Genomic DNA, 72089 nt, shown 5'->3' with positions numbered 1-72089 from the left:
CTGAATTGAAAGCCAAGGGGAAAAAACCCACAATCTGCCATAGACATACTCTGATCAGAAAAAGAGCTTGATCTGCCTTATTCAGTTAGTTTTGAATATAGTTCCATATTTTATTGAAAAAAAAATTAAGAAAAAAGGCAAAGGGAAAGAAAAAAGGGAAAGGGAAAGAAAAAAAGGAAAGGGAAAGAAAAAAGGAAAGGGAAAGAAAAAAGGTAAAGAAAAATGGGAAAGGGAAGAGGAAGAGGAAGAGAAAGGGGAAGGGGAAGGAGAAGGGGAAGAAGAAAGGAAGGTCAACTGCAACACCTGAAAAAAAATTCAAGCCATTGCAAATTAAGCAATATCAGCCTGGGTAAAGTAAAGCAGACCCTTCTTTCTTTTCAGGCTTTATGTAAACACCCTAAGAAATACAGTGTAATGCCAGTACGTACAGCAATACAGAAACAGACATGAAGTCTATTTCCCTGATAAAATACCTTATTGTCTAATTTATAAGGAAATGTATTTCCAGCTGAGGAAATAGATCCATAAGTACCCAAGGTAATAGTATCCTTTGGTAATTTGCTGTAGCAAAGATCAGTTTCAGAAAAGCAAGCATTCTATTAAATGGATAGCTCTGTTTTTCTTTTCAAAATCTGATTAGAAAAAGAAGCAGAAATAAAACTGAGGTTACCCATCCTTTGAAATAGTGCTTTTACATAAATCCTGAAAAATGCCTCTGGTTTTGGGTGAAAAACAAATGCTGATAAATCTGACTTTCTCCACAGTGAAATTTCCCAAAGAGACAGAGGCAGACACATCACTGAGATTATTCACAAACAAACAATGAGATTATTCCCAAAGGTAGACAATAAGTGATTAATGTATGCCTGACAACCCACAGTGTGGAGAACACATGACTGCAAAGGAACTGTTTTGGAATACTTTTGATTTTACTATAAGCTCCACTACATACAGTACTACAGATCTCCCTGTTTTCATGCTGAGTGCTTCTGTATTAGTCAGATGCAAGGATCCTATCCAGACTCCTCTTGAAACCAGCAGTACAAACTGGGAAAAGAAAAGCTACCTCACTGTTACTGTGAAAAAACACATCTTTGTCTTCAGGCAGCTACTACCTGTTTGTCTTACAACTGCCCAAGAAGGATGACGATGTATGCAAAGTCTGACAGACTAAAGCTGATGGATTTAGCACCTACCCCAAGGGATTCTTCTTTTATTCCCATTTGCAGTTTCATCTAGTTAGGCCACCATCTATTCAAAATAACTAACTTGCATTACTTTGCCATGTATAAGACTCAAATAGAACCTCCTGATTGTAGTAATACATATCATCTAAATTATCTGTCTCAGAGTCTGAAAAAGGTTTTATTGTATTAATCGTATACTACCACTGTGAAGTAGATTCATTGCTGAATGTATATTCTGCAGCATTTAATAACTGAATGAAAAAAAATACTACAAATCAATCCAGTATTTTTTTCACTGTCAAAAGCTTCACTTTTTAACAGTTAATAGAATATTTTGGATATACAGTGTAGATAGACAGTAAGTAAGATGGAGTAGAGAGAGGGCAATGCTAGCCCCAAGAGCTCTGTAGCCTGCGCAAAATACAGAGTAGTTTTTTCTGTACCTTGGCAGGAGATGTAAAATAATTCATATCTAATAGAACTATCTTGGTCCATCTGGCACAGGCACCTATGTACTCAGCAAAGCTTCAGAGAGACATTTTTTAAAGAATAACAGAAATGATTACTTCACAGCACTTCTGTCATCATTCTTAACCAAGCGCTTGCTTCCAGGTCACGTAGATAGGCAGCTTGTTCAATGGGGAAAAAACTCATACAGAGAAATTACCAACCTGCCTTCAGCATTGTGCCTTCCTGTCTTTCATACAGTCAAAATTTCTCTTATCCCAATTCTGTGGTACAAAGAAAAGTGACAGACTACTAGACCCTTATGTCTGGCAACCCTACTATCTGTGTATTTGCCATTTCCTGATTAAAAAGCAGCTGATATCACAAAAGGTTTCAGCATAAAACCCACTTGCGATCTCTGTGGTCTCTCAGTACAAAGACAGCTTGTCAAAACATGAAAGAAAAGTCTGAATTCTTCAGTTCCATGGAAACTGAAGAATTAACAAATGTACTTTTTTTTTTTTTTTAACTTCAGCTGACATTTGAGCCAGTCTTTTAGCAGAAAACTGTTAAAAACCTTCCTGTGACTTAAGAAGTGGTGGGAATGGATACAAAGTACAGAAGTTATTTGGGAAGCATGGAGCAGCAGTCAGAAGAAGCAGGACAAACAACTCAGAAAAGGAGGTGGGCTCTCAGGGAATTTTAAGGCCAGAAAGATCAGCAAGCTGACATATTGTGGGGTTTACATAACAGCAACATTTGTTATGATTCAGGAGTGTATAGAAAAGACAGAGATGCAGGGGAATATGCTAGGGACCATAAACAACCTTTTCTGTAAGGCGTTTTTCAGCAAAAGTTACTGTCTTTTTTCCTGGGACAGTCCAATACTTTCACGCAGCTTCTGTTCAACAGACCTCTGAAATTACGGGAACAGGGCAGCTTTTTCCCATTGACACTCCTCAGCGGATAGCAGTTGCTAACAGCAGCTTCTGGAGTTGCTTCTTTAAAGTAAACTAAACCAAAGGCTTTCTGCTTTATTTGTAATCTCCAGTCATGTGCTGAAGATGAAAAAAGCCTGCAGCAGTACACACCTCCGAGACACAGGAACACCCTTGCAGCTTGTGAGCATCTCTTGAACTTAATCAAGTCTGCACTGCTACAGAACATTTCTGCTACAGAAAGTTTGCACTTTCCCTAGAACTTTAGAGAATATCTATCTATCATAATATCTATCTATCATAATATCTACTATCCCTGTTTCTGCTGATCTACAATTTAAGACTCCGCAGAGAGCCAAAGACTGAACTGAAGGTTCCCTAGCCTTTGCAGTCTGACAAATATACTGAAGAAAAAGAAATTGTGCATTATAAGCCCCACCCAACTCTTTAGTCCCTGAACCAAAAATAAGACAAGGATGCAAGACTATGAAAAGGAATTACCATATAACCTGTTCTGATTGTTATATTATTTATTGAACATTCACTTTTGGTAACTACTGAAAATGGGATACTGGGTTGCCTTTGACCTCACGAAGAACACTCAGTCTTCCATCCCCACCTTAGCTGCTGGTGGTGCTGGTTCATTTGTTTTTTAGGCCAGCCCACAGAGGCAAACACCTCTTCAAAACTAGTACATTTGTACTGATCAAGATACTGCTAAGGAAATCTTTAAACTGTTCTGGCAGGCAACAGTTTGACAGTTGCCCTGGCTAATTAAAAAGCTTACGGATGGTCAGGTAGGACTCAGAAAATTTTGTAATTCCAGAGCTTTGCAATTTATAGAGAGTTCTTTTTCTGTGTAACAAACTATTTAATCACAGACTTAAATAGTAATAAATGTTTTATGAGCAGGCATTTAGTGAGAGTAAATTTACAGGATTAGACTTAGATTTATTTCATTCCATAGGAGCAAGTTAAGACTGCTGCCTTTACACATACAAATACTAGTGGAACTAGGCAAGATTATGTTATCCTCTTGGCTGTCTTATAAGAATTGCAGTTACTTTTGAGTTAATGACATTTTATTGTCTCATACTCGTTAAACAGCAATGACATCTATATTTTTCACAACAAAAGCTTAATCATAAGTACATCTATCAAGATTTCAAAATACACTGCAGACTCTTCTAGTTCATGTGTGTCTTTTCTCAGTTCCTCCTTCCCATTCTACCTCTCCTCAAATGACATTTAAAGATCCACTTTCCTTCCACCAGACCTATGTCTGAAAAGCAATCAACTGGTCTTCCGAGTGTCTGACACATGCTTTTTGGCACTAGTTAATTTTAAAGATGCTGTGGTTTACAATTTATTTGACATTTACTCTAGAAGATTTGTGCTCCTGAATACATTTATGTAATTTATGTTTCTGAAACCCAGATAAAGTCAGAGACTGATCATTTCAAGATATTTGCCTTGAGTGTTTGTTAACTGCTTTGAGTATCCCTCTGCTTCTTGTACCACTCCTGCGACTACTAGGGCACTTCAGCCATCCCTGAATGCTTAATAATCTTTAATAAGTCTTCAGTGAGCTGAAATAAATAGACAGATAGACAAAAAAGAGATATCATCTGTATGTATAAAATCCATCAAGAATTTACACAGATCTATTTATTTAGTACATCTCTAATATACTCCAAGATGCCTACAGCATAATATAATCAAGTTAAACATGAGATTTTAAAAGACAAAAAAAATCCTACTACCCAAACACACTGTCAGTCACAGAAAAATCTTTCAGATGCAAACATTCCAGTGAATGAGAAAAACATCCTTCCAGATTTTGCAAACAAAAAGAGTGTGAGAGTGAGCCAGGGAAGGGAAAAGAGGAAAAGAGACTGAGTGGGTGTGTGAGTGAGTGAGTGAGTGAGTGAGTGAGTGAGTGAGTGAGTGAGTGAGTGAGTGAAAAATCAGAACTGGTGAAAAAGATTTCAAGTTAAAAGCCTGCAGGCTAGAAGCAGATAAAAAGGCACTGCACATCTCTTTTTCTAGTAGAAAATAGGCAGACTCAAGCTACTCATAACAGTATGATGATATTAACCCATTTGCTTTCTGAAAACCAGAAAAGCTTGGCAACCTCAGAATCCAGCAGTAGCACAATAACATCTTAGCTGCTGCTTGCAGATGATGGAAATCAATAAAGTATGCAAAATATGCATTGAAAGGCAGATAGTTATTTAAATCTATAAATAGCAAAACAAATAAAACAATTACTCTTCTGTGATCCTTTATTTTTATATGAAACTCCCTAAAAAGTACAATTTTAAATAATATAGATTCATAGAAAGACTTGGATTGGACTAAATATCATCTAGTTTTTTGCCTTAAGAGAGAGTGGAGAAAAAAGACTCCAGGCCAATTTAGTGCATAAGACAAGATAAAGACAGTAGGTCCTTTAGTGAAGCCTCAAGCCAGGGGAATACACATAATGCACCCCCTCAGAGAGTGGTTTGATGATTTTATAATAAGGTCCATCCAATCCCAGATCTTCCCACTCCCTATTCTGCCCCCTTCTGCCCCCCAGCAGGCCCCTTCAGGATTTGGGTTTGGCGGTGTGTGGAACCCCTTCTTCCTCATCCTCATCTTCTTTGTAGCACGTACAGTCCTTGCAGCTTCTCCAAAGTTCTGGGCTTGAAGGTTGCTGTGTCTGTGTGATATCTTCTGGTCCAGGCTTTCCTACAATTCTACCTTGAAAAAAAGGCTAAACACGCTAATGGAATTTAGAGGGATTGATATGAAATGGGGTAATGGAATTGGGTATGTGTAAACATCAGGCTACAGGATAAAGGGTATGAAACAGCTACATTAAAATCTACATTCACTACACAACCACTTCTAAAATCTACAAAAGTTAAAAAAATCCAAAAAGCTCAGAGGCATCAAATTCAACCCTCCTGCCTTAAACAGGAGCACCTCCCACCAGATCAGGTTGCTCAAAGCCCATCCAGCCTGGCATTGAACGCTTCCAATCATGGAGTATCCACTTCTCTGAATAACCTGTCCGAGTGTCTCACTACACTCATCATAAAAAATTTCTTCCTTTTATCTGATCTAAATCTATCCTCTTTTTGTTGCAGTGCTGCTCTCAATCCATTAATCCCTCAATCTGTATTGATACTGGGAAATGCCCTGACCCAGGGGCTGGACCTTGCATTTGGCCTTGTTGCACATCATAAGGTTATATAAAACTATGCTTTGAACTACCTAGGAATCATGCTACAGTTCTACTAAAATATTAATTATTTAAAGGCACAATTCATAATACAAATTTTAAATAAGTTAAATATTAACATATTTTCTTTACAGAATTGCTACCATTCTTTAATACTTATAAAATGTTGAATGTTTGGAAGTCCAATTGGAAGTCCAATTAAGTTCATATTAATAATTCAAAATTCTTCATTAGTAATAAAAAACTGTCTAATATATAACACAAACTAGAAAAAATATAAACTATCAATAGTATGTATTTTAACCTAAAAACATTAATTACATTGGATGCAATTAATATGAGTCAGGGATTTTTAAATTTAGTCCTAGTTGCTACTCAAAAATACTGCAAAATTTTAGAATTTGGTTTCAGCAATCTAAACAGAGACTGCAGTTAGAGGTCAGACTTTCTTTAGAACTTCATTGTTAATCATTTATTATTAAGAAGTACCTTTAAAATTTGTTATTAAGAAGTACCAGGAAATTTTACGTAACTGCAAAACATTTAAAACTTAAGAAACCATCATTTCTGTTTTACTCTTAAATAACCTCTGAAAACAGTTAAGTTCCATCAGCTGTGATTAACTTCAAGTATCCAGATAAGCAGCACACTAGCTATTGCATTTGCAGCGTAGCTGGTGCAGGTACTTTCTTCTCATCTGATCTAGGAACAAGATGTGAGTATTTACAGTCTGTCAGAGAAACTTGACAAACGAAACTATGGACTGAGCTCATTGCTAGGCTGATGGCTTGCCCCCAGGTAAGAAGAAAGGTTCTGTTAGACTCTTACACCATTTTGCAGAGATAAATAAATGCAAACAGGCTGGAGATACTCTTGCTGAAGGCTAAGGAGCCCTTGGTCTGAATACATGAAATGTCTAGAGGGAAATGGATTGGAAATGGATGGAAATTGCTCTTTTTGCAGCGTAGAGGGGAGGGCAGTGAGACAGCATAGAACTGATTGTTGCTGGAGTTAAATGGGAATGAGATGGGCTATTTTTCTTCAGAATTTTAAGGTCTGAGGATAGAAGCAAAGCAGTCCCTTGGGCTAAATAAGAGATGGATATATTTTCTATTTAACACAGACAAAGAAGGTATGAAAAAAATTGTAACGAGCTGGGAACATTTAATGTTAATCATCGCCTTTCTAGAGGACACTTCTAAGACATCTCTGAATCCTAATGACAAGCTGTAATTTCACAACTGCTTTACAATGACATAAAGCAGGCACAGCAGTCAAAAAAGCCAATCTGTATCTCCTGCCTGCAACTGCTCACTCTGTATCTCCATGTTTCTACTGGCACAAGTTGCATTCGAGTAAATCTCATGAAGAATCTGATTAAGGATATGCTAGTTTAAGGTGGCCAACTCCCATAACAGTTTTGATTGAGAGAGAACCCAGATAGCAAATATTAAAATGAAATACATAAACATCTATAACCAGTTGTAAGAAGTAAATCCTCCTCCTCTATAACATACTTGTAATAATAGAAAAAATGCATATCTGTAATTTTTTAAATGTGGTTGTAAATCTATACGTTCCTTTCCAAAAGGCTCATTTTTATACCCTTGTGCAATTGGTATATATCTGTAGTCATTATCACACACTTTTCTGTAACTGCCAACACTCGCCATTCTAAAAATGAAGAAAAGATCTGGGAAAAGTTTTTTTTCGAAAAGGGTCTGAAATTTATAGGAAGTACAAGATTTTTTCTCTGCTATACATCTTCTTTTTCTATTTCACATATGTTCTTGGTAAAGGTGGTTCACACAGTTTCTCATTGTCTTTGTTGAAACAAATAATCCCTATAGAAGATTCACAAGAGGCATAAACTGGTAGCAGGCAGATTTGCAGCAGCTGTGAGTAACACTACATATATTTGAACTAGGATACGAAATGGAAAACTCTTCTATTTTAAATCTTCTAAAACAAATAATTTGTTAAACAGCAGCACTTACTTTTACCTATGATCTGTCTGAGAGTTCAAGATCACTTGCTCACAGTCAACAGTGTCTTCCTTCTTATTTCAGAGCAAGGCACTGGTATTTTCTCAGGGGTTCTTCAACTGGATGAGAAAGGCAAAAAAAGTCAAAAGTAGAAGAGACAGCCAAACACATTTAAACCAGGAATACATAAACTAGCAAGGAGGAGGAGGATAGTACATCCTTTGATTTCTTCAAAAGTTGGTCTTTTGATTTGATTTCTCTAAATCAGGTTTGTATGCCCTTCCTCAAAGACTGATTTCACTCAAATACAAAGTTATTGACCTCAGCAAAAGACCATGTGGATGTAACCCCATTTTAAACCATCCACAACCACCTCACATGAGCTGGGAGCATAACTACAGCCATGCAGCTACACTGCTAACATGCAAAATATCTGTTTTTCTCCCATTCCTGCCCTATCCTTGGGAAACCTGTAGCTGATGTGGATAAAAGTTCATGATTGGTGTCATAAAGGAGATCTGTCAAAAGATAATGATGATTTCCCTCTGGGCTCTAAACATATCCAACTATAGTCAGCACTAGCATTTTTAACTCTACACAATAAGAAAAATAATATTTGATCAAAACAATACTATCTAAAAAAACTGTATCTAATAACAAATGCACAATTTTAGTCATTATTAAAATGCTACTACTTTACTTCTTCCTATTAATAACTGTAGACTGATATTAACAGTCTAGTAGTAAACAAAGTTGCTCATTTCCTTGCAAGAACCTCTCATTCCCACAAAATAGAATAATAAAGAATGTTTGGTTCTAACAGCATCCTGACAAGGAAAGAGGGAAAACAAGGAGCTTTGTCAAAACAAGCACAGTTTCAAATATCAAAGCTTCAATATCAACAGCTAGGGATGAACCACACACCCGTATTTTTCAGTAAATAGACATAAAACCCTGACTTACACAGCTAGAATTTGCTATTATTTATTTTTACACATAGATCTCTACTGAGAGAGGCATGCAAACATGCAATGTAAAAAAAGGCACAGTATGCAAGCCAGTTACCTAATTGAGGATGTACCATTTTGTCCCTTCGTAGATTGCCCACACAGCATTTGAACTCACTAGAACTGGCATTAACACTGAGCAGATATAAAATACCATACAAGCTTAGGGCATCAGCAGGCCTTAAGTATGTAACTTAAGACCTGACCCTCACATTGTTTGGACTGTTTTTTGTGAGTTGCCATGTCCATCATCTAGGAAAACAGTTTCAATAGTTTTAGTGTGTGAAGCATATGAGCTTCAACCACTGTTTTACTTTTTTAGGTTTTCTTTATTAAACCATGTTGTCTTAAGTTGCCATTGCCATCAGCAGTATTTGCAAAGGTCTTTGTTGCTGTGGGCTTTGCTGGTTTGAAGAGGCAATATTTCTGCTTTATGCTTTCTATTAAAGCACTCCCTTGATGCTTGACTCTTATCATTTACCTCTGGGCACCACTCAATCACTCAGCAACACAGTTTGATCCCTGTTAGACATGAATATACAACTGTGTATCTGTTAGAGTACACAATACAGAGTTTATGTCAGCTTATACTTTTATGTGTCTTTTACATAGTTTGCAGAATATCATTCAGAACAAAACTTTCTGATAACGAGTTGACACACACCTAGAGCCAAAATGAGTTCATATCAGATCAGTGCTTTGTATGATGAGGCTGTGGACTTTCTGATCATGGGACTATGAGACTGACACCAGATTTTGTTGTTGGATCCCTCAGCTACCTCATCAGCTACCCTTATTTTATTCTTACAATAACATGCAATATTCCAAATAGTTCATTCCAATTGCAACCAAAATTCATGACATAAGATGTATACACAGAGCAATAGAAATTCAAGTCACTGCTGTTATAAAAACACAGCTGAAAATGTATTTTCACATGATGTGTAAGCTGTCTTTGCAGATTAGTATGACACAATATGAAATCCAAGTTCTCATTATTATCTGCACGTAAGTAGAAAAAAGTAGATGTATAGCAACCTATTGTTTCTTTAGAGCTCTAGCTCTATTAATAATCTTATTATTTCTCATCCAGACTGATAAAATCTGATAATCCATAATACTCTCATATTGACCTTATTTACCTTTTATTGTTTCCTATGCTCCTGCTAAGAAGCAAACAAAACCATTGCAAAGATGATTAGGCAAATATTTTCTTCAGAAACATGCCTATGTTGATCTAATGGATAGTGATATAGTCTGGTACATTTTGCAAAAACAGTCATAATTTTACAGTACCTTATATTTATGTATTACATGGAAAATATTACCTTGTATGATATAGCATATTTTATTTGTCTATTATATGCTACAGCTGTGAAAATATTCTTCTTTTTTATATATTCAACTCCCTAAAAATTATTTCTCAGCTCCTAATAAAAAGTGAATATTTGGAAATTTCATACTCTAACTGTCTGGATACACCAGACTTAGCTTTTCTTTCACCACTGCAGGGGATTTACATGGCATTCCTCCAAACTTTTCCAGTCGGTATCCTTACGACAAGTTAATTACAAGCTTCATCTTCTGCTTAAAATGTTGATGAGTCTGTAAATAAAAATGCAGATTATTTATCTCAGGGCCCTAAGACCATCCACATCCCTGCCTGTCCATGCCCACCCCCTGGGATTTCCCTCACCTGCCCAGGGCCTTGGTCCCCATCTCAGCCCCGAGGGTCATCAGCCCCTGCCCCAATGATGCTGCAGCAGGGTCTGTCTCCAACTCCCCACAGCCTGACCCTGCCCAACCATGGACCCTGAGCCAGGATCACCCACGGATCCATAGCCCAGCCCAGACTCAGCTTGACCCCGTCTCCACAGCCCTGACTAGCCGTGACTGCAGTTGCCCACCCCAGGCACACAGGAGGGATCTGTCCCTGGCAGGTGACATAAAAGCAGATTTCCCTAAGGCCTCCCACACTGCTGCACTGTTACCAGCAGTCTCTAACGCAAGGATCTTGGAGAGGTAGCACTTTCCTCCATGAGAGGAAGAAGGTGCCTTTGCAGGTGCCCCAGGGCATGGCTTCTGAGGACATCTGTCAGGGAGGAAACACCTTCAGCTGCATCCCGATGTGTTTGGTCATGTCTGGTGTGACAAGCCTGAGGCAAACTCACAGCTGAAGAAGAAACCCTCCACGATGACATAGGCATGGCTATAATGCAGCGTATGGGGCATCCAAATGTGCCAAGAAGGATCTCTAAGGAACAACTACTCTCTGCCATTACACCACCAATGGGGACGTCTCAGCCTTGACCCTCTGTGCCATGTCTTTGCTTGGTGATTCGCTTCAGGAGATGGCTTAGTCTTGGGTTAAAACCTACACCAAACCGAACCAAAGAGAAGCCAAACCTGTCCACATTAAGGTCTTTAGGAGGAGAATGAGCAGAAATTTCTACTAAATCTTTTAAGGTTGTGACTTGACAAGGTAATGACAATGATGGGCTCACCAGTCCTTGCAGATGAATACTTTGTGTCAGTTGTTCATTGCCTTAACACAAGACATTGTACAACTTTCTCTTTGAGCCCTTTTTTAGACTTTTCTGTGTGACAATTTCCTCTCCAGCCAACCGAAAAGGTAAGTACTTATGATCAGAACACGGCACTCTCGTCTTTATTAGTTGTACTCCAGCACTAGTGAAAGAGCTAGCAGCCCTTTCATGTCACCTTTCTAAAGGAAAAAGTCCTACTAAAAGGAAAAAGTGAACAAAATGACATTTTGAGATATATCTGGCCCCAGTGTTGTTTGATACTGCTCTAATATTTTCCTTGAATACTAGGTTATCATTTTAACTGTCTTCTCTGATTTTAAAGCTATTGCAAAAGATACATGTCAATTAGATTTAAGAAGGAACACATCTGTTTAATTTAACTGTTGAAGAGTTTCACAAAAAATACCAGGAAAAAAATTTTGGATCACATTAGAAAGCCATGGACATCCTCTCTCCACTGAGCTAACACTTTCACCACAGAGATATATATTCTTCAAGCACTCTCCTCTGTGCCCTCGCCTGATCAATCCTGATCTCATTTTGTGTGTTCTCTCTAACAGTCCTCCAAGTATTTGCTTCCAAAACATATTTTTAATCATGTGACTCTTTCACTTAGATGTTGAGCTCACAAATGTTACCAGTTAGCCTATCAAGCCATTTATTGAAAATATCAAATGACTTGCTAAAATATGACATAACAGTTGTACTGCCATTTCTTACCCAACATTCTTAGCTTTGATATACCTGATTCATGTATGGGAGAATGTGTTTTTTTCCTCTGAAAGGACATCACTAAGGACTGTGGAAACCTGCTTCTGAGTTTCAGGAGCCCCACTCCAATAAAATTAACAAAATATATGAGGCACAGTTTTTAGGATGTGCTATGAGCTAAATGTGAACAGAAAAAAAAATCAAGGCACCCAAAATTTCCAATGTATTTCAAAAATAACGGGCATGATGAAGAAGTGTCCTGCACCAGGTAATTGTGATCAGCCACTAACTAAAGTCCCCCAAAGCTGCTACATTAGAAGATACTATTCCAGCACTTGAGATCGCCCAGGACCTCAATAACAATCTATATTGTCAGAGCTCTGTCACCAGAAGCCTGGGAAGGAGGCACATGAGACACACCTCATGGGTCCTTTAAATGATACCCCCACTGTGTCTCAGTTACAAATGTCAGATGATGTCAGGGGACACATCATGTCCAAGGACATGCAGGTCCTGGTCCAATGGTGCTGGTCCCTTGCATCAGTTACACCACCATTTTCTTGCTGTTTTTCTTCTACTGAAAGCAATAGGAATCATAGAATTGTTTGAGTTGGAAGGGACCTTTAAAGATCACCTAGTCAGACATCCCTGCAATGAACAGGGACATTTTTGACTTGATCAGGTTGCATAAAGGCCCACCTAGCCTAATCTTAAACATTTCCAGGGATGGAGCATCCATCACTAGAAAGAATACTCTCTTCAACAGCAATAAAAGCAGATTTTGACAAAAAATATGTAGTTGAAATAGAAAACAATAACAAAAAAAACCTCTGAAGAAAGCTGTACCAAAATAAGCTTTCAGAATGCAGCAGGTATCTGCTTTCAATGACCAAAGCAGTCTTGCAACTGCAGTCACAGACCTCTTAGAGGCAAACCTTGTAGTACAATTAACTTCACTAAAAACCTCATTAGAAGCAGTGAGGATTAAGCATGACCAAGTACAGTAAACAGACACACAGAGCTACATAATGTTTTAGACACCTAGACCAGCCTGCCCACTCCTGTTTTAATGGAACAGAATATCTCAGAGCTCCTAATGAGATGATGATGCTTGCACAATGAGATGTTCTGCTGACATCTGTTTGATGTCTCTGTGGAAATCTTATTTGACTTACTCTGGTCACTTACATCTGGACAAACTGATAGTTTCTCTTGCTTACACTGTGTTAGAGCTCATGACCACTTCGGCAGAATTTAGGAGTAGAGGCAAGCAATTGTGGCTATTGCTATTAATACTACCTCTAAAAATAAAAATATACTTCTATTATAATATAAATATATCAGGCATGTAACTGACTGGTTCTGTAGAACTGTGATTTTGATTTTTTAAATAAAAATATGATTCATACAGGGAAAGGAAAGTAAGCAGAAAGTACAAAATAAAATCTGAAACAATACAAAGATAAAATACAGAAAACAGGGAGGAGAGAACTTATGACCTCCACTTTCTGCAACTAGACCAAAAGATCTGATTCATATCTGTTGGTGGCCACTCTAAGAGACTTTTATCTAATTCCTTAACTGAATTACTTATAGTAACATGCAAGGGTGGGGTTTTTTGAACAATCATTTTACCTATTTTTTAGAACTAGCTACTCTATATGCAGTGTGTATTAAACAATGAAATAGAATGTTTATGCATAATCTAGATACTTCCAAATGTATGTATCATTGTTCCACAAATCCATGGCATATACAAAATAAGATCAACCTTTTCTTCTCCTTTCTCTTTTTGCAGCAGTAGAAATTCCAGGTAGTTTCAGGGACGAATTTAAACCCTCAATTTTGTATTCTTAAAGACATAGCAAATGGGGTTCAGGTCTCATACTAATTGGTATTGCAGCTTTCCTGACATAAAGGTCAGATTTCATGACATTAAAGGCTTATCAGGAGATTTTCTTCTTCCTCAGAGAATACTTGATTTTCTGTCTTCAGAAGAACAATGTTCTATAGCATATTCTATAGCATGGAGAAGCAGCAATTTGAACACTATTTCGTAGTAGAAGAGTCAGATCTGATTTCCACCAAAATAATTAGAAAGACTTCCTAACTTCCTGTGGAGACAGATCAGATTAAAAAAGTAAAAGTAAAATAAGTGGTATAACTATGGCTGGTAGGAAAGTTTACTGACCTGTAATCATATAATGATCAATCCACAAAAATTGCATGCTGAAGAACTTTCCAAATGCTCAGTGATAGCTGGTATCCCTGATATCCGACTTCTTTCAGTATCTTCTGCTGTTACATATTCATTGTTTTATCTTTTGTTTTCCTTCAATAAAGTCCCGATAATTAATTTAGCGATCACTTTGCTTTTGCTCAGGTGAAGTACATAAGGACTTACAGTACAACGAGAATGATAACAGAATAGGATCTGGGCAATAAGAACAGTTTTCACTGTTTCTTCTAATGAAAACAAGGGATGCATTTGACTTCATGTGCTGGTTTAAAAGTAAACCATAGGGAGAAATGAACTCAACTCGGGAGAGATTACAAGTCAGAGTTACAATTTACTAAATAAATTGCAATAAATACAATGATACAGAGAAAACGGGTTTTCATCTCCAAAACCTGATGTATAACCCAGCACCCTGGGACAAGAACGTGATGGTGTTCATTAGCCCCTGTGCTGAGCACCCTGCGGCCCCCCTGGTTGCAAAGTAAAAGGAGAGGAAAACCTGTTGGTCCAGATGATGGTTGCAGATCTTACAAACATTCTCCCTCTCTCTCTCGTGCACTAATTGTTGGAAGGATAAAAGTAGTTTAAAAGCACTGTATTTTTCAATAACAGTAAGGGTTTTTTATAGATAAGAAAAGCAGGACATGAACAGGCATTCAGCTCATTCATGAGCTTTAATTTGATTAGCATACACTTTTAAAAAAATCAAAGTCACCAAACAAATAATATGTTTTGTCTGCATCTTTTTAGGTAGACAGAATGAAATACAGCAATATCATTCATACATAAGAAGAAAAGGATTCCAATTACAAGGTGTAAGTTAAATTTCATAAACAAAATAATGTTCACAACATAGTTCTTCCTATAATAATTTGCTCTTTATCAGCATTTTATTACCAAGTCCTTTTACACTGATGAAAGTGATTTCACTTATAATCACAAGAAAATCAGTATTCTACAATGAAAGTAGGAAAAGTCTCTGAATACTATATTTAAGAGTGGGAAATACAATAAGATACATATTAGAAGTAGGAAAGACCATTTACTTCAATTTGTACTCAACTAAACCATTGATAACGATGCTATTTTATATAAAGAGGAACAAACTCTTGCCTTTATAAATTAATTAAAACTATTGAATAAATAATTTAAATACAAAATTCTATTTCAAGTGGCATTATAGAAAGCTTCTGGGTGTGGCAAAATTAGCAAAACACACACACAAAAAATTTATTGAGATTTCTGTGATTAGAAAACACCCTAAACATTCACCTACTATTTTATCCACAGCAAAATGTCCATGAGCCCTTTATCTGAACAATATTTTTAGTCCTATTCATGGTACAGTTCTGCATTACTTTTACATTAAGAATGTTTCCAGGATGATATCACAGTATAAATGTTTTCCAAGCATGTTTCACACATCTTTGGCTGTAATGCTGCAGTGAGAATTAAATCCATATTTGAACATCCTTGCTGTGTCTCATTTTGCCCCAAGAATAATTTCAAATGTTACTGGGTTATTTCCCTGGATATTTAGTAGTGATTTATATATAAACTATGCCTTGTACCCAGGTGCCTGCCAAGTTGGAGGTAAAAATAAACCCTTTTATTTAAGATCATCACAAGAGTTAAAAAAAAGTATTTAAATATTCATCCATATTAATGCAAGAACAGCTAAAAATGCATCTCAGGACAACACTGTAGAGCAACAAGGGACAACCTAATAGAAATACTATTCTGCAAGGTTTATTATAGACATGCAGGGATAAATACACATGTAAAGAAAAATAATTACCCAAGTCCAGAACATTCTGCTTTGTCCTGCAAATTGCCTATAAACTGTTAAGTATTGCCTAGGTAGAGGTTGAAAGTTGGAACCCTAAAAAATTCCAGTCACAAACATAACTGTCTTCAACATTTACTCCCACTCTTCCTATCCTCCCTTCTCCTGTGACGTTAATAATTAGGTACCACTTTTCAGTTAGTTCATCAGGCCATAATATCAGGATAATCTTAAATCTATAGCTATACATTTTGTCTTTACAGATATGGAATTGTGGGATTAGTTTATTTGTGCAATTAGAACAAGGTGAATTTCACTTAAGGTAGCAAAATGGCAGAAGATAAGGAGAAAGAAGCAAAGATATTCCATGCGGCATGATCACAGATTTCAGTGTCGAAAGTACAGAAGAGGTTTTCTTGTTGCTCAAGATCCCAGTCAGGCTTACTTATAAAGGATAAACAAGTTTCTTTGCTCTTCTCTTGTAGCACTTAGGGTAGGAGACAACAAAACAAAATGCAACTCAAAACCTGTTGTGTAGATACTTCAGTAAGGAGAACCCAGAAGTCTTGAAAACAGCAAAGCCCACATTCGTATCAGTCTTCCCACCTACAACTCCATCAGAAGCCTTGCATGGCAGATAGGCCAGCTGGGAAGCAGCTATATGTGGGATGAGATGCTGGCCTAACCAAGTAGCATGCTCAGCAAAGCCTAACTGCTGACAGCAGGCTGGGAGCACACCCCTTCATGATCAGAGCACTGTACAACTCTTGCAAGTGAGCAGAATTCATGACAGAAGCAATTTTGTAATTGTTATTCCTAAAACTCACATAGGACCCATAATTAGTCAGGTCTATCTGTCACAGAACCTATCAGAAACACCATAGCAGATCATGTGTTTTCAAGACAGAATTAACCTTTATAAGGTTTCATTTAAGCAGAGTCAAATTGAAAACACTACTGTCAGAGGCTCTAGCTTGTAAAGATTTCCAGTAGTTTCACAAAAGGTTGGTAAATAGGTTTGATATCAATTTACGGAGTGAAGTGCAGGTGTTTCAAATGGGCTGGTAATCATCAGCTCACAGTTCCCATGAAAACAATAATTGCTATGCAGAAGTAATGCAGAGTGATTACACTTGGAGCAATTATGGCAAAAAGTAATTAAGAAAATGAGAAGAGTATACAGCATTATTTGCCTTCTTCCTCTACCGATGGCAGTCCATATACCAGAGATTTCAATTTGATTTCTTAATCATCATAAGATCTTTTCAGGATGTAGCCCACTTGTGGAGTCATTTTTTATACATAGTCAGATGGTCACTTACTGACTGAATAATAGCTCAGTTTTGGCATGTTTTGCTTCTTATTTGAATAACTTTCATACTATTAATTACAGAAATAAGAATGCAGATAGGCTAAGGCCAGAAGGGGCCACTGTGATCATCAGCTCTAAATAATCTGTAACATAAATTGCATTTTTTCCTCATAGAGGTGCTATCACCTAATCCACATTTTGAGGTTTAAATATATAAAATCTTTTGAGAAATACCCAAATATAATTTGAAGCAAGAGTAATATACTGCATTTACTCATTAAACATTCTAGGGCTAATTATACCTATGGCTTAATGTAAAAACTTCCTCTTAATTTACAGATTTAACTATTACAGCTTAATTTCACAGTATGTGACCTTGTGAACTCATCTGCTTGATTCAGAGAGGCAAAGCATCAGGTGTTTGTCTGTCTGTATGGGTAGAGATCTATGTGATGTCATGAGGCCACTTCTTAACAATAGCCCTCTGTATTGGGTTTGCATTGAAAGCTTTTGGTAGAAGGGGGGCTACAGGACTGACTTCTGTGAGAAGCTGCCTGAAGCTTTCCCCACATTCCACAGAGTCAATATCAGCCAGCTCCGTGGTCTCGCTGCTGGCCAAGGCTGAGCCCATCAGCAATGATGGTAGCACCTCTAGGATAACATAGCTAAGGGGGAGCTGGATGGATTGTGGAAACTGTAGTGAGAGAAAGGAGTGAGAATATGTGAAAGAGAACTCTGTAGACAAGGTCAGTGAAGAAGGAGGGGGAGAAGGTGCTCCAGGTGCTGGAGCTGAGGCTCCCCTGCAGCCCATGATGCAGCCCATGGTGAGGCAGGCTGTCCCCTTGCAGCCCATGGAGGAGCATAAGGGAGCAGAGATCCATCTGCAGCCCGTGGAGGACCCCACTCTGGAGCAGGTGGGTGCCTGAAGAAGACTGTGACCCCATGGGGCACCCAGGCTGGAGCACTCTGTTCTTGAAGGACTACACCTCATGGAAGGTGCAGTTAGCGAAGAACTGCAGCCCATGGGAAGGACTCAGATTGGAGAACTTGGTGGAGGACTGTCTCCCATGGGAGGAACCCTACACTGGAGTAGGGGAAGAGAGTGTGAGGAGTCCTGCCCCTGAAGAGGAAGGGGTGGCAAAGACAATATATGATGAACTGACCGCAGCCAACATTCCCTGTCCCCCTGAGCCGGTCAGGGTGGGAAGCTAAAGAAAATCAGGAGTGAAGTTGAGCCCAGGAAAAGGAAAGAATGAGGAGATGATGTTTTTAAGATTTGGTTTTATTTCTCACTATCCTAATCTGATTTGATTACTAATGAATTAAACTAATTTCACTGACTGGAGTCTATTTTGCCTGTGATGGTAAATACTGAGTGATCCCTCTCTGTCCTTATCTTGACCAACAAGCCTTTCATTATATTTTCTCTCCTGTGTCCAGTTAGGAGGTGAGTGTGCTGAACTGCTAACAGATTTCAGCTGGGGTGTTTGGTTTTTTTAAGAACTTCTAGGAATGTCTATGTGAAAGCCCCTACTTGGCAACAGTGCTTCCAGTGGCTCAACCCCAGGTACCACCATGTCTTTAATTTAGGATTCCAGGGGTTATGCAGGTCATTTCATTTACACAGAGTTGGAGGTCGTGTTTAATTAACTGACAGTTTCAGTCTCAACATTTTTCAGTACAATTATAATTTCTTACAGTTTGCCTTATGTTCTTAATTCCTAAATGTATGACTTTTCATTTTACTATATTAAAACTATCAGTTTGCTTGTGCTAAACCATGAAATTCAATGTAAAGGAACTGTCACACCATAACCTCATCTGTAAATGCCACATCTACAAGACACCAGAAAGAATTTTGTATTTTCTTTCAAAATCTTAATATTAAACCTCAACAAGTTGGTAAATTCTCTACAGGTATTGCCAGAAACATCTATGTAGCTCAGGTGATTTAATACTGGAGGGGAGGTTTTATTTTTCTCAGTAAAATTTAAATGTGGTTAAATATTTATGGGGGAATGGAATGAGCATGCAACGGAAATTGTACAAACTTTTCCAGGAGAAGAATGTTGCACAAAAGGAAATACTTCTAGAAAATGAGACCTCAGTCTTCATCTGGTAAATGCATCTGGACAAGGTGCACTAATATATCTACAAATGTCACATACCTGTGAATATACAAAGAATTCTTTTAGTATTGAAGAGTAAAACGGATAAAGTGCACATAATTTTAATCCATGCTGTAGCATTTACTTTTGTTTTTAAAAGGTTTCCATTATGTGTAAAACTGATTGTAATCTTGTTTCATGCTCAACCAGCTATTTTTGCTGTATTAAAATAGCCCTTGATCAATGTTAATGCAAATGCACACAAAATATGCACTAATTTGACTGCTTTCTTCCAAAAGTGGAGCCACATACAGGTTTTCATAAAATAGATTTGTACTTCACACCACTGGAGAACTCTGCTTTTTCTCATATTCAAATACATGAATCTGGCTCTGTTTGCATGTCTCTTAAACTATACATAAATTACAGAGATTTAAACTACACTTGAATAAAAAGTGTTAATTAATTCCATGCACTTAAGTACTTGAAAATGTGAATGTTTTTCATATCAGTTAAATTTTCAACCCATAGTGACATCTAGCCATCTAACGCTATTGAGTTTTTTGTTCACTTTTTTTGCTAGATGTTATCCCCAGGGTACTGCTTGTTTTTAAGTATTATATAAAAAATTTTAAAGAAAAGCAGTTTGTATTTTGTGTTACAGAGCCAAGAAGTGATGACTGGAACTAACACACGAAATCCATGCAAAGTACAGTATATCTTAGAAGAACTACATGTTACTTTACACGCATTATACATTGAAACAAACACAGATTTTTAATTTTTTGGGTCTTTGACATTTGTACATGTACTGAATACAGAACACTAACACAAGCTCTGCAAGCTAGAAGCTGTTCTTTTCTCTGATTTTATCCTTTTTCAAAATACCATGAATATCATTAGGTTCAATGCGTCACATCATACTCTGAAGCAACCACAAAGATAACAATGTCCAAAATAATGCATTCACAAAATTATTTTATAAAGAGATCCTCCTCTTTCCCTACAATGTGGGATGTAAAATAAAATTTATTTTGTTGTAATATTAAATATATAAAGCGTAATGTTTAGTACACAATTCTGACTGAAAACAGTATGGTTTAATGACTCACTTTGAAGCAGCAGTTAAGTGTCAGCTTCACTTTAAACTAAAAAGATTCCTTTCTTCAAAACTAGTTAGGTGGGTGATACAATCAGCTGTGAAGGTAGTACAGCTGAACATATATGTAAGCAAATTTCTTCGTTTTTCAGGTGTTTGCACATCATGAGCAGTATGTTGGCTAAGTGCCATTTAATTTATTTTTTTTTGGCTATGGATCCTAAATCTGATTTACATACAGCAGTGCACAATGGGTCCACATGAATCTTGGAAATGTATTTTAGGCTTTATTAGTTGAAGAAGATCACTGCTGTAATCTTTAGTATGTCAAATATCTATCCACAACCAGGCAGGGCAAACAATAAATAATTTATTTACCTCTTTTAATGAGACTTCTGTATCTTTTTAAGGCAAAAGTGGTACAAATCAGAAAATCTAATGTATAGTATGCCAACTTGGCTATTAACCTGCTGCAGTATCTTAGTACAGCCTCAGAAGATGGACAGAACAGAGCTCCTTTCCAGAGCATGCAAGAAAGGAGAACCTCTTACATTAGCCCGAGGTGTTACAGGGATGCTGCCCCTCCTCTGGTCTTTCATCCACTCTGCAAAGAAAACTATGAAAAGGAAAGACTTCTACATTTCTCCACTAACACACAGTTTTAAGACGAACTGAGCAACTCCCACTACTTGGTCTGTTTGGATACATCCCAAGTGTTGAAAGTGCATTGTACATTTTATACTTCTGGAGATGCTCGTGAAGCAGCACAGCAATGTCGGACTTTGGCAGTACACATACAACGAAATTTTAGGGACTTTATTTAAAAAATATGTGAGTAACAGTTTCCAACTCTCACAATTCATGAGAAATATTGTTTTAAGTAATTTTAAGGGAAATGCAAGAATTTACTTAGTTACAAATACAAATCTTGCTTTAGTTTGAGAGGAGTTCGAGTGATCATTCCTGTTTCCTATTTTGTTTTGTACAGCATATTTTCAAATTCACACAGCAGGGTGAAATTCAGTGATATTATGTTTATCAGTGGAAAATTCGGCCCTAGCCAGAGAAATTATTTTCTTTTTTTCCCCTCTTCTTTACTTCACGTACACTGAAATTAACCTTTCTGGTCAAAAAAAGATGTAAAAAAACTTATTAGGACAGTCAATGAGGTGGAACTTTTGCTTTGCTTTCCACCAGAAGTAATAATCCCTCCCAACAAGCTCAGAACTTGGAAGCAGACACTCAGTTGTAAGGGATCTTAGCACCCATTCCCTGATTTTCTACTCAAGTCATCCATTATTGTGGCGTGACACCTTCCCAACCAACTGCTCAGCTGCTCCAAGTTTGTACACAGTTCACAACACACATTAACACTGCTTTTATATTCACAACTTTCTTGTCACCACTGGGTATGACAAAGTCACACACTAGAAACATGGACCAACAAAAGCTTGTTTTAAGCAGGAAATTGAGCCTTGGGGTATGAACTGTTTCTTAAGATTTCTCTGAAAAGTTAGGTGGAAATATTACTGATACTCTCCAGGAACGAGGTGGGATCTTTCTGAGTAGTTGTTACTACATCCCCATCCCCCACCCCCTCATCCTTAAAATTTCAAATAGATGTAGCTCCTAGATTTAAAATTATGTACAATTAAGAAATAAAAGCCTTCTCCAGATAAAACAATAAACTCAGCTTGTCAAATATATATACTTATAGATTTTCATGGTAATTTTTATTCAAAGTAATAAAATCTCAATTTTTTTTCTTTTAAAAACCATTTTCAAAATTGTAGAATTTCCTAACATGTTATAAATTCAGCTGAAGTCTAATAGTGCTTTAATAATTTGAGTGATTGAGGTGATGAGGATCTGAAAACTCAAAGGAACTTCTTTCTGAACCTCATTTCTAAACTAGGAAATGGTTTCCTGCATAGATAAACCCTCCTTCTCCAATTGAGATTGGTTTTTTTCCATAAAATTTGTTTTCCTAGCAGTATCATCAAATGATCTCTTCATATGAACAAATGGATGCAAACGCCACACATGCAATAGCACGTCTTCAATATTATTTTACTGATTCCAAGATTCCAATACTGACACATACACGTAAATATTTTTATGTTCACTAACCCTCCATAGCTGATGTTCCACCACTCTGCATTATTTTTTTTTATGACAAGTTTGTGGAGAAAAAGGAATCTGAAAGAGAATCTGGCCAACACTACTTAGCATCTTCAAGGTCCAGGACAACGGTGCAGGACTCTCTCACCAATTTTACACATGATACCAAACCTGGGGTAGTGATGGTTTTTTGGAGATCAGGGCTACCTTTCAGAGGGCTGTTGATCAGCTGGAGGAATGGAAGTAACCACTATCAAGTGCATGATGTTCGACAAAGCCAGAAGTGAAGTTCTGAAACTTGGACTGGGACTCAGTGCTATTCTTCAGAAAAGGACTAGAGTGCTTCTAAAGCAGAAATTAAATTAAATGAGTCAGCAGCATAACCTTGCAATAATAAATTATAATACTGAGCTGTATTAGCAAGAATCAGCCAAAGGTCAAGGGAAGCAATTAGTCTATTCTGTGCTCATGAGGCTACATCAGAACACACTCTTTACTTTGAACACCTCAGTTCGTGAGAGGGATGGATAAGCTGGAGGGAGGGAAGTGGAAGGCCACTATTCTGGCCAAGGACCTGGCGCACGATAGCGACACATTGTTTCAGAAGAGAAGATTAGGGGAAATTTAATTACCATCTTAAATTGTATATTAGTAAGTTAGAGAGAAGACAGCAAAAGGACAGAAAGCAATGGTCCCAAGATACGTCAAGGGAAATCCCAACTCTGGATAAGAAAAAATACTTTAGTGGGAGTAATTAGGCACTGGCACAGGTTGCCCCAAAAATATTATTGAGTTGCCATCCTTAAAAATTTTCAGAACTTGCCTAGACAAGGAAGCAATATAACTCTGAAGGTATCCCTGCCTTGAGAGTATGTCCAGAGGTTCCTTTAATTTGATTTACTCTATGAGTCTATGAGTCATTAATAAGAAAGATAAAATCATATCTTATTCCAGCTAAAAGAATGTTCTCAAAGGAGTAAGGGCCCTTCCACTATTTCTTTAGTGGTTTACCACTTAGAGACCTATTAAATATACTTATAAAATTGCTGAAACTATTAATTTTATTTAAGAATTTGCAGAATTGTACCATTTGCAATGCATATTTTGCATTCATTTCAACACAACATCCTGTGTATTTCCAATTTAAAACTATATGATATCAAACCCCACAACTTTTAAGGGAATGCTATTTTTAAATACTTACGCATTGTCTAGAGTTGCTTTATGGAACATAATATTTTAAAACATATGCATATATTGCACATTTGAAACTGTATGTCCATCTCAAAGTCTATAAAGTTGAGAAAACATACACACACATGCACATTCAACACGTGAAGAAAAGCTTCCCTCAGTTAGACATAAATCCACATTTTGGTACAACTACACACAGACCGTAAAAAAAACCTTCTATAGCATACATAAAAGTTCTATGTCTACAGTAAGGCAGCCATATGAAGTGGAAAAACAGTCCATCTTTGCTCAGTAAGATACATTACAAACAGCTAAACAGATAAAATTAGCATTTCCTCTCTAAAGCAATTGCCTCAAGTTGTACATGGCTTATTTCAACTCCAAATCAGAACCCATGCTTACTTTAAAAAAAAAAAGGCATTGTCAAAACAATCTGAAGAGAGAACAGAAGTTTTACTCTCTGAAATCATAGTACCCCAGTATTTATTATCTTTAAGACAGAAAATTTATCCATCATTTCACTTTGATAGAGTAAGATGTCAGAAAGTTACCTGTCCATATCAACATCTTCTTGTATATTTGTATGCTTAGTGAGTAAGAATACAGACATATAACCTCAACATTTTTTTCTCAAATATCTTTAAATATTTAAATATCTTAAAAAGACTCAAGAGCTTCATTTGATAAAGCTATCTAAGATGCAAAGGATCAGCCCAGGTTTCTTTCATACCAGTTTAACAGACTTTTGCTACACATGCAACTTCAGTACATTAAATACCAATTAGTTTTATCAAGATAAACACAGGATAAAGCTCATTGTGCTTTTTCTTGGTGTTTAGTTGACACAAATGAAGAGCCAACATACAGGCCTTCTCAATATTCACACATGGGTACAATTGGTGGATGGTGGTGTATCTATCCGACTTTTATTTTCCTTAGCATCATTCAGAGGTGACTTTTTACCCGTCTGGCATTTGAAGACTTGTTTGTAGGCCTTCCTAAAGTTTTCAGATAGAAATGCATATATAACTGGGTTCACAGAAGAATTGCTGTAAGCCAGGCAGTGTGCAATTACCCTGAAGAGAAAGGAGGCTTGAGTCAGTGGGAAAACTCCAAATTCAGCCCAGAGATGGATCACGTGATGCGGCAGCCAGGAGATGCCAAAAACCACTACCACCACCAACACAGTCTGTGCTGTCTGAGACAAGGAAAGGAAAACACAGATGTCTGATGAGCACTTGAAGAATCAGCTTTAAACCTGCCTCAAAACCATTATTTGGTGGAAAAAAAAGTACACTGATACAGACCACACTGGAATATTTATTACTGATTTTACCCCATTACCTGTATGGGCTTTATTTTTCATAGTGAACTACTACAAAGGAGAACCTTAGGCTTAAAAATGCCATAGTAAAATGCAAACACATAACTTTCCTCAAAGAGAAAGAATGGTGTTCCCAACTCCCTACACAAAAGCCTAGCTTTTTCTGAGGTGGATGTAAGCCTGATGTAAAATAATATTAACAGAGATCTTTGGGAAATCTCATCCAGATCTGATGATCTATATTTTAGTACAGTGCACAAGGACTTCTCATGAAAATTTCAAGAGAGATCTAGTATACATGAAGGCAGCTCATGGAAGAGATTAGAGCAGTCACTTTGCTCAAGTGCTTACTAAAGACGCAGGAATTTTTTTGAAAGTATCTCCTTTAAAGATAGAATTTCCACAGGGAGTGTCATACAACCACATTCTGGGATACAAGTAGAGGAAAAAAAAGAGTAAGGAGCTTGAATTTTCTGGTGATTGCATGTTGTCAAAAGCAATCTGGAAATTAAAACTCACCACCAAATACTGAATTAAAAAAATGGAACACAAAATATCCTCAGTGCTGCCTCCATATTCCACTTTCACTATTTATGAGGCGAACAGCCATCAACATCGTTAGATCCATTCTGACAGCTGCAGAATCAGTTAGTACGACCCTCCAGGTGCTGAAGGAGTTCTGTCAGGACACAGTGGAATTTGACTGTCAATGTTTTTTTTTAGCTTTCACTTAATTCAGAAACAAGTTACTGCTTTGCAGTTGCCTAACTAATTAATATCTACTCATCCAACAAGTATTCTTTCAACTCAATTAGCCTCCCAATTGAAAGTTGATAATAATTCAAAAGCATATTATGTTATGGGTCATTATGATGACTATATTAATGCTTTATAATGTAATTTTTCAGAAAACTTAGTCTCTAGACTTCTTCACAGCCAAAACTAACCCAGTGACCATAGAGTGATAAATATTGCAGCACAGAAAATATGTTGAGTTTTTGATAGTTTATTGAACTTGGTCTATACTTCTTGAACTGATTAATGCTCAGTAATAATTCCGACTGATCTATCTAATCAGAATACGAGTTGACTTAGAGAAACTCGTGGGGAAAAATTTTTGATTTCTGTGGCAACAGGCCAAAATAACTTATGACAGATACTGTTGTTGGTTAGCATAATCTCACAACAGAAACCAGAGGACATTATATCTGTAGTTAATACAATTTGTATAGTCTTAAGCAATCATCTTTTCAAAAGTGGTTCCTCTACTTAGCCCTATGGAGTTTAAGACATTTGCCAGTAAAACAGCCACAGAAATGTTTTCTTTTTCAGGTCTCATCAGTAGAATGTCTGTTAAGAAGGGTGTACAAATTAAGAGCAGTTCATTCTCTGATCACTGTGTTAGATGTGTTAATATTCCAAATGAAAACAGATTTTCAGGATACCACATGTACTTCAAAAGAGGCATATTACTTCAGTTTGTCCAAAATGCTAAAAAAAAAATTAACTAGGAAAATCACCACCTTTCAGTAGATTACAGATGCACCTGAAAGCAGAGGTAGACCATGTGTCTCTTTTAACTTTTACTGAAGTTATTTCACATCTGCAGAACAAGCAATTTTGCATTAGGAAACCTCACAACATTTGTTTTATCCCTTTATTCCTCCTAAGCCTAACTTCAGAGCTTACCTTTTCAAATCATCACTGTCTTGCAAACAAGGTATCACTAAAGAGCAGCTCTTGTTTATCTAATGGGGGTTTGCTTAGGGTTTCCCATTAGCAAATAAAACTTACCTGATATATTGTTAATACTAATGCTTGGTGACCAAAATGCATGAAAAATATAATTTAGGCAAATTAATATTTTTCATTAACTTTTTTCCACACAAACAGCAAATTTATTGTAAGGTTCTACTACCAAAATATTCCTAAAGGTTTCAATACAGCCACAAATGTATAATTACACCTGAAATGCATTCTTAACAAGACAGTAGAAGGAAATAAAAATAAAAAACTATGGTAACCAGAGAGAGCATTAGCACACTAATGAATGTAGTGTTTGAAAAACGTAAGTTTGGCCTTAGATTCAGAAACTTATTTTCTAAGGCAAAAGAAAAGTTTTGGCTTACTTTTTTTTCCCCTTTTGATTACTGAATCCTGATTCATCCAAGCAGTCTTTATCATGTCTGTAATACTTTACCCTGAAGCTACAAATGCTAGTTCTTAGCCAGATATGTAATTCTTAAGAGTTAGTGTTTAGCGGAATGCACAGATTTCCAGTTTGAGAATAATTTAGATTAGAAATGGTATTATATAGAATGTCTTTGAAAACTACACAATTGGCCTTGACAACATTAAATGCAAAACCATATATATTAAGTATTTTACAGAATCAGGGTTGTAAAGGTCCTAATTCTAGGAATCGAAATCTATTGACTAGGGTATTTTTCAGGAAAATAGAGAATGCATAAATAATAGCTTACTTATTCCCTGCTGAGCCCATGTACATCTCATTTACATTGCAGACAGTCTGCATGTCCATATGGAAATAGTGATCAGATCAAATGAAGAGCTATTGCCTAAGGGATTTTTCTGACTCCAGTGTCATAAACTGAGGAGTTAGTTGATGATTACTGTGGTCAAATCTGTATTATATTAACTGACAATTTCTTGGTATAAACACATCTTTCAAATATTGTTCTAAGTCACAAAGCTTATATTCTGCTTTAAAGACCTTTAATGATTCTACTGGTAACCAGTATGTAACTTGCATCTTGAATGTAGAACCAAAAAACACTGTGTGGAAAAATCAAAGAAGATAGGAGAATCATTAAAAGTCTCTTATTAGAGACCCTAATTTTAAACATATAACAGAGAAATTCTTTAAAAAATATTAAAAAAACCAGCTAATTTAAAAAAATCCCATTATTTAGTCAGGGGAAAATGCCTGTGAGAAAAAAAGACCAAAACCATTTAATTCTAAAGATAGGTTGTCTCTCCATGCCTAAATTTCAGATGCTTTGAAGTTCAAAATATGAGGATCTCAGGTAATGGCTTGATGTAATGTGATGGAAAACTTGGATCAGAAAAGATTCCAATCCTGCTAAGTTCAGAGGGACACTGAATACTTCATGAAATACTTAATTTCAGTTTCTTCTTTCTGTTACATCTTTAGCAACAAGCAATAAAATACCAAATGTGTTTAGCCATAAAACTAAAATATAAAAAAATAAATAATAGTAATGAATACAATATACCTTTTTCTTGGATGCTTCTGACTTCTTTGACATGTTTCTCAATTTCTTGTGCAGGTGGTTAAGGACCTGAAAAGATTAATTTGTATCTTGTATTGTATTTCACCATTTCCTATTCAAATAAAATTCAAACCCACATATCTTAGAGTATGCTCTTCTGCACTGTATGATTCCCTTACAAGCATTGCTGATCCAATTTACACATTTCCAAAGTGCACAGTATGAAAACTGAAGGAAATACATATCTGCATCTGTATGAGTCCACAAATATGAAACAGACCACAACTGAATTCTTATATAAAAATTCAGACATATTACATTAAAAATACATGTTATGAATTAACAAGGAAACCCACCATGCACCTAGAATTAGCAACCACTCTTCTTCCATTAAAAATCAATACCTGTTAATTTAGAATGACTTTTACTGAGTGTAACACAAGAAAAATGTATTTTGAGTCAGAGTTTTTCTGTGTCACCTGAGTAATTTCCTTCTTTCAGATGGATTTTTGATTAATGTAATCGGGATGCTGGCACTACTTGATCTTCAAAAGAAGCTTGGGCTTTCAAAAATAATTTATACTAAAATGAGGCACAATATATGAGGTGTGACTTTTATCAACAATTTTATGATACTCGCCATGCATCTTTCATGAGTAATTTTAAAAATATGTTACAAAAAGGCTCATCATCCGAGAGCAGGATCCAAATTTCAACACAGTACTTTACACATAAGATTTTGGATAGTGGATGCACAGAGGTACATGCCCTACTTTATCTGCAGTCATTATTACCTGAATCCAGTATATTCTTATGGTATGATTTGTAGGCATGGAGGGCAGGGAATGTGCTCTTCAGCTGAATATGCTTAACATACTACAAACCATACAGAATAAAAAAGATAAATTCTTATTAAACTGGAGGATTTAATTAAAATACAGCAAGAGGAATTTTTTTAGAGACAGCATCAAAGTGAAGGGCTCTGTTAGATGATGCTGCTAGGTTGCATTTTACATTGCTCTAAGATAAAATGAGAATAATATAAAAGGTAAGATCATCCAGATTTAGTAGGTAAAATAATCCAGCTTTAAAATATTTTTTTAAGGAATGTAACATTAAATTTTATGGTCCATAAGGCCTTCTTAAGGTGGGGAAAAGGGTGCAAATTCAAGTTCTTTTATATCATCTGGGGACATTTTCTTTGTTTTCTTTGGGGAGCACAGCTAACCACTACCAGGACAGACATCAAAGTTACCTAGAGATATGATCCCACTCTGGCATCTGAGTCTTAGAGAATTAAAAGAAATAAATTGGTATTTGTGAATAACCATAGCTCATCAGCATATTCCACTTTTTAAGTGTCTACTCTTAGCTACCAGTGAATCAAGAACAATAATAAGACTAAAAATTAATTGTAACCACTTAATATTCTAAGTGCTGTCTGTTTGTGGTTGTCTGTGCACTAACATGTGAAAGACTCATACTGCAAGCACTTCCTATTCTGAAACACTATCCAGACTGCCACCAAGACTAACCTGAGCTCAGGAAAAGCAGGGAAAATAATAAATCAGTTTTCCCTGAGAAGGTCCCCTTTTGGCTTTATTCCTACTTTCTTCTTCAGGATGAAGCAGACCAGAAAATGACAGAGGAAACCCTGAAGTCCATCAGAAGATCAGGAAAATAACCATCTGGCTCACAGACTTTTGATTCACTTACCATCACCCTGTACAAAACAGCTGAATTGCTGGGTCCATTGGTGAAAAATGTAAAACTAAAAAAAGGGCATGCAAGGAATAAAATTAAGTTCACTTCCCATCACTGCTGCACAATCTATCATATTTCCTTCACATAATTTACAATGATGGGCTGTTTCACTGGACCCTCACAGTCCGAGACTAAAATCAGATAAACTCATCCCAGAAATCAGAACTGCAAAGTCTTTTTTTAAAGTTACAAATGTTTTTGTTTTCTGTGCTTAAACTTTTAGCACAAATTTTCGCATTGCATCTCTCTCCAATCCAATCCAAAGAAAGATGCAGTAGACAAAACCGTTAAATTGGATATTTGGTGGGGATGGGAGATGGTGGTGGAGAGTTTTGGTGCCAATTTAGATGATAACTTTTAAATGAATCCTTTTCAACTTCCCCTCTTTCAGATTATGTATATATTTCATAAAATAAGCATCTGCAGTGAAAACATGCCGGCTCTAGGTAGTAGTGTACCAGATGGTATGCAAACTAGCAGCAAGAGAAATATGCAAAATGCAATTACCTATCAACATCAGTGGAACAGCACTCAAAGACCTACACAGAATGCCATGGAGGGATAAAAAGAGCTGTGTTTATGCACAAACACTACGAGGTAAATGAAAAACACTCTCCTTATCGCCCATTTCAAATTATCTCTTCTCTGGGCCAATGAATACTAAATTATTCCTCTAACAGCCACTGTCTTTACCTGAATGAACAATAATTCTACATGCAACTCTTAATTTGTCTCAGGCTATTTCTCTTAAGAAAGTATTTCAAAATATCCACTAGTACATTTGCATGTATTAGTGGGTACATTTGCACTAATATAATTACATTGCATTTTTAACCTATGGAATTAAATACCCAGCTTGCTAAAAAACAGGTCCTAACCTGTTCTCATAAGATGCAACATTTTTTTAAAAAATTAAGCTCTGTAGAAAAGAAACATGAAACTTTTCTAACTCCAGCTTTCATGTCCCTGTTCTTAGTTGGCTCTGAGGGAAGGAACAGCTTTTCTGTCTTCCCATCTGCATGTATACAATAATTCCACTGACTACACCTTCATTATCAGCCATTGAAAATCATGCAGAAGGAAATCATGCAGAAGGAAAGCCAGGTCATTATCTAATAAGAATGAACTGCTTGTTTAACAGAGCCATAATGTAAGCATTACATTCTGAACCATCTCTGTAGCATGAACCTGATTTAAATTCAAGTGCCATTGCCTGCAATCCATGTTTTAAAGTAATGTTGCTACTTCTATTGTCACAATAGATCCTTCACTCTTTCAATTAAGTGTGTCACTCTTTTCAGTGCAGTTTAATAATTTTTCCCCTTGCTGCTCAGCAAAATTTAAGATACAATATCTGAAGCCAAAAACCACATAAGCTTGTATCTTATGTTGAGGTTCTTACTTTTTTTGGCTTAGTTTTAACCAATTCGATAAATCATACATGACTTCTGTGAATTCAGAATGCTCAGAATGATAGATAACAATGGAAACACTCCCAAGGCAAGACATATTTGTTTTTAAAAAAGCTTTTAAAATCATACATCTATAAAAGGAAAAGTTTGTTAATAATTACAGGTGTCCAACCTAAAGGCTTGATTGAAGGAGGCCTGATTTTCAAGGACTGAATCCTTGAAAAGCTGTGATATCCAAAATTAGTTGTCACATTGCATGACCCTGGCAGGTGCCAATTTTTGTTAGAAGCTGTCTGGGAATCATTTATCACTTCACTCTTTAGGAACACATTAGTGAGCAAATGTTGTAGCACTGTTACAAAGCACACACAGAAAAGTCAGTATTAAAAAAATATGGCAAGTAGTATGATAAGCAATGAAAAAGTCAGAATACAGACTGTCTACAAGTATGCAGTGCTGTGACTCAACTAAAAATGACATAATCACTGATCCTCTCTCTTGAGTAGTAAACTTCTTTCAAGATTAAGTCTGTGAGGCAACAAACGCTTGTTTCCTACAGATTTGTGACTTCTTGACTGTGTCCCCCAAAAAGATGTGTCTTCTCCATACATAAGACCTCTTCCCCTATGGCTTGTCTGATGTTTAGCAGTTGAGTGCAAACTGACTCTCCTTAAGAGAGGATGATGGAGACTTTCTACCTTCTTCACTCATTGGCTGCTGTTTTCACAAAACTAGGGAAATATCAGTCCTCCTGATATTTTCACTTCTCTATCAAAAATTTGGCTGAAACTGAAGTAAAGTTATTTACGGAAGAGAGAAAAGGTGAAACTGTACACACAAGACACAGAGCACAATCTCGTGAATCTCTACTTGAAGAGCACATCACGTGAGGTATTTTGGGAAGACACTGTTTCCAAATACCTGACACTATCAGAACTTCTGCAGGTTATCCACTGGGGAAGATATAAATCTTTCCTAATACAATTTAGGGGGAAGAGAGAGAGAGAGAGAGAAAGAAAGAACTTGGCTCCCTATTAGAGTGCCTAAAAAATGAGACTTTCAAAACTTGAAAGTTCAATTGCAATTTGCTTATGTAAGAAACAGAACTGCCTTAAAGCAGTCTGGAAAAGGCAATATATTCAAATAGAGAAATTAGTCTCCTTTGTCTTAATCTGTATCAGATCTTAATCTGTATCAGAAGATTGCATTATTTCACTGATCCACTCTTCATGAAAATCAGTGAAGTCCATAAGAAACTAATGCAGAGACTAACCTCTCCTATGAAGACAGGTTGAGAGCTGGGGTTGCTCAGCCTGGAGAAGAGAAGGGTCTGTGGAGACCCTTTGCCAGTCTTCCAGTACCTAGAGGAGGCCTATGAGAAAGCTGGATAGGGACTTTTTATGAGAGCATATAGTGATAGGACAAGGGGTCACAGCTTTAAGCTGAAGGAGGGTAGGTTTAGATTAGATATTAGGAAGAAATTCCTTGCTATGAGGGTGGTGAGGTACTGGAACTGTGGATGCCACATCCTCGAAAGTGTTCAAGGCCAGGTAGGATGGAGTTCTGAGCAACTTGGTCTAGTGGGAGGTGTCCCTGCCCATGACAGGGGGTTTTGGAACTAGATGATCTTTAGGGTCCTTTCCAACCCAAACTGTTCTATGATTCTATGGTCTTTATAGTACTTCTGATGGTATTCCACAGCAGCAATCCTCTAACTCTGTGTGCATTCAGAAGCCAAAATACTTGTTGTACTTCATAAAACTTTATTAACATCAATAAAAGCTTCCAGTGACCAATTTACTCAAGATCTGTCAGAGTAGCAATGGCTTGGAGAAATCTGAAACTTCAGCTCTGATTTTCAGCTACTATCATCCTTAATTTCTTCCTCACTCTACCCCAAGTGCCCAACTATTGCAGATGGAGATTTGCCAGCAGCTCCTAATGAGGGCAGGAACAAGTGGGATACAAGTTGTGGGGTACAAATACCTTCAATAGCCTTGTACACGTCATGGCATTTTGCAGTGTCATTGACACTGATGGGATACCAGGTATGTCCTAGGTATCTTCTAAAACTCAGGCCTTCAGGTTAGATCTTCCAGTCTGACACCATGGCAAGCAGGATAATACGTATAGACTCAAAACTCATCACCAAGCAAGCATGACATCCTAGCCTGGCAATAATTTAAGCACATGATTTTATTGTAATATTAAGTGGCCTTGATTTCATTGACTTGTTCTGGGCATGTTTTTACATAGGGTTGCTATTGTTGGCTTGGGGTTTTTGTTGTGGTTCTTTTGGTTTTGTTTTAACTACATATTCATACTAATATTGAGATATCTACTTTTGTAGAGGTGCTTTGTAACAACAGGATGTGTTATATTTACTATGCATATATTTTGATTAAGCATATTTCTTTCTTTCCTCCCTATATTGTGCAGGACTATCCTAATTTAGAAAGTATTGTTTTCAGTTTTCTCTCACATAGACTTCATACTAAAATTGAAGATGCTTTGTCTTTGAAATAGGGAAAAATTAGTAGCTGAAAAGCTCCCTCTCCACTCATTCTGTAACATTCTCTGTGCAATATGTAGTGTTTTCCTCAAACTGATGATCTATGGCTACAGCTCAGTCTTATTCACCACTGTAGATGAAATACCAGTGTATTCACACAGGGAAAGCAGTATTCAGTTTATGTATGAAAACATACATTTCTTCTTCATTTGCCAGGTTGGACTTGTTTCTCTACAACCAGTAATTTAGAAATATTGTCCTTTGAGCTCTGCATGCCTTGATTTTAGCAGAGTCAGATGCCATTCTAGTCTCAATTTGCACCTCACAATTACACTGATGTAATACAGAACAGAACATAAAATTCTTTGATCAAATTAACTACTTCAGGCACATCTATTGAACTTGCCAATTAAAGAACTGTGTTCTCAACATTTAAGCAGTCCTTATCTGCAAGAGCAGTCCTATCCTCTCAAATGTAAATCACTGCCCAAGGAGAAATCCTACAGCTGAAGATTGCTGGCACAGAAACAGCAGGATCTCTGCCTAACTCAGTAGGTAGCAACTCTTGTTCCGGATCCTGTTCAGCAGTAAGCAGAGGGCCCTATGCTGAAGGCTACAATTATTACACACAGAAAAATAAGCAGAAAAGTCCTTAAATACCTGTATTTAGGTACCCTTGCTTATTACTTTTTCCTGTGTGGGTCCTCATGCCCTGCTCCCTGGAACTACCTTCCCTTGCTGAAGTCAGAGGCAAACCTCCCATCAGCTTCAGGTGGGGCAAGACAGGGCACATAGGGACCAGGCAGTGGGATGCACATTCTGCTCTTCATGTGTTAACTGGACCAGACCAAACTGGTAGTTTGTGTCTTTTTTAAGTGCACTGCATTTTAAAGAACGACTGTGAAGCCTGGACAACTTGTTGCTTTGTTGTACTTCATTGAGTTAAACTCCTCATACAGCACTGCAAGAAAATAAAAGAGTTGTGGTGACAGAGAAAGCAGCAGAGCACTGGGACTTCTCAGCATTCTGCAACAAGGAAATCTGGCAGAGAGACCCCAGTAATTGTCAAAACCACACCCCACCCCCCCGTTCACCTCATGCAATCTCTGTTTTGACCTGTACCACTGCACAGATGTCATCCCCTCCCAGCTATAAAACCTGCTCCCTCCTCTTGTGCCACTGCACAGATGTTGTCTCCTCCCAGCTATAAAATCTGTTCTCTCCCTTTGTGCCGTAAATTCACCCCTACTTCTTTTCCTCCCAACAATGCCACGTCCCTACACATGCCCAGAGATGACCCTACCACCATCCTTGACATCTACCACCATCATACTCCCCCATTCCTTTTACATTTGCCTCACCTTGGCATAGCAGAAAGTGATGAGAAGCAGTGGCAGCAGATATCCAAAGACGAATGTGCAAACCACGTAGACCTTCTTGTGGCGTGGGTTGGGCCAGTGCTCCCAGCAAAAGGTCTGGTTGCTGGTCTCACGGTGGAAGATGCGCTGGTGGTGAGCCACAGGTGAGGCCATGGCGAAGGAGAGTGCCCAGATGAGCCCCACACCCACCAGCGCGTTGCGGGGAACGCGCAGGGCCGAGGAGCGCCGGGAGTGCACGATGGCCACATAGCGGTCCACGGACATGGCCGAGAGCGTGAAGATGCTCACCAGCATGGAGATGGTGAAGAAGTAGTGGATGAACTTGCAGATGAAGGCACCCAGCACCCAGGTGGGGAGCACGTAGACTGTAGACTGGAAAGGAATGCAGAAGAGTAGGTAGGCCAGGTCCGCGATGCTCAGGTTGAGGATGAAGATGTTGGTGGTGCTTCGGCGCTTGCCTGGCTTGCTCCTTGCCAGCACCGTAATCACCAGGGTGTTGCCCAGCACCCCCAGGGTGAAGATCAAGCCGAAGACGATCAAGGTGATGAAGTTCTCGATGCCGATGCCGAAGAGGGGCTTCCCCTCCTCCTCTGGCAGCCCAGAGAGGTTGAACTCCCCGCGGGGCAGCTCTGCCACAGCTCGGGACCTGTTGAGGGGTCCCCCCGCGGGCTCCCGCGGCTCCATCCTTCCCCTTGCGCGCCGGGCAAAGTTCCCGCGGGCGGAACGCGGAGCCACCGCTCCCCGGCACCGCGGACGGCGGCGAGCCAAGGGCGGCCGCCCCACCAGCGCCGGCAGGCGGCGGGTGCCACCGCTTAGGGCGCCCCGGCGCTCGCAGGGGCTCGGAGCCTGCTCGGCAGCCCCGCCACCCCCCGCAGGCAGAGCCCACCCCACCTGTCCGCGGGGACCCCCTTCCCCGCTGCCACCGCGCCCGCCCCGCGCGGCGCCGGAGGGTCCACGACCCCCGCTCTGGCAGTGGCAGCCCGCGGCTCCGGGAGACTGAGCTCCCCAGGAACGTCTTCTCGGAGAAAGAAAGGGTGGGGTTTTTTTCCTCCCTCCTTATTTTCCCCCACCCTTTTCTTCCCTTCTTTCAGCTTGTGATTGCCCACGCAGGGCGGCGGTGGGAGCGCGGGGCGGTCCGCGGGCAGGAGTGGAATCCCAGTCCTCTCCGCAGAAAACTTCTCTCTGCTTGGTGCCTCCACTCCTAGGGAGACTCGGGAGCCGCGTCTGCCAGAAAGGCTGGGCGTCGTTCGGCAGGTCCGGCCGGGCTTAAATGAACTCTCTTGGAAAGACAGAAAAAATGAAGTGCCTGAGTGAACCCACCTCAACAGGTAGCCAGCCGGCAGCAAGTCCTTCAGGCTAAACACTGCCTGTGCTCATTGTTTTCACCTCCTTCACAGGTTTCCATTAATCGGTCCGTACTATGAAGTATCTCAAAGGACAAAAGGTGGCAGACGTTGTCACTCCTTTAAAAAAAAAAAAAAAAAAAAAAAAAAAAAGGGAAATCTAATCTAGCCGCTTTTCACTGCCAAATCACAACTCCCGTTGTGAGCTCTGCCGCGGCAGGACCGCATCCCCGCTTGAGGGCCAGCAGGCTCCTTGGAACCGGGCAGACGCAGGCAGTCCTAAACGGTGCCGACATGGGAGCTCCTGAAAATCCAGTCTTTTCAGAATGGAGTGAAATATAAAACTTCCTCCAGAATATGGATACGAGTTCATGTGAATATTCTCATCGGCATATCTGCGTTATGAATGAAACGGATTTGCCTGAGGGTTCTTAGCCGCTTGTTTTAGAATTACCAGTCAGGGAGCTACAGCTGGCAGCAGCAGTGACCAACAGAATCGTCCAGATGCGCTGTTGGAGGCAGTGAGCTCTTGTTTGCGTATTTTTCAGTCATCAGTTTGACAGGGTTTTTTTTCTACCTTTCTTTTTGCTACTTATATTGAAGCATTTCAGCAGCTGCACATCAGCTGACTGCAAAGGTATTGACTTCTGCAGATGTAGATTTTAATTAAACTTACATATGGTCTGCTCCATTATGTCCAAAGGAACACCTCGTGGGAGAACACAATTCAGTTTATATAGATCTTAGAAGCTTACGTGGATTGAGCTGTTTTATGCATCTGTTGTAACTCGGTTAAGAAGTTGCAAACATATTAAGCAAAAATGAACGATCAAAGATTCCTCAAACACTTGGGAGTGGTTTGTTTTTTCTAATGTGCATTCTTTATAATTTTTTGACGTTTGATTACCATGCAAATCTACCAGTCTCTACTTCTGCAAGTGATTTGAGAAAGAACATTGTTAAACATTTCTAGGATGTCACACACTTTTTTGGAAGTGCTCTGAGTATATTGTGAAAATTAACAGAAGTCACTATAGATTTTCCTAGTGTTGCTGATGACTATGTTTGACTGTGAATTCCTTCATGTGGTGAGTGAGATACAGGAAACATCTTGAATACCTTTGATATTTTGCTTTTGCATAACGTCTTGTTGCCAGACATCGCTCTTTTTCTGGGATGCCAGGAGTGCAAACTTGGCTTTAATGAAGTTAATGCTAACAATTACATTGATAACAACTTTCCATCTGAAATGCTGTGTTAATCCTCATCACTCACACTTCTGTTTTCTTGAGAAATAGAATCTTTTGAACAGTATAGCCTGAGAGGTGACCAAAGAATGTCAGACTTTACAGACAAGTAAGAAGGAAAATTGGTTACAGAAACAAAATTAGTTTTAGGGAAAAGTAACCTGAAAATCACATTAGAGATTTGGATGGGAATGTTCACTCTATTAGTTTCCTTTAGATATTTAATTGACAGTTTCATAGTTCAAGCTTTGCTTTTCTGCTACATATCTATTGTAAAGTATATAGTTCCTATAAGACTGCCCTGAGCATTACATGGAAAAAACCTGAGAATACAACTATATTGTAGTTATTCTGTCAGACCTTCAGGCTTCAGCTTTTACATGAGTGAAGTTCCCACATTTACAGCAGTCATGATTGCTGTTAAGACTGTCATAACCAAACAGGTGTTGACATTTTAATCCACTGCTCTTCTTATCTAGACTGAGTAAAATTTTCATGCAATAGAAAGTTCAGATGAAAAAGTTGTTATGGATTCAGTACAAATAATTATCTAGTTAAACACATAAAGTAGTCGAAAAAGCAGGTAAGAAAACCAGTAAAAAATTTGCATCGCACTTTAGAAGAATAGATTTCATATCTTTGCAAAAGGGATCTCTTAAGTATGTGCCTCATGCATTTCCTTGAATTTAGTTTTATTCAGTCTAGTCCTGAACACCTTTTGACATGAAGAGATCTACTAAAACTAGAATAGAATATGAACTTCAGAAAGAGCAAGAAATTAAATGCAGTGTTCTTCTGTCTGTAATAGAATCCACAGTCATCTTTATCCGATGATAGCTCACCTCCAAAAAGTTATTTGGCTCCAAAATTTTCCATAGCAATTAGTGGAGAAAATAATAGGATATATCTATAAAGGAGATGGGAACCTGTGTACCCTGTTAAATGTAGGCCTCCATATTTACTTCTCAGTGGCTTAAACAGAAAGATATTACTGAAAAAGCTTACCAGAACATCCTTCCTTTTACTCGCTCCAGTGGTTAGGTATCTTATGTTTATATGATTCCAATAATAAAAGTATTTCACTTACACTGGTATATTTTTGTTTCAGGAATGAGAAATCACATAAAAATCTGACACATAATAGGACATACAACTTCCCTAAGAAGTGTTTCAGTAACATACTGTATGAATTCTTTTTTCTTGTTTTTTTTTTCTGTGGTGAAGTTGAAGCTAGAGTTGAGGTTCAAGGCTCTAAACTACACACCTCAGGGAAACAATTTAAAGTGTACTAATTTTAAAGCATATGAGTAGCCCTAAATTTTAGAAATCTTTTGACAACTTAGCTCTTAGCTGATTTACCAGTTTTCCTTGCTGCAAAAAATATTCTCCAGATTTGGTTGTGTTTTGTTTATAAAACACAAGACTGAAAACAGACTTGTTTTGAAGACTGACTCTTCTTATTTATTTGTGAAACAAGATCAGGCACAATAGTCACAGCAGTTTTATCCCATTATTTATGACAAGTTCCTGGAGTAGGAATTTGCATTATTAAGGCAGATGTGAACTTTAAATATAATTCAAAAGTGAAATAAAAAAAATTCATGATTCATAACCAACCTTTGAGTCACCTTCCATAAAGTTATTAGTGTGTAAAAGTCAAATATCTATAAGCATTAACTCACCTTCTATCTGTATTCTTGGGAATAATGTAGCCCTCAGGTCATAGTTGTCTCTACATCAGATTTCCACTGTGGAGAGGTGTCACCAATAAACTGAAGTTTATTGCTTCTTGCTGACATTTAGAAAGAAGTAAACATCTGCCCATATACATTTGAGAGCTATTGTCATTCCATCCCGGAGTTTGCAATGATTTTTTTCTCCTAGTTCTCTACCCCAGTTCTTGAAAATCAGTTCTAAAAAAGATTTTAAAGTGCAGGCAATCAAAAGAAGAAAAGTAAATTTGAAGCTATAGTTCCCAAAATCCCATTCATACCTTGTATTACTATTTAATGCTTTAAAGTAATACATTTAGTCTTAAAAATGGTATACAAAAACATGTACCCATACTTTATTCAATGCCCAGCAATTTTCTCTGTGAAAATGCCGAAAGCTAATCACCATGGCCTAGCAACATGAAATTGCTTTATAGTTGTTGAAAAGGGTTGCTTGTTTCATTTTCCTTGATTTGAGACAATTACCCCATGGAATGTTTTTTAATGTTGGCTGCAGAAGCAACTTGCCTGTGCATAAAAACACAGCTGTGTTTTGTCTAAAACTGAGAGCATCAATATCTGTTATTCCTTGACAAAACAGAATCAAGAGTATTTTGATGAACCCTTGTAATACAATATAGCACAACAGAGCAGGTCTTATAAAACTCAGGTATCCAGGTCGTGGGCGCAGCATCTGCAGAAGCTGTTTAAATGAACACTTATTCTACCTTCAAACAGCTTCATAAATTGTACATCTGACTGGTTTGAGGTAGTAGGGCAAGAATAGAAGGCTTAAGTTCTGTAAAATGAACTTCAAGTTTCTAGGTAGGAAAAATGGAAACGCAGGCTACTGAAGGTACCTCACCCATGTGGGAAACATGGAAGTTACCAAGGCTGAAAGAGATCACAGTGGAAAGAAGTAACTTGGAAAGTATGACTGCTGCTGAAGCAGGTGTGTGCTGCTGGTAAAGAAACCGGGAGTTTGCAGGTGGCTTTGTCTAAGGTCAGCTCCAGACACAGGCCAAGAAAGCAATTTGCCAAAGGCAATGAATAGGCTGACGTAAGTAAAAAGGCCAGGGCCTCACTGCCCAACCCTGGAGAACTTGATCACCAGGGCATTCTTTGGGCAAAGAGAGAAAACTGGTGGGCAGTAGACAGAGGATGGGAACCCTTCACAGCAGTTACTGCTGCCTCTACCTTCTCCTCCATCCTGACGGCAGCAGTAGTGTCAACATTGGCTTCTTTGGGCTCTCCATAGGTACTCAGAAAGGGCTTATGTGTCAGCAGCATCTTGAACTTGGCTTCAGTCCAGTCTTCCTTGGTCAAGGGAAGCAAAATCTGATTTGTACACATTGCCAAGGAGCCTGCAGATGGCTCCAAATACAGCTATGCAAGAAAAGAAAAGAAAAGTGAGAGGGTTGCCATCTTCCTGCAGGTATCATGCCCAAAAAGATGTGTAAGTTGATTTTGATTTTTCTTGGAATGTTTATATTTGTTATATGGATGCCTATCTAAGCAGAGATTTATAGTATCTAGGAAAATGTAGAAACCATACCTCTATAGGTGTGCAAAGGCCTTGTGAAGATATAGTACAGAAGAATGGGATTTTTTTTAGACAAAAACTGCTAGTTCACCATTTCTTTTAATTTTGTCTGGCAGACTGCCATCATATAAATTGTGAGTCAGGAAACAGAAAAATTCAAGGCAGATTTAATAGTCTTCATTAGAATTACTATTAGAATTACCAACAGATCCTGTCTGCTTTACAAAACATGACTCCTATCTTCTACTTAAACAGCCTGACAAAATTAATTTCAGTTACAAAGTTCTGGGGATGACTAGAGGATTGTTTTCTTTTACAGGTTTGTATGCTGCCCACCACTTTAGTACTGCTAGGACTTCGCCTGTGTCCAGAATTCAAGGAAAGGACATTAAAATATAGAGATCAAAATTCAACACAGCGAATTCATTCCATAGTTGCCATAGATCTTAACTTAATGTCTTGCAGAAACCAGTTTTCAGTGCTGTTGTCAGCTCTTGCAATTTTTTTTTCTGACAGAACGGAGACTGGGTCTACTTTCAGGTAATTAGCGAAACATTTTACTGCAGTGGATGAAGGTAGCTTGAGCTTGGTTTTGTTTGAACCAGACTTTTCTTTTTTATTGGTTTTTGTAGCTGCCTGAGTTGGTGCTTATTGATTCAGGTGCAGCTGTGCAGTGTTTTAATTTGCTCTGGGAGAGGGCTTCATTCAGACACAGATCACTAAACTGATTCTGTTTTTCATTTTTCTGAGATTTCATGGGAGATGTTATTACTCAGAGTTTATTTGAAGTTTACCAAAAATATAGATGAAGTTTTCTTCCCTCATCTCCCAAGACCGACTGGGCACAGGTAAGCACCATGACAGAGAGTTCTGCTGGAGGAATTCCCGATCAAACTGCCCTGCATCTCAGAAAGCAAACAGAAATCAGTTTTCTGATATAACCAATTTCTGAAATAATCAATTTTCACAAATGTCTATTTATCCTAAAATGCTACCACTGATGGAAGCCCCACCACCTTTATAGATACTCTTTTAGTGATCAGTTATCATTTACAACCAGAATGCTCTTTGCTATTGTTTGCTTATATTTCTAGTGCAGTGATTTAAGCATGCTCCTCTCTTGTATGTGGATATGGAAAACAATGTATTCTCTCTTCTTTTGCAGACACTTTCCAGTATTTGAAGACTAGCAGTCCTTGCTGGAGGACGTTCAGGTTCACAGGTGTCCACCTGGTGGTGGAACTTGAGGGAAAAATTTGATCCAATATATAAAGATTTCCTACACTTTTCCTCCTGGAAGGAAAACAGCCATGTGCCTTTCTTTACAATGACCACTTTTAGAGAATCCAGAGGTTTATACAAGCTAATTTAAAGAAGCATTGAAAGTAGACTCAATTGTGGAGCATCCATGTTTTGTGCTTTTATGCATCTATCTCACTTTTCCTGTGAGTCCTATGTGCAGCTCAGTTCTTTGTGTCATCAACCCAGCACAAGAAGCTGTGTTTGCTTTTGGTAATCAAATCCCCTCATGACATTATTTTTGAGGTGTTTCACTCCAAGGAATCATGAAAATCAACATGCAAATAGGGCCGTTTCATATTTCATTAACCACAGTGACAAACTCTGTGTGTCTGTCAGAAGAGATTTTATTTTACTATTTTCTTTGGTATATTTAATAAATGGATTTTCTTTTGACTTTTAGTTTGATTTTGATATGAAAAACACAGCAAAGTAACTCATTTTTTTATGACTGGATTCTTGCTATTTTTATTTTTTTCCCCTTTTACAAACATTACAGAAACCAGCTTTTGAAACTTCTGTTTTTTAAAAAGTATATTTTTTTTTAGTTCTAATTATGTTCAGCTTCCACTGATAGCCCACAAGTAATTTTCCAGGAACAAGTCAATCACAGCATCAGGTTAGTAGATTATAGAATTTGCATAACTTTGTGAATCTGTTCCTATTTTTTTAACAATGTTTGACCTTTAGGTTCACTGAGTTTGAAGACTATCACTGGTAAAATTTGGCTTAGCTGAAGCCTTGTCAGTTTTTATCAATTTTGTATCTGGGTTTTGACTTTTTATAAAAAGCTACTTACTAAAGAAATTCTCAGCCTTTATTTACATATTCATTTAAGAATTTAATGTGATAATGTAAATTAAAATGCAAGATTTTTGGTTTTGTTATGGTAGCCCATGTTTGATTTAAAACTGAAATACTGAACAGAAAGAGAAAATACAGCTACAGAAACTAAGGAGTAAATCCACTTTCCAATTACTTTAGTCATATTTCTCATATTATTTTTTGTGCATTTCTATTAAAGACTTCTAAAGGAAAAATATGTAAAAGATGCATTTGTAGTGAATTGACAGCTATTTTTATCTATATGAGAACATACTGATTTTCAGTAAACTGTTTCAGTTGTGAAAGGGTGGCCTTATTAATGAAATATGCTCTTTTGCTATTCTTGCCAAAAATATCATATAGTAGTCAAGACCACTACCCATCAGTTGCATCTATCAGTTTTCTGGAGATAAAATTAACTCTTCAGATTTTTCCGTGTAGGAAAAATAATCAATAGATAAAATATACTTTTTATGAGATGCAGAGAACCTAGAGTAGTGTCGTTTAAATTCTTAGCAGAGCGTATTTAAATGGATATTAATGAAACTAAAGTAGTTCAGGGATTTCATTTCATGAGCTTACTGCATTTCTTCATATTATTTTATATTGTGATGTTTTCTGAGAGCAAGATGCTTGCAATTATACAGGTTCTTGCAGCACCATAGAAAAATCTATGTCTCAAGAAGAGACATAACATTATATAGTAATGACTGAAGAGAATAGGTTTGTATTTATATTGGCTTGGAATAAATCTATACTAGGCTCTAACAGTAAACATTTCATCGTAAAATTTCTGAAGGAAAATTTAAATACTTGAAATTTTTGCTATGTTAGGTTATTGAAAAGAAACCTGCAAATGCACGTTTCTCTTATCTGTTTAATGAGCACTACTCAAATTAAAACACTGTGGAAAACCTAATGTAGACAAACTTGAATCAACCAATACCAAACTAACTCATGGCCATTTACATTGACTTAACAGTCATATAAATAGTTTATTTTTGTATTTACTAGTAATCTTTAAAGAAGAAAGATTTTGTGTCAAAAATTGTGTAATAAATTCGATATTTTCTTCAACAATTCAGCTCTATTTATGTAAAGTAGAGAACAATATGCTATTATCAAGGACTTAAAATGAAGCCGAAATTCTCTCAACATATTCTACATAGTTATTAAGTCAGAGAAATTACATTCATAAGTTTCCATCACTAAAACACCATTTTGTGCCCATATACACAACCTTGACTGACCATCATAAACATTATCTTTGTTTCAACAGTCATAATTTACCTGAGACCATTTTTTCTGGATACATTGAAAAACGGGTAGCTTCTCAGTGTTGAAGACAAACTACTGAGAAATGTGTGAAGAGGGTTGAAAATGAATGTGCATACTTTAAGAACTCCCTGGAGTTACAAACTATGGAGAGTTTGTTCATATCAGTAACACCTACTTTTTTAATCCTCTATCACCAGCAGACACATTTCAAGACCAGTTATAGCCTCAAGAATATTTTTCCAAAAATTACATCCATGTTTGAGTCTGGAAAACGTCGTGTTCTAAGTATTTGATCTACTAAGGTATGTTGGCATTTCCTATAAATGAACACTCATCAGGAGGTACTGTGCTTCCCAAGTAGGTACCAAGTATACATAGGTGAATATGTCAATTAATCTAGTTACTACTCTATCTATCTTATGCATAAATACAGTTTAATAAAAAGATTTTGTATATACAGCCAGGCATATGATTGATTATGAGGTGCTCTAGAGGTTTTTTCTTAATGAGCTGAATAAAGCGCATCTTAGGGATATGGATAAACCATTTACAATGAATAAGTCTTGAAAGATATGAGATTTGCAGAGCAGACAGGAGAGAATAGTCTTGAATATTTTCCTGTGCCCTAACCATGCTCATATCCAGCAAGAGTGGAAGTTTTTTACTTTTTTGCACATTTCTGGCTAAAATCTAATTCTTTCTGATTTTCTGTACACAATATAAGAAGCATAAACACAAGCAGTACAACAAATTTCAACATTATTACATTCATAATATATGTATTTATCAGTCAGAATGATCATAGAAACATGTATTTATGACTCAATATCTGTTTTTCATTATCACTGTACTTAGCTGTTTCTTGGAAATGAAATACAGGTATTTAAACCACAAGAAGTTCTGAAAAGACAATAATTACTAGAAGCTTGACCTCAGTTTAGTCTTAATTCTGTTCATCTGCATAGGTAAAATAGACTTGCCAAGCATATGACCTATGATCTGGAGTTGCCTTCTGCAAACTTTTTTTGTGTCTTTATGTTTCAAATATTTCTGTTTTAATAAAAAGAATTGCCACATAAAATCATTAATACTGATTCTCTAATTTAAAAAAAAGTAGCTTCTTTTTCTTGTGTGATTAGAGGAGACTTTTCTCTATATTGATTACAGAAATATTTTTTAAAATCTTTAAACTATAAAGTAAAGTAAAAATTGGCTGGATATCTGCTCAAAAGAGGGCTATATCTACTGAGATTTGATCCAGAAGTTCTCCCATGGTAGTTTACAATATCTGGATCAAGACAAAATCCACATCCACACCTAGAGTAGGAAAAAAGACCGTCAGCTACGAGAGAGTAGGACACATCCAGATTATGGGAGAATTTTGCCAAAGTAAAGACAAGTGTTAAAAGTCATTTACCTGAAATTATAAATTAGTTGTTTTCTTTGGATCATTAGTACGGATATTTTGCGATATGAACTTGCTGGTTAGTTGTACCCTCTCTTTCTCACTTTCCAAACCCCAAAAGAATTTGAGAAAAAAAAGGGAATCATTATAGATTTTTAAAATAGTTTTAGCTCAGAAAGCATGTTATGATCTAGTAAGTAGGCTACACATGGCCTAATACTTTAATAAATGTATAGTTTCTTAATTATTATTAGAGCGAGAAATGCTAATGAATCAGCCTTTGATTTGCGATTTTGTATGCGGCCCTAAGCGAGGCGATGCTCTTGCTCGCTAACCACCAGAGGGAGTCTGTGAGGCCGAACAGACGATGTGGAAGAGACAAAGCAAAAATAGCGTTTGAAAAAAAATTGACAAAGAAAAACTAATCTTGTCCTTTTGTTCCTATGCTAGGAGCTTTTACACAAACTGATTTTCTCTTTTTTTTTTTTTCCCGGTAATGAAATCTGTATGGCTGAACAGTTTCCTGATTGAAATCCTGCAAGAGGGCAATAAAGACAAAGCAATGCATCTGTATTTCTTTAAATCACATCTATAGATTATTAATTAAGTAGGCATTGGTGCTTTGTGTACACAGTAGCTAAAGTGTTTCCTTTTAAAAACTGATAAATTGCCCTAACATCTCCTAAGGGCTGTCTTTAATTCAACAAACTAAACAAAGTAAAGGCATTAGATTTGAAGACTCAAAGATATGTTCTCTGCTTTCGGTACTGGTTATAACCCTTTGATATCGCTGTGGTAACTGGAAAAACCAAGGTAGCGTAGCTGCATAAATGAAATTACAACATACATAGGTGAGAGTTCTTTCTGAATATAGTTTTCCAGGTTAACAATGGTTCAATATCAAAACCAACTAATGTATTGGATGGAATAACTGCAAAATGTTTTAGTTCAGCCATGTCCTTTTCAGTAATTTCAGCAGTTACCTGAATAAAGACTACACTCAATAAATTTGCAAACACGACTATTGTAAACACATTCAAAAAGAAGCTTAGAAATAAAAAGGATCTGAGAAAAACTAAACTGAGCACCAACACCACTTCCTTTGTACCAGCATAGCATCTACAGATGTCCAGGTGAGGAACAACAGGTGACGCAGAGGTGCTGCAGAAAAATATTTCAGAATCATAGCGGATTTTAGGCTGGACAATACCCAAACAACATGATGTTATTACAAAAAATGCAAATACATACTGGAATATATAAATAAAAGTCTCCCAAAATTCTTAGCTAAAACAAAACAAGATGATATTTGGTTTTATAGTATACCTTGTGAACTACTGGAAATAAATTAATAGAAGCAGTTCATTACTGGAAGCCTACTAGTTTAGTTTATTGACTTCTTTAGCTATAATAGGAAGCAGGAACTGCTTTATGTTGCTGGAGTCACATGCGTTCAAAATAAGGTTTGGGTAATCAATTTTAAATTACTTCTAATAGTGAATTTTCATCAGGACAAAGAGAAAAATAATTTGACTTTTGGAAGCACTTAAACCACACACCTATACTAAATTTGGAATCTGAAATCTTAAGTTTACATCAATGCATGTGGACATCTGTGTTTTCAAAAGAGTTAGGATCTGAATGTGTTTAATAAGATACACATTTCTAAGTGTAAATGGCAGTGAACCATTATATTTTTCTCATAGTCATAAATAAAATATGGGATTGTAACTGGAATGCACGTTCCTTTTAAGAGGTGATTGCTTAAGGTGATGGTCTAAAGAATTCAGCAATGTGACTGGCAGCATATCAGATTCTTCTGTGTAAGGGCAGGGGTTCACTTTCCAGCAAGTTCAGTTTTAACACTGCTTCATAAAATTAATGCTAAACATTTCTGTGGTTTTATGCAGTATAGAGTGAATCAAGCTTTTCTACTTCATCAACTTCAAATACTTGTAAGGCAAATGAGATTTCTTTAACTTTCTTATTAATTATCATTAATTGTGGAAGTTGTAAAAAAATATTTTTGTTCTTCTTCTTTCAAGCATTTAGAATTGCAGTCTGGATGTGATATTAAATCTTTTAATTGCGTGGTAGCTCATGGAATAAAATTGGTATTTGAGATAATTCCTTTAAGAATTTGAATATAATCTAATTTAACATCAGGTCAAGTACTATTTTAATTGTAGTTGTAGCTAATTCAGTGAAAATACCCCACAAGAGCATACAATGTTTCATGAGTGGATGTGTCTGACTTTTGACTGTTACTTAATAGCTGGACTCCATAAAACTCACCATGATCGCATGATATGGGAAATATGATTGCAATTTATCAGACAAAATGTACTTTTTGGTTTTTTTTGTCATACCATGTCCTCACTTCCGAATATTTGATTGAATTTTTATACCTCATCCTCTGAAATGTACTGTAAAGGTACGATATACAGTGTTACCTGTGTGATAATGTCTGAGGCAATCTCTTTGAGTGATAGTAGGTATTGAATAGAGTAATGTGCTGAAACTAGCCTTGAAAACCTCAGGCAGAAACCCAGCTTCTGTTTGCTAATCCTCCTGCTCTCAGTGTTATGGCACAGCCTCTCTGATTCACCAGTGGTTTCACAATGTGACTATACCCAGTCGTGAAGGATGGCAGATTGTCACGGGAGCAGAAGGGACTGAGCATTTCTCTGTGTTCACAGTTTCTGCACTTTCACTGAAAAAAAGGAGGAAATGGTAGCAATTCCCTTTGTTTGCAGTTGCTGCTTCTGACTAGACTTTCATAATGGACAGAAGAGAAAAAGCCAGCCTATTTATTATACGTTAGCTCTATCCCCTACCATACATTGTATTGTATTCTTAAACAGGGCAGACCAGATTGATTTTTCAGCTTTGATTAGGAATATTTGTAAACCAAAAAAAGAAACCAGCTACCTCTGGGAAAGGCTTACAGCTGGAAGACTGTCTGAGAGCTGTAAACTCAGTTCTCTCCATGGCCATTTTTAATGCAATACTGAAGAAGTAATCACTTATATTTTCCCCTCACTTACCATTAATAAATTGCCAAGAAGTTTTTCAGTTGCTCAGGTACATTGCTGGCCAGAGACATATGACTACCTAATGCAGAAAACAGTTGCAGTATAGTTTTCCTTTCTGGACCTGATGGCAACAGGTGAAGCAAACCTTCATTCATGCTTGTGGATTGCCATTTCTCTAAAAACAACCAAGTTTTCTCATTTATGTCCTCAAACTGAAAGTGAGTCAATTAATGGCAAGAATAGAAACTCTCTGCTCCAATTCAGACATGTAGCTGTTTGATCTTCCTAAACAATTGGCTCTTATCAGAAATTCTAAAAAATCTTGTAGGTTTTATTTGTCCTAAACCAGAAAAAACCCTTCAACTTTAAATTACTGTTAATATTCCTAACATATTGTTAAGTGCCCATGATCAAACAATACCTAATTACTTCATATGTTCAAAGGAAATGCAAAAATTCAATTGCTACTCAGATAGCTATGTTGAAAATATCTGTAGCTAGCTATACAGCTCCTATAGATAGGAGTATCATAGGATATCTTATTGATTTCTTTAGAACTAGCAGAATAGCTAATCATGTGCCTAAATGGTAGTACAAACAAAACCCTGAAAGACATTTTGTTAAAACATTCCCAGGTCTAAAGTCAGATAAGCAGTTCTTAAGATCAAGTTTTAATTCTCTTTTTCCTTTCCTTCCTAACAATTACTATAATAGGATGCTACCACTGACATAAAAAAAAATTCCTTTCAATCAGTACACTTTTATTGCTAATGACAGTTAAACCATTGGAACTGGAGTTCTTGCCTGCTTGGGAAGATTTGTGAAAGAGCACTTGCTACCTTTTATGATTGGAAAAGCAAGAACATTACATCCCACTTGACAGATGAAGATTGGGCTGAGTTCAATTCTTACAGCAGTGAGCATTAGTTGTCTGCATTGCATATGACATTATGACCTGTCAGAGAGAAAAAAAAAATAAAAAAAAAGAAAGTAAAGAAAAAAATAGGAAAAAGCAGAGCATAGAAATGTGATTATAACTGGGAGAGACTGGGGAACAGCTCAATGATGATGGCTGTGCATCCACTGCCTGAAAATCATTCTGCCTAAGGAAACTTTAGGGTTGATTTAGAAATTTAGTTCAATGCAAATCCTTTTAATAAGGGTGTCTTATTTCAGTAAGATCTATCATGAACATGAAATGTCAATAAAATAAACTTCTGTTAAATTTTAACTCAAGGACCATACAAACAACAGCAGATAGACTTGTAAGGAAAGAAATAACACCCCAAAAGCAATTTTCAGGGAAAAATGACAAAACTTCACTTAATGGAGTGATCTGCAGTTTATTAATTATCTTGAACCTCTTTGTAAGGTCCTCACGGGAAATATTGCCTGCATAAATAAGCCATTGCTTTTGCAAAAAAGAAAAGTAACTTGATTTTGCAGTATTGAAGTCAAAGGAAAAATTTACCATCAAGTCGCTTGGAAAAAAGAATTAAATGCCAAATTTGGTTTATCATGTATTCCATATTTTCTGCAAATAAACCTAGATGATACAAGAAAGGCATGATGTTTTGTAGAACCGGTAAAGCTGATAGATTTGTAGGGATGGATTTTAATATTTGAGCTACTGTCTTTATACTCAAACTAATGATATACTGATCAAGAAACACATAGTGTAATGAGATGTCATTTCCTGAGAAAATTCTCATTTTAGGGTAGTATTTCTGTAAATGCCTGTTTCTCCAGGGATTTTCTTCACTAGTATAAACAACATTGCTATACTGCTTCTCTGAATAATGTTTTTCTAATCACTTATTACTCAAAGGAGATTATACTTATGTTGGAAAAGAAGCATCAATGATTACAGTTTCAAAGGCAACATTAAATCTGACAAAAGCAGCAAGAACTCTAAAAAGACAAAGGAAATTGCTTAAAATTATTTATCCTATAATGATATTAAACACTTTACTGATATTTATTATTTTGTGTAATGTAGGGATGTATGAACAGGCAGGAATAAGATCTGCAGCAGCAGCAGCAGATAAAATCAGAATGTGAGTTGCAACAGCGGAGGCATGAGAGGCCGAGTTGAGAGGCATAACAGCCATCACAATGGAATCCACACTTTGAATTCTTCACGCTGCTTAAACCATCATGCTCAGGATCAAACCCACACCCTTTCAGAACAAGATCCTTTCCATTGGAAGAACCCACCTGCTTTCACGTCAGTGACTGGCTGAGATATAATACTGGTTCATAAAGATCTAAACTGGACTTTGCCAGTGGGCTGTGTATGTAGCAGCTCATGCCAAGGCATCAGGACTGGTGCTGGTCCAGGGTTTAGTTCATTAGACATCTGTAGTTTCAAGGGTAGCATCCTTTTGCCTTCATTTCCCCTTAGCATTGTGTATCTCATCAAGACTATACACAAAATGCACAAAAGTGCAAGTGAAAATTACCATCATACTTCAGTTAATGCAAAATTTAACAGTATCTCAAATAGTTCCAGGTAATGAGTCAGGTTCTACTTTCAGAGCAATGCCAACCTACTGAACTAAATGCCAAACTGGTCATTAAAATTTGTGTTAGAAACATAAATTCTTATAAAAAGCTATGCAAATAAGAGTCTTAAAAATTTTTATTCGCAAAATTTATTAGATTTAACATTAATAGTCTAAGAAATATCCCAAAGTTAATGTATCTTCCTTTGGCCATCTCTTGATTCTGTGCATTTTTATTTAAGAACTTGATTCAATTTCTGAACAAAACTAAGCTAAATGATACTGAACTTTGTCAGGTTCAGGTCAATAGAGAAATAGTTGAAGGATAAAATGACATTGCTTGATTAGTCAATTAAGTCATTAACTGAGATGGGGGAAGGTCTGTTATTTTTTCACATGAAATTCAAAGACAGATTATCACTGAATGGCTGCTTCTGCTTTAAAATGTATTTTTTTAAGTATTAAGTTTTTGGTTCTTTCCATGCTGGCCATACTACAAAACAGTATTTTCCTCTGAGATGTCTATATTCAAATTGGAGGTCTAGAATCAAATTTCAAATTTTTCTCACATGTACCAAGAAAGAACAAGTTTTAACTCCGCCAGATCCTGAAGCCATTAACTTGAGTGAAATTAGAGGTACAGATCCATACAGAATTGTTAAAATCCCTGCAAATAGGCTAGGCTTTGTATTTATTTTAATGGCTTATACTCCCTTGAACGATCATGAGGAATTAATCCGCTGGATGGGCAAAACAATGAGTTTAAATGGAATAAGAAACTGGATAAAGAAATATGGGCAAAGAACAATACCTGTATTAGTGGATAAGGTTATTTGCCTTAACATTACTAGTGCAGTTCAGTCACAGATTTAAGCCTGCAAAAATTAGGCTCTGGAGATTTACTCCCAGTAAATCTTGCCAAAATTCTTATTAAGCACGGAAGTGAAAGACATAGGAAACACATAAAGTGAGGCCGAATGCAAGAAAACTCAGGAGTTCACTAATGCTATATCTACGTTAGCATATTAATTTTGCTCAATAGTGTGTTTTTGAAGCAAAACTCCAGCTGACACTTGTTCCTGTACTTCAGTTCTCCCCACTGAGCCTCAGGGCTGCCTTACAGTTGAAGCTGAGCTAGGGATATGATATTCTTCAGAGTACACATTATGTGCTGCAGCAGCTGGTATATATCTATTGTCTCAGCCAGACTAGGTGGGGTTAGGGTAAAACCACTGGAAATGTGTGTGTTGAGGAGTTCGGGTCCCCAGCATTAACTGTTTGACTTGACTAACCTGCTCGCCTCATGCAGTGCTACTTGATCCCATAACACAGCAAAAATGCAGCTCTTGCCTGAAGGCAAGATGAAAATTATCTTTTTAGAGAAGTAATTAAAGGTTAAATAATTTGTTGAATTTGGGCCAAAGTTAGGTGCTTTACAGTAAATGTGGGGATGTTTTATACTAAGTGAAATAACTACCATAGGTTTTGTTGATGTACTTGTTGTGAACAAGTATTAAAGTAGTCTCTTAAGCAGCAGTTGTTTACAGCTGACATTTCAGTAGCCTGAGAATCCTTTCTGAATGGATTTGCTCAGGGTAATGAGTGTTACACTTGGCAATGGATCTGCCCTGGTGTCTCCTTTACTCAGAGTAATGACAAATAGTGAAATAACATTTGAAAAATAGAGAAACATTTGCGCAAGTAACTTGTAACTTCCTTATTCAGTTGATGGCACTATGATTTGACATGTAAATAATAATAACAGATGGTTAGCCCATTCTAGCCTTTCATAATAAATGAAGTTTCATAACAGTAATCTTAGAGATTTGAAGTGATATTTACAAGGGAATTCATAAGAACAACATGTTTGATCTACATCTGAGTCCTTTTATTAATCATCCATGAAATTTGCTTAAGAGTCTGTGCTAAAGAAATACATCTCAGTGTGAAATAATGATGTTTAAATTCTAACATTGCTAGATTCACTTTTATTAAAAAGCTCTTGGAAGTCATATGCTCATAAAAGGGCCTTTCATACTGAACTTTATGAATTACATAAAATACAGTAATAAACCCAGATGTTTGTCTTGGTGTTGTCCAGGATATAGTTAATTTTCTTCTTGGTCAGTGGTACAGTCCTGTGTTTTGGGTTTAGTAGGATAATAATGCTGATAACGCACTCACGTTTTGGTTGTTGCTAAGTGGTGCTTACCCTAAGTCAAGGACTTTTCAAAGTTTCCCATGCTCCGCCAGCAAGTAGGTGCACAAGAAGCTGGGGGGGAAGCACAGCCAGGACTCCTCACCATATCTGACCAAAGAACCATAGGATGTCGGTTTTAGTCAATAAACTGAGGAAAGTTGGCCAGGACCTGCTAATTGTTGCTCAGGAGTGGGTTGGGCATTGGTCGGGGGGTGGTGAGCAATTGAACTGTGCATATTTGTTTCGCTTGGGTTTTATTACTCTCTCTCTCCTTTTAATTAAAAATAATATTATAAATGTTATTGTTGTAATTAGTAGTATTTTATTTTGTTTCAGTCATTAAACAATTCTTATCCCATGAGGTTTACTTTTTTTTCCCAATTCTCCTTCCCATCGGGGACTGGGGAGTACTTAGTTGCTGGCTGGGGTTAAACCACAATATTATTTACTTAAAACTCATAATGGCTTGCAATAATCTTAGTTCTTCTCTAAAAATTAATAATCAGCTGCAGCTGTGGGCTTGCTTATTAAAAAATGCCCAGCAGTTTCCCTCTTTCCTTCACATGAATCACACAAATGCTGTAAAGATGCTTAAAAATACTGAACAGAATTGAAAATTATCCAAATTAACTTCTTTGTCAGCTACATAAAGAAATCCAGGTCCAGAAAGGACTTTCTAGGTCAGTGTATTGCAAGCAATCACTGTAGAGAGATAAGGTACAGTCCTGTCAGTAGCATGGACCAGCAGGAATTTCATCATTACTCCATGGTGTTCAGAGAATGGTGATTAGAACAAACAACAACCCACACTTTTAATTTTAGAGAACCCTTAAATATCATGTGTTAAATCAGTTTTGTGATACTCTACCTAAATTTTGACATCTCTGGTTTCATATGGCTATTTTCCTAATTAGTGTTTTGGGGGTGGAGAGCTGTTTCTGTATATTTGTGAGTGTGGGCACACACGTATGCCCTTATTTTTCAGTCCAGGAAATGGAAATATTTCAGATCATATTAGGAACAAAGACAGAAAGCTGTTAATATGTTACCAGACAGGTATAAAATCAAATTCATGCAATAAAACTTTAAAAAATAAATCTGAGTAACCAACAACCACACAGGTCTGGCTGGTTTGCCAAGATTCCTATTCAGAACTCAATTCCTGAGTGAAAAGTTCACTGAGTGCTTACCTTACTTGGCAGCTGCTCACAAGGCTAGACATCGCCTATGTAATTTTCCTATTATATAAAGCAATTCTGGATTTTTATAAATTTAGTTTTAAACATCTGAGACTTGGGACTCAAAATTTGATCAGTCCTGGCACTCGGTCTGGTATTTACAAGGTTCTCTTTCATATGATTCTTCCAGATTCCCCCACAATGTTGACTTTCCTTCTCAAAGAATTTAAATACTGACCCATGGTAAGCATTCTTTGGATCTGCACAAAGGGCACAAATCAGCAGCAAAAGTTGTTTTTCTTTATATATCATCTCATTACTTATATGAGTCAATCTAACAGGTAAAATGAGTTAGAAGAACAAGCACTTTCAAGACACATGTTTAAAAGTGTTTCCCAGTAATTTGTATGAATAGAGGTCTTCTTTCAAAGTACACTGACATGTGCAAGGCTATGTTCTGCTGCTCATTCTATTTATTTTATAAGCATCAGTCATTAAAAATAAGATGACCAGGTAAAGCTGCTTAAAAGCTCTTGCTCACTTCCTTACCTTGACAGAAAAAGATTAAAGGCAAATTCTTACCAAGATCTGCACTTACTTATGAGATCAATACACACTGTTGAAATTTTAATGATGCAGCATTTTTTAATGCCCAGAAATGACCCAGCTTATATGTCTTCGCTCAGGAGTCTAAGCTCCGTAATTCAACAACAATGATGAATTTAAGTACTCTAAAATGGCCTCCAGAGGTCAACTCTCTCTGCTGACTACCAAGGAAAACTAGACTACTCACCCATGTTAGAGCTCTACAGCAAATGACAGTATGCACCATACTGAGAAGTAAAAACATAAACAGAAATAGGACCCCTCAAGTTCCCATAGGTTAAAACCACTGTTCAACCCAATTGCCCTCACATACATCAAAAGTCAGTGACAGTTCCTTGTAAACACACGGTCTATTGGAAAGATGACACACAAATTATAATTAGAGTGTATTACATGGACAGATTCCAGACTACTTCCCTACTCTGTGTGTTTGCCTCCTGTAATGTGATGTCTTAAAATTAACAGACCTATCTTTGAGATGAGTCTTTTTGCTTTATTTACCAGCAAAACATGGAGGGTAACTGCAGAATGATTCATTTTTATAACTGCTAGAAGTGAGTTTTCCTGTTAATGCATATATGAAAAGAATCATCTCTATATTTTTCATGGTAAAGCTATATCAAGGTACGTAGAAGATATTTGCCAAAGGCTCCAGTAAAGTCTTTGGAGCGTTGAAAGAAACAGGTAAAAATTCCTCCAAGAAAATTTGTGATTAGTTCATATTTTTATCTTTTATTTTTCTTTTCCCTTTTCTTCTTCTTCTTCTTTTTCTTTCTCTTCATTTTCCTTTTCCTCTTTTTTTTTCTTTTCCTTGTTCTTTTCCTTTGCCTTTTTCATTGACATAACTTCTAAGCTCTCCTAAGGAATTTGATCTTTTTGTGATAACCACCTTCTGTTTTATACACAGTTTCATTTTCACGTTTTCTAAAAAATAGTGTTCATGTAATGGCATGCTTCCTAATAGGTATCAGATTAAATTCAGCTGCAGTCTCCTAAGTTTCAAATGAATGCCTGCTCTCTTTTTATGTGGTTTGGCTACATCGGCCCATATCCCACAAAAGGGCAATGGGTGACCTGGGATTGCCCTTCTCATCAAGTGCATCTCCTTGCAAAGACAGCTGAGGAATCACTGAGGGAAAGCTTGCCCTGGAGAATGAAGAATTGAGCAGGACTAAGGAATCTTTCTGGTAGGAAGAGGCAACCCTGTGTTCAACCCTGGCACGGTTCAGTTAGCAATGCTGAATTATGCTAATGATCATTTCATCAAAAAATTTTTTCCATACTAAGTGGGTGACCTCTACAATGAAGGATTTAAACCATTTCTTAAACAGCTATAAAGTATTTTGACTACAAAGTACTTTATAAACTTATTTCCACCCTAAACATGTTCAATTCTGTGAGAGATGACGACAGAATCCATTACAGAGTGAACACTTCACTGTCTAAAGCCAAGGAATTAGTATTCAATCAAATCCATCTGAAAATCAGAAGTAGCATAATTTTACTTTCTGTTTCTATGAGACATTACATGTTTTTTTTCCAAAACATATTTAAAGAATTGATAGTCCATTACTTTTGGTTTATACAGAAGTTCCTGGAATTCCACATTAACTGATTTTTTTTCTTAGATGATAACATAGTAGCAATGACCTTCATAAATAGTGAAGGCACTGGATTATATTTCGGAACTGAAATGGTTAAAATGTCATTATAGTACTGATGTTTATGTGCACAAGAAATTATCTTTATTCCTAGCACTGAAAAACTGCTGGAGTCTTCCTTGCTTGCAGCTGGATTCTAATAAAAAATTAACAAATAAAGTTATTTGTTTCTGAAAAACATCTGAGAGAAAGTTCTTTAAACTGAAGAGAAATTTGATGTAACAAAGGAGACTTGCTTTGATGCAAGACCTTCCCTTTTTCTACTTTCTGTACATTCGAAAGCAGGGAAGAATGTATTGCCAGTAATTATCTGACTGCCCACAAAACTGACAGTAAATCTTGTTCCAAAGTTTTAAAAATATCGTATTTTAGAGATGTTGAAAATCTGAGAGCAGGCTTCATACTCTCAATCTGCTTCTAAGTCTGAGCTGTTCTGAAGCCAAGACTTACAGCTAGTTATGAGTACTCATGCTTTAAAGAAATGAAGTTGTGAGATTTCCTCAATCAAGAAGTGTATAACTGGAAGACTACCTCAATTTGTCCTAGCCTTCACCTTCCAGAGAGTGGAAAACTGTTGAAAAAGAATTTACATCTTTCTCATGTCTTGTTTTATAACTGTCAGCAATGATATGAAAATCATTCACGAATTATTATTATGCATCTTCTATTTTATTCAAGAAAAATATTTTTGTGAGTGTAAACATTGCTGCACACATGTCTAATACTGGTGTTTGCTTGTGGTATCAGTTCACCAACTGAAGCCCTGTGAGCAGGTGGGTGATTACTATTCATGAGTTCAGTGGTTTCAGCAGCAATTTGCAGAGGTCACTGGACTTACTTCTTCATTTTGGTGCTGCCTTCTGGCACCACTGATCTACTTGCTTTCACCTACCCAACTGAAAGTAAAATTGGACCAAAGGTGATATTTTGATGACATTCTTCCTCATCACATCATCTTCTCAGGTTCTAAAGAGTTATGGTTTTTTAGGACTCATACTTAATTTTCCTCTGCAGTTTCCAGTTTAACGAATTTTTCATGAACATGAATTATAGCAGCAGCAGTTCTGACTGCAACATAGCTTTTTCAGCTTGGTCTCATCTTGATAATTACTCTCTCTTGTTTGTTGAGTTGTAGTAATTGCATCATTAATATGCTGATGCTGATCCCTGGTGCTGCTTAGTGGACTGCCTTCTCTCCTCACAAATAAAGCCAGCACTCCAGCATAAGACTCTAGGTTCTGGCAGTTAAACCTAACAATACATGTTAATTCCAATGATAAATTCAAAAGGAGTTGAAAACGCAACAAAACTACAATGCCTGAAATTTTATCAATCTGTTGTAACTGAAACACTTGCGCCTGCCTTCCTGCTTGACTTGGTCTGTCAAAATCTGTCAAGATAGCTCTTGATATGCTTGTGTGGTACTGAGTGATTTGAGGGGCAGGCAATTGCAAAGGATATTTTCTAAAGAAGTACTTGACTTTCTTTTATAATATTTGAAGAGGGCACTTAAGAAAAATACATAACTGTGTAGGAAATATTAATCACACCTATGAATGTCTACATACTTTAGAATCTTGGTTCCTTTTAAATTCTGCTGACTTCCAAGTAAGTGATTACACTGACTATAGTGTGGTCTTGAATCAACTAAGTGAGTGTCTTCCTCTTCCCTCTCGGTGTCATAATACAGCAATCAGCAGAGCTGCTCCCAGAATGCTGCTGACATAGAGACACTTCATCAAGCAGGGAGCTACTGGCAATACATTCCAACTAGGAGTGCTTTGATTTGCTAGAATTCTTTTGCCCTGGGTTTCTTAGTCTCTTAATTTGACTTCTCTGGTGAACAGCAGCATGGGAGCATGAGAGATTCAGTTAAAACACTTTTACTGAGCCTGTTGTAAAATGGTTCTTTATAGGTCAGAGAGAAGAGGAAGGCGGAAGGACGAAGGGAAGAGGAAGGAGAAGGGGAAGGGGAATGGCAAAGGGAAAAGAGAAAGGAAAGAAGAAAGTGGAAAGAGAAAGGAAAGGAGAAAGGGGAAAGGGGAAGAAGAAAGAGAAGGGAAAGGGGAAAGGAGAAAGGGAGAGGAGAACAGGAAAGGAATGATGGAGAGAGAGTTTATAAGGATCAGTGGGCTGCATTTAAAGTTGGTCACTGTGAGCCCTCTCTTTAATCTCACTCCCTGTGGAGAGAACATGATGTGATTGATTTGTAAATTCTGTAACCACATATTGAGCTAATATTGTTTAAGAAATGCTCGTTATACGAGTTATTTTTGCTCTGAGTTATGTAAGGTACCAGAAATCTCCCTTTCTGCCTATGCTTTTCAAAATGTGATGCTTTCTATGGTGATTCATTTAATTAAATTTCTTTGTGTATCTAAAGAAGGGAGTTCAAAAACATAGCTCGTATATCCTGTTACCACATCTTTTTAGAGTTCTGCACATTTTAGTCACCTGCTAGATATGCAAAAGGCATTATAGCATTTTTTTTGTTATTTACTTAGTTGAATGTCCTTGCACGTTCTGAAAATTGTGCAGCACTTTAGCACTTTTGAAGGAGTTTTGTGCAAGCTATTAGTAGGAGATAAGATCACTATCTTTATAGCCACCTGAAAAAAAGTGATAGTGCATTTCTTCCTTATTAATGATCCATTTCTTTTAAATCTCCATGATGCTAAAAAAGACTTGTGTATGATTTAGTTTGGAAAGGCCTATTGAGCAAATCTCCTCCCCTCGTCTGACTGAAAAATGTGTTTGATATAACATATTGACTCAATTTATTTTGGAAAGTGTCTGGTCTACTAATCTGGCAATCCCCAGTGAAGTTTCATTGTTACACATGGGAGTAGACCAAAGATATTTTCTGGTATTCAATAGTCCAACATTTGGTCTGCCTGTGACTTGGGCGAGGGAAAGGGAGAGGCTGATCTATAAAGTTAGCATAACTACTTCCCCAAAACGTGAATATTTAGCCTCTTGTTAACTGATACTATAAATGTTTGCCATCCTTGGCATCTTACAAAAGAGGGGTATGTAGAAAGAGAAAAATAATTATATCTCTTCATAGGTAAAAGTAGCTTAGCTTCTACAGACGGAAAAGCAGCTACTATCAATTTTCCTTATGAGTCTTTCCAAGATCTACTTCAGGACCAGCAGAAGCATTCTTAGGGAGTAGGAGAGGCAGAGAGAAGTCCTAGCAGGAACTTAGTGACAATCACTTTTTGAGCATGAGAGTTAAATGGCTTAAATGGAAGAGACAGTGATCTTCAGGGGTTTTAGCCAGCTTGCTTTCTAGAAATTCAGGAGAATAATCCATTATGGATACTATTTAATTGGTTAAACTATTCCAAAGGAGTTTAGTTTTAACCAACTGTAGTTTCCTTGTTTAGACACACACACAGGTGTGCTTCTATCCATACTGAACCATTCTCCAAGCCTTTGAAAGAAAAACCAAAGCATACAATGGTATATCCTGTGGGGGGTTTTAACGACAGGAGTAAGTTGTCAGTGTCAAACCATTTGAACACTCAACATGTCAGAAAAGGCCCCTAAACAAATTTGATATCAGTGATGCACAATTATGCAAGGCTGTGCTTCCTTCTGCTGTTTTGTCTATCTCGTTTTGAAACCTGACTCATTTTTCTATCTATGTGGGATGCTTTAAACAGTCTTCAGTATGCATTATGTGAGTCAAGACAACTATTGCCAATGCTCACAGACAAAACATTTCTTTCTGGAAAATTTTTCCTGCTGTATTTTAGCAGTGAACATTTTCCTATCACCTTCAAAGACAGATGGGATCTTCACTGCTTGCGTTCTACTGAGCAGTAAATATAAATGAAAACTAGATAGTAATTATATGGAAGTGTGGCAATTTTCTAGCAGAATTATGTTGCAGGAAAATGTATCTTATAATGCACTTTTATATCTAGATATAGATATATAATCAAGATATTAACTAAAGACCCTTGCACTAAAACTTATCCATGGGCATAAAAAGAGGATTTTGTCCTTTTTGCTGCTTAGTGCCTATTTACCTCATATTGGATCCTTTTCCCTCGTCACCATGAAACCAAGGCTTCCAAGTAATGCCTAAATCATATCCCTGATAAATTTTTCATTATTTATCTTGGTTTGTTCCACCTACTACAGATCAAGTCAGCAAGCAAAGTAGTCATACTGTGTGCTATTTAACAGAGTGCACATAGTAGCTGTTTGATAGCACTGGCTGACTCTTGTGCAATCTCTGTGTAAAAAGTATACTTCAAAAAAAAACTTCACAATTTGTAACTAGTTGATAGGCAATTGGCTAATTGCAGCTGTAGGGAAGCTGGAATGCAGAGATGATACAGTCTTCTACAGAGGTTCAAGGAAAGAAATTGGCTTTTGTACAGAAATTTGTTTTATAAGGAACGGCACAGCTCTAATTCAAAATTGGAGTAATCTCATATGGTTTACAGCTCTTAATTTAGTCTTGTTTATAACTTGAAATACCTGCAACAACTTGCTTTGCCCTCACAGAAGTTTAAATCTTTGTCTCTTTTTTTCCTGTGTTCATTGAAGATAACATTTTTAAAACAGTCAGAGGGTTTGTCAAACTCTCAAATACATTAGAAGACTACATACTCATTCAAAGTGCCTATAACAAAAATATTTCATCTAAAGTCCTGATGGGAATTGCAGTAAAAGAAATCTTCTTCCTTTAGTTTCAGATATATTATAAGGAAATCAGCAGGGGGCATTTAAAAGAAATATAACAAAACATGGCATAATGGAAACTAGTCTTGACATTGATATGATTTTTTAAAAAATTTTCTAACAGAAATAATAAGTTTCACACAAACAAGCAGTCCATGAATGTCTTTTGTGTACATACACAAATGTGGACTGTCTTTCCTTTAGGAAGAATAATTTTTCTGTAAGAATAATACTTAATGTTAGACATAAACTCTTACAGTTAAAGCAAACATCAGTTAGTGTGATTATTCTAAATTTGAGAGCCACTAACATGTTATATCACTGTATTATTTGAGAATTTCATTTTTCCTGAGCTATTTGCACAAAATTTCTTCTTGTTTTTCAGGAGGGGTTGCTCGTGTTTGTTTGATAAAATAAGATTTCACTTGCCTTACTTTACTTTGTTTTCAAATCATTTTTTTACAGAGTATTGTAAGGCTTAGTTAGGATTTTCTGTACAGTTATTAATGAATGCTCTGTTTTTAAGGATTATTGGTAATGAACCCAGTTAAAACACAAATATTTTATTTCATTAATTTTTTCATGTTGTCATTTTTTTGTAAGTGGAAGTAAAGCCAATTTTTAAAATACTGTTCTCACAGAAAGGATAATATACTTTAACCTAATATTTAATTAACAACAAAAAAAAGGAGCATTACACTTTTGATGTACTGCTTTTATTATTTCATATCATATCATATTGCTGCTGTTCCAAACATCATCATAAAAATTATACCACATCATGCAATTCTACATGTCATGAATTAATTTCAAAAGCTTTATAAAACAAACACACTTTCATTTAATGAAGCATCATTTGTCATTTTTTTGCTGTTCTTTCCGGAAAATTTTGCTGAAATTGATATCACTTTTTTGTGGAAAAAAACTTACTTGAAACGGTGAGTTCAGCTGAAATCTGCTTGTAGAAGCCTGGTTGACTAGTTGTGGTGGTTTCACTCTAGGCCTTCCTGGAGACCAACTTGTAACCAGGAAGGAACTAGAAAAGTGATCACGGAAGTATTCCATGCTATTCCTTTACGTAACTTGAGGTATAAATAAGGCTAGCGGGAGGCATCTCGCTCTCTTCCTCTCCGGCGAGGTTCGAGAACGGCGGGTCCCTGTTTTGGTCTGGTTTATCTGGAGCTGAGGCCTACAGTGACTGCTGTTATCTGCCACGCGTGAGGGGAGAGCCTTGGGCCGTGTCTAGCCATCCTGCCTGTTCGAAGGGAAGTGGTGAGATTTTTGCTAGTTTGCCTTCGGTCGGCTGGTTGGCTTGTTCGGTCCTTGCCCCTTTTTGTCCTTCTCCCTTCCCCTTTCCCCCCCCCCCCCCCCCCCTTCTGTGTGTGGTATTCTCCTTTTGTGTATCTGTCTCATATGTAATATATATATATATATATATATATTTGCTATAGCTTTGGCTGCTTGGTTTTTTTTTCTTTTCCCTCTCTGGGAGGCAGGTCCTTGTTGTCGAGTTTCGGGGACTTGGCAGGAAGCCAGCTCGAAACTTGCACAACATTTTTGGTGTCAGAAGTGGGATATTTTGGTTAAGTTTGGCTTGTTTTGATAAACGTTTTTCCAGGAAGACAGCCAAGCTCGGTGTTGTTTTGCAAAACCAATCTATTGTTTTGGGAACAGGTCTGGGAACACTGCCAGAGTCTGGGAAAGCAGCCAAGGAAACTTTGTTTATATAAACAAAGGTTTGTTTTGGGATCAAGAAGAAATAATAACAAAAAACAATGGCTATTTCATTAATTTGTCTTATAATTCTAGCCACCTTTACACCTGTGTTAGGCTACCGTATAGGGAGACGTCCAGACCTTGAGGATGGATGGAACAAATTGCTTCCATCCTTTAATTTTGACATCGAAGGTTTGGTAAAGGAAATCCCCATGGTTAAAATCGGCTCTAATTACTATATAAATCTTATTGCAACAGTACTGTCATTGATAAAGGTACTGGAAGTGCTACTTAAACTTGGAAGAATGGGGTTCCGTTACCTTCCCTCTTGTAGGAAAGATCACACCTCAAAGGGACTCGCTGGAACTTTGGAAAGGGCTGCAGACAGGCCAGTCCCCGGGTGGCATGGAGCTTGGGAAGATTTCGGTAGATTAGTAGGACATGTGTCACCCCCCATTAATTGGGAGTTCACACCAGAACAAATGTTTGATTCTGGTGAGATGGCCCACAGTTTGGCAGAAGGGTGTTTTTCCTACAAAGATCCGAATATGCAATTCTCTGCTTTGTGCTGGGGCCTGGCTAATGCTTATCGAGCTGCCATAGACCACCTTCAAAGGGTTAAGGTCGACACAGAAACCCAAACCACGCCACTTGAAACCAGTGATGTCCCTATTAGGTCCACAGAAGTTGGGGTCCAAACACAACTTGAAGTCAATGCCATTTCTACTAAGCCCACTAGAACCGGGACTCAAGCTAAGAACCGGAAGGTCATCATTGCCCCTGTGAAGAAGAAGAAGACGTGGGTAAGAGAGATCAAGGAACTTACAGACTCATCTCCCCAACCAGAACGCACAGAAGAAAGAGAAGAAGAAGAAGAAGAAGAAGGAACAGAAGAACCTATCCAATTCACTCAAGATGTAGTGGACGAAGGAGTGGCAGCAATGGGAGAAGGAGCAACAGCAAGTGATGAAGGCGCGACTGCGAGAGAGGAAGTAGTGGTTGTGACTGAGGAAGGAGCGATTGGAAGAGAAGAAGCAGGTACCAGAGAGGAAGAAACGGTTACACGGGAAGGAGCACGTCCAAGAGAACTAGGGGCACGCCCAAAGGAATACAGAACAGCATCAAGAGAAAAGAAAGCAACAGTACAAACGGCCGGTGGTATATTGTCGCTTGATGATTTATATCCTGACTACACATTCAGTGTTACAAAAGACGCAAAGAAGGAGCCAAAGCATCCCCCTCAATTGGAGGGGGAATTATCCCTACCCCTCCAGACCCAACCTTCTCTTGGAGGTGTGAATGATTGGAGGAAGAGGCCCTTATCTCACCACGTGAAAGATTACTCACTACCTCCACCCGCTGGGTATCGCGAACGATGCAGGAGTCCATCCCCACGGCGTGAATGGCATAGAAGTCCATCTCCACGGCGTGAACGACGCAGAAGTCCATCTCCGCGGCGCGAACAGCGTAGGAGTCCATCCCCACGGTATGAACGACGTAGAAGTCCATCTCCGCGGCGTGAACGGCATAGGAGTCCATCCCCACGGTATGAACGGCATAGGAAACCATCTCCGCGGCGTGAACAATATAGAAGCTTATCCCCACGGCATGCTCAGTCTCCACCTCCACATGAGAGATATAGGGAGGAAGTGGGAGCAGTCCCACGTAGGAGTGGAAGAGTAAAGAGAGAGGTGGAAAAGATTCTACGTGGGAGAGATGGACAAGAAATAATGCGAGAAAGCGAAATTACACAATCACTGACCACAAGAGAGCTTCGAGATTTACGGAGAGATTATATGCGCTTGCCTGGTGAAGAAGTCCTCACCTGGCTGGTGCGATGCTGGGACAAGGGAGCTGATAGTCATGTAATTGAAGGTGATGAAGCACGACAGTTGGGATCCATTGCTCGAGACCCTGTGATAGAGCAAGAAATGGGGAGGGAGAAAATGGCGTCCAGTCTTTGGCTCCGAATACTCCACGCGGTGAGAGTGAAATACCCATTTAAGGAGTCCCTGAAGAGTTCTTCAAGAAGGTGGAGGACTGCGGAAGAAGGCATCCAATACCTACGGGAATTGGCCATGCTGGAGATCATCTATTCTGATCCAGATTATTATGATATCCAAGTTCCTGAGAATGTTCCCTGCACGCAACCAATGTGGAAAAAGGTAATTCAAGGTGCCCCTAAACCATATATTTCCTGCTTGATACCCATATATAATCCAAAGATGGATGAACCAAGCGTGGACACTATGTGTGCTTGGATAAGAACCATCGAGGAAAATATGGAAGACTCCTTCAATCCCCTGTACCGACGCACCTACGATAGGGAAAGAACGGAGAGAGATTATGAATATTCCAGATATGAGGACGACCTTAGAGACAGAGAGGACAGAAGGTATAGAGATTACCAAGAAAGGCCAATGGGAAGATCACGGCGGGACCGACAAAGACGACCTCGGCCTAGACCTCGATCCTGGTCTCGATCTTGCTCACGATCCCTGTCATTCACACGTCGAAGGAAAGAGAACTCTAAGCATGGGTCACGTAACCAACTATGGGCATACCTTCGTAGTAAAGGAGAAAACATGAAGAAGTGGGATGGTGAACCCACTTCTAAGCTTGAAGCTAGAGTGAGGGAGCTGAAGCGAAAGAAGACTGACAAGAAAGTTGTCTATGTAGTAGATGGAGATTTCTTAGAAGAGAAACTGCGATCGCCGAAACACGAGAAGATGGAGGTCCACTTCGACAATGACAAAAAGTCTAAGAAGTCAAAGTCAAACTCTGACGACGAATGCTCTGATCAAGACCAGTAGAGGGGCCCTGCCTTCTGCCAGGAGAAGGAGAGGGACCAAGAAGATAACCGGGTTTACTGGGCTGTGTGGGTCCGATGGCCTGGCACATCGGATCCTCAGAGATACCAGGCCTTGATAGATACTGGAGCCCAGTGTACTGTAATGCCTTCGGAGTATAAGAGTACCGAGACTGTTACTATTTCTGGAGTGACAGGAGGGTCTCAAGAATTGTCAGTAGTAGAGGCGGACATGAGCTTGACGGGAGACCAATGGGAAAAGCGTCCCATTGTGACGGGGCCAGAAGCCCCTTGCATCCTTGGTATGGACTACCTAAGAAGAGGATACTTCAAGGACCCGAAAGGGTACCGGTGGGCTTTTGGTGTAGCCACGGTGATTGAAGAGGGGTCCAAGCAATTGTCTGCCCTTCCTGGCCTTTCAGAAGACCCTTCCATTGTAGGATTACTACGAGTTAAAGATCAAGAAGTGCCAATAGCCACAACAACTGTACACAGACGACAGTATCGGACAAACCGAGATGCTGTGATCCCTATCCACAAAATGATCCGAAAGTTGGAGAGCCAAGGGGTGGTCAGCAGAACCCATTCACCCTTCAACAGCCCCATCTGGCCTGTGCGTAAATCCGATGGAGAGTGGAGACTGACTGTGGACTATCGTGGCTTAAATGAAGTTACGCCACCGTTGAGTGCTGCCGTGCCAGATATGTTGGAGCTCCAATATGAGTTGGAGTCCAAGGCAGCAAAGTGGTACGCCACCATCGACATAGCCAACGCGTTTTTCTCCATTCCTTTAGCGGCAGAGTGCAGGCCACAGTTTGCTTTCACCTGGAGGGGCGTTCAATACACCTGGAATCGACTGCCCCAGGGGTGGAAACACAGTCCAACCATCTGTCATGGACTGATCCAGGTCACACTAGAGAAGGGTAAGGCTCCCGAACACATCCAGTACATCGATGACATCATTGTATGGGGGGATACAGCAGAAGAAGTTTTCAAAAAAGGACAGACGATCATCCAGATTCTCCTCGAGGCCGGTTTCGCTATCAAGAAGAGCAAAGTCAAGGGACCTGCCCGAGAGATCCAATTCCTAGGGGTGAAATGGCAAGATGGACGACGCCAGATACCAACAGACATAATCAACAAGATTGTAGCAATGGCTCCCCCCACAAACAAGAAAGAAACCCAAGCTTTTCTGGGAGCCATAGGCTTCTGGAGGATGCATATCCCAGAATACAGTCAGATTGTGAGCCCTCTTTACTTTGTGACCCGTAAAAAGAACAATTTCCAGTGGGGTCCTGAGCAACAACAAGCTTTCAGGCAGATCAAGCAAGAAATTGCACATGCCGTGGCTCTTGGACCAGTTAGAATGGGACCAGATGTAAAGAATGTGCTCTACTCTGCAGCTGGAGATAAAGGTCCCTCCTGGAGCCTCTGGCAAAAGGTGCCTGGCGAGACGCGAGGGCGACCACTGGGTTTCTGGAGCCGAAGCTACAGAGGTTCTGAGGCCAATTACACCCCTGTGGAAAAGGAAATCTTAGCGGCGTATGAAGGTATACGAGCAGCTTCAGAGGTAATTGGTACCGAAGCACAGCTCTTCCTGGCACCCCGATTACCCGTCTTGAGTTGGATGTTCAAAGGGAAGGTGCCCCCTGCGCATCATGCCACCGATGCCACGTGGAGCAAGTGGATGGCTTTGATTACACAACGTGTCCGAATCGGGAACTCGAATCGCCCCGGCATCTTGGAAATCATAACCAATTGGCCTGAAGGTGGGAACTTCAGTCTGGCAGAAGAAGAAGAAGAGCCAGTGAGCCGAGCCGAGGAAGCTCCGCCATTTGATCAGCTGCCAGATGAAGAAAGGCGTTATGCCCTTTTCACTGATGGTTCTTGCCGAATTGTAGGAAGGAACCGGAAGTGGAAAGCGGCCGTTTGGAATCCCACCCGACGAGTGGCAGAAGCCGCTGAGGGTCAAGGCGAGTCGAGTCAATTTGCGGAACTCAAAGCCGTCCAATTGGCCCTGGACATTGCTGAACGAGAAGGTTGGCCGAGACTCTACCTCTACACAGACTCGTGGATGATAGCCAATGCTCTATGGGGATGGTTAGAGCGATGGAAGAAGATGAACTGGAGGCGTGGAGGAAAACCCATCTGGGCTGCTGACTTGTGGCAGGACATCGCTGCCAGAGCGAAGAGTCTGAATGTGAGAGTCCACCATGTAGATGCCCACATGCCCAAGAAGCGAGCTAATGAAGAACATAATAACAACAGAGAAGCGGACCGAGCTGCACAGATAGGGGTGTCACAAGTAGACCTAGACTGGCAGCAGAAGGGAGAGCTGTTTCTGGCTCGATGGGCCCATGATGCTTGCGGTCATCAAGGCCGAGATGCCACCCACAGATGGGCACGAGACCGAGGGGTGGATTTAACCATGGATATCATTTCTGAAGTTATCCATGATTGTGAGACTTGTGCCGCTATTAAGCAGGCGAAAAGACTGAAACCCCTGTGGTATGGTGGACGATGGGATAAGTATAAGTATGGAGAGGCATGGCAGGTTGATTATATCAAACTGCCACAGACCCGCCAAGGTAAGTGCTATGTACTTACCATGGTGGAAGCAACAACGGGATGGTTAGAGACTTTTTCAGTGCCCCACGCAACGGCCCGGAATACCATTCTGGGCCTTGAAAAGCAAGTCCTGTGGCGACACGGGACCCCAGAACGTATTGAGTCGGACAACGGGACTCATTTCAAAAATGGATTAGTCACCACTTGGGCGAGGGAACATGGTATCGAATGGGTATACCACATTCCATATCATGCACCAGCTGCTGGGAAGGTTGAGAGATATAACGGATTATTGAAGACCACTCTAAAGTTATTAGGTGAGGGGACTTATAAAAACTGGGACAAGAACTTAGCCAAGGCTACCTGGCTAGTTAACACCAGGGGTTCTGTCAATCGAGCTGGCCCTGCACAGGCAGAATCCCTTCACATTGTTGATGGAGATAAAGTTCCAGCAATCCATTTGAGGGGAATGCTAGGGAAAGCTGTTTGGGTTACCCCTGCCTCAGGCCAAGACAAACCCATTCGTGGGATTGTCTTTGCTCAAGGGCCAGGACATACGTGGTGGGTAATGAGGAAGGATGGAGTCATCCAGTGTGTGCCTCAAGGAAACTTAGCCTTGGGGAAAAACTAATTGTATGTCCTAAGTTGTGTTTTTACAGGAAGCCAGTCACCAGATGAGAGAGAGACCTGAACTAAGCTGTTGCTGGTATCTGGTGATGAGACAGTCCAGTGATGAAACAGCCATAAATCAGAACTGTAATGGTGACTGAGGAGACCAAAGATCTGGACTGAACTGACATCGGTATTGATTTTCCAACGACGAGACAACTGTGCCGAGAGACCAACAAGAACTATATATATATATATATGCAAATGTGTATATATATGCGCGGGATGTAGACGAACGTGAGACATAGGTGTTGCGTAAAGGAATAGTATGGAATAAGGGGTGGAGAATGTGGTGGTTTCACTCTAGGCCTTCCTGGAGACCAACTTGTAACCAGGAAGGAACTAGAAAAGTGATCACGGAAGTATTCCATGCTATTCCTTTACGTAACTTGAGGTATAAATAAGGCTAGCGGGAGGCATCTCGCTCTCTTCCTCTCCGGCGAGGTTCGAGAACGGCGGGTCCCTGTTTTGGTCTGGTTTATCTGGAGCTGAGGCCTACAGTGACTGCTGTTATCTGCCACGCGTGAGGGGAGAGCCTTGGGCCGTGTCTAGCCATCCTGCCTGTTCGAAGGGAAGTGGTGAGATTTTTGCTAGTTTGCCTTCGGTCGGCTGGTTGGCTTGTTCGGTCCTTGCCCCTTTTTGTCCTTCTCCCTTCCCCTTTCCCCCCCCCCCCCCCCTTCTGTGTGTGGTATTCTCCTTTTGTGTATCTGTCTCATATGTAATATATATATATATATATATATATTTGCTATAGCTTTGGCTGCTTGGTTTTTTTTTCTTTTCCCTCTCTGGGAGGCAGGTCCTTGTTGTCGAGTTTCGGGGACTTGGCAGGAAGCCAGCTCGAAACTTGCACACTAGTTCAATTGCTGTGCATGATCTACAGCAGAGCACTGTTTTCCCCTCAGCTGGCAGGCTGAGTCCCTGGTACAGCACAACAGGTACAGGGTGTGGTAGGCCCCTGCAAGCCTGCTGACAGCAGGGCTGTTACACCTCTTATCTGTCAAGCACGCAGCAAATGCTTATTTATAATAATAAATTGTTTGTTTTATTTTTTTTAATGCATCTTTTGCTGCATTCTATTTCTATGTGTTTAGTATGTTGGCACCATGGTGCAAGGCCAAGGTTGCTATTGCAATTTAGCCCATTTCCAAGCAAAGACACCAAGGTTTTTCCACATAGTGAGCTTTGTTTGAAAGAAATCAAGTGAATTCACATGTTCTCTAAGCACAAAGACTAACATTCATCTTCAGAGTACACCATCACAGAGAACAACATGTTCTCTGTTTAATGTGACTCAACCTACTTGTACTAGAACATAAAACGCTAAAAATTTTTTTGGAGGGGAAACTCTATTAAAAGTATCATGAAGATGGCCCACATAATTTTATTCAAGCTATCAAGTACTTGATGCCTTACAAAAATCATTTAATCTATGCTGTGATGAAGATTACTTTTACATTGTTTAAAATATCCTATAGTGGTTGCAAATAAGGCTTGTAAGACTCTTATCTAGCTCTATGGATGTCATAGAAGCTGGATCAAGCCCCAGGTCTGTATCACATGAGAGGAAGAACAACAAAGAGGGGAGAGGAACACTCAGCAGCTGGTATGACAAATACGTGCAGGTTTATTTTGCAGAATACTCTTGTTCATGTACACATTTTCAAGTGATATTCCTAGAATATTCAAAAGGCAGCTTATTTACAGCACTTGCTTCATAGACCTATTTTAATCCCATACAGAATTTTATCTAGTGAAAGCAAATCTCCTTTGGCTATATTGCAGGTTCATCCACTGAATATTCCTGCAGCTGTAGCTAACAATCCTAATATGGCCTGCATACCAGGTTTTTTTATGCAGAACTCATTTATCTGAGAACTTTTGGCCTGTTCCTAATAAAAGGGAAAATTCTTCCTGCAAACTACAGAATTTTCCTCGTTCCCAGGGTGATATAAACAGTGTCTCTTGTGTATGTCTCCTTTAATAATGGAGAATAAAAGGATTGGTACAATATGAACTTTCCATTATTGCTCCTACTGCTACCACAGTCCCCGCACTGCTTCTCTAATAAACCCCATGTGCAGTACAACTGCACTATTTCTTCTGTCTGAGAAATACAATAGCCCATGAATATGTGAAGGATGATATTAGTTTTCTAACCAAAAAGTCCCCCAGTTCATTCATTCTTTAAAAAGCACGTAGGAGTGTTATACAGTCAAGAAGAACATGCACTGAAGTG

General features: G+C 38.2%; 1 protein-coding gene and 1 long non-coding RNA gene across 3 annotated transcripts; both read right to left on the bottom strand.

The window, feature by feature from the left end:
• Positions 1-24582: 24582 nt before the first annotated feature.
• Positions 24583-36351, bottom strand: GALR1 (galanin receptor 1). Its single transcript, XM_051812803.1, has 3 exons — positions 35537-36351; positions 28491-28556; positions 24583-25107 (listed from the first exon to the last, which is right to left on the bottom strand). The coding sequence occupies exons 1-3, from the start codon at positions 36236-36238 to the stop codon at positions 24790-24792; spliced, it is 1086 nt and encodes a 361-aa protein (XP_051668763.1). The 5' UTR covers positions 36239-36351; the 3' UTR covers positions 24583-24789.
• A 4987-nt stretch (positions 36352-41338) lies between these two features.
• LOC127482486 (uncharacterized) lies at positions 41339-55933 on the bottom strand. 2 transcript variants are annotated; one of them, XR_007908626.1, is made up of 4 exons: positions 55917-55933; positions 51459-51665; positions 50081-50196; positions 41339-42298 (listed from the first exon to the last, which is right to left on the bottom strand). It is a non-coding gene; the product is annotated as an uncharacterized LOC127482486 (long non-coding RNA). The 2 variants fall into 2 exon arrangements; XR_007908625.1 differs by lacking the exons at positions 51459-51665; positions 55917-55933 and adding an exon at positions 53958-54230.
• Positions 55934-72089: the final 16156 nt, after the last annotated feature.

Source organism: Manacus candei, unplaced genomic scaffold (assembly GCF_025592945.1).
Source record: "Manacus candei isolate 608988 ecotype Guabito, Panama unplaced genomic scaffold, ASM2559294v1 h1tg000088l, whole genome shotgun sequence".
Taxonomy (NCBI): Eukaryota; Metazoa; Chordata; class Aves; order Passeriformes; family Pipridae; genus Manacus; species Manacus candei.
Note: the sequence above shows the minus strand (reverse complement) of the source record. Positions and strands in the feature narration are given on the sequence as shown.

Coding starts and splice junctions, on each gene's coding strand:
- GALR1 (XM_051812803.1), bottom strand. CDS start 36,238: ATGGAGCCGCGGGAGCCCGCGGGGGGACCCCTCAACAGGTCCCGAGCT. Junction 28,557..35,536: donor TCACTTTCTGCTATGCCAAG/GTGAGGCAAATG, acceptor TAATCTTTTCAG/GTCCTTAACCACCTGCACAA. Junction 25,108..28,490: donor CAGAAGCATCCAAGAAAAAG/GTATATTGTATT, acceptor TCCTTGTCTCAG/ACAGCACAGACTGTGTTGGT.